The sequence below is a fragment of the Carcharodon carcharias genome, chromosome 2 (assembly GCF_017639515.1).
Source record: "Carcharodon carcharias isolate sCarCar2 chromosome 2, sCarCar2.pri, whole genome shotgun sequence".
NCBI classification, from domain to species: Eukaryota; Metazoa; Chordata; class Chondrichthyes; order Lamniformes; family Lamnidae; genus Carcharodon; species Carcharodon carcharias.
The window spans coordinates 12,978,892-13,050,980 of NC_054468.1; the positions used below are offsets into that span (position 1 = coordinate 12,978,892).

Sequence of the window (72,089 nt, forward strand, 5' to 3'; positions counted from 1 at the left end):
GGAAAACTCTTCGTTTGTTAGAGCCATACCTAGCACAAAGGAAGATGGTTGCGATTGTTGGAGGTCAATCATCTCAGTTCCAGGACATCACCTCAGGCGTTCTTTAGGGTAGCGTCCTAGACTGAACCATCTTCATCAATGGCCTTCTCTCCATCATAAGGTCAGAAGTGGAGATGTTTGCTGATGATTGCACAATGTTCAGCACAATTTTTGGCTCTTCAGATACTGAAGCAGTCCATGTACAAAGGTAGCATTTGTACGTAGACAATATCCAGTCCTGGGCTGACAAGTGGCTAGTTACTTTTGTGCCACACAACTCAAAATCCTGGAACTCCCTCTCTAACAGCACTGTGATGTACCTACACCACAGGGACTGCAGCGGTTCAAGAAGGCAGTTCATCACCACTTTCCCAACAGCAATTTGTAAAAGGCGATTAAAGCTGGCCTAGCCAGCGATGCCCACATCCAATAAATGAATTTTTAAAAAGCCAGGCAATGACTATCTGCAATAAGAGGCAATCTAGCCATCCACAATTAACAATCAATGGCATTACCATCACTGAATCCCCCACTATCAACATCCTGCAGGTTACCATTGACCAGAAACTGTACTGGATTAGGCAAATAAATACTGTGGCTACAAGAGAATGTTAGAGGCCAGGAATCCTGCAGCGAGTAACTCACCCCAAGACTCCCCAAACCATGCTCAGCATATTCAAGCACGTCAGAAGTGTGATGGAATACTTCCCACTTGCCTGGATGAGTGCAGCTCCAACAACACTCAAGAAGCTTGACACAATCCAGGACAAAGCAGCTCCCTTGATTGGCACCACATCCACAAACATTCACTCCCTCCACCACCGACATATAATGGCAGTAGTGTGTACCATCTACAAGATGCACTGCAGGAACTCACCAAGGCTTCTTAGACAGTACCTTCCAAACCTGCAACCTCTACTGTCTAGAAGGACAAGGGCAGCAGACATATGGGGCTACCACCACCTGCAAGATCCCCTCCAAGACACTTACCATCATGACTTGGAAATATATCCATGGACTGCAGTGGTTCAAGTGGAGGCTCAGCACCACCTTCTCAAGAGCAATTCGGGATAGGCAATAAATGCTGGCCTAGCAAGAGACTTCCACACCCCATGAATGAATAACAAAAGTCCTGTGCTTCAGAATGTAGTTGAGTAGCTTTCAGTGTGTAAAACTGTCACACGTGATTGTAAGGCTTGGAGCAGTGCTAAATGTGTTAGGATGAGGCAAAGCTATGAATATTAGTTATGAAACAAAAACAGAAAAGCAGAGATCTCTCCGCAGATGCTGTCAGACCTGCTAAGTTTTTCCAGCATTTTCTGTTTTTATTTCAGATTTCCAGCATCCACAGTATTTTGCTTTTATCATATTGTTAGTTATGAGTCGTGCTTGATATCAGTCATTGCTGCTGACTGACGGGGAGTGGTGAATAGCACGTCAGGCTGGTGATTCATTTGCCATGATTTGGCATTTGAAGTTGCATTGAATGACCATGATCACTTAAGTGAATCATTTAACTTCTTGCAGCACGGAGCTAGCAGCTATGAACTAACCATGGCAGCTATCTGTTTCCACTGCCTTTGTGGTGTTTGTCTGGCAGCTTTCTGGGACATGCAGGAAGAGGACCTCCCTCCTCCTGTAAACCTTCGGCAGCACGGCTTCTGGTGCTGCATCGAATGGTCTTGGAACATGTTCTCAGGCATCTTGTGCCATTTCTGATCCTCTTTCTGGTCATAAACTCTCCTTTAACCAATTCCAATACTATCATGGGCCAAAATGTACCTAGCAATTAAAAGGTTCAGGTTGCCTTTAAAAGGTGCTAGCCTTGCACGAACAGAGGCCTCCTTCTGAGGCGTGCAGCCATTCAGCAGGGTGCTTAGTGCTGGGCTGCACACCAGCATAATGTATAGCATCATGAAATCACAGACAACAGAATGTATTTTAATCGTATTGGAAAGTTCAGTAAATTATTCAAACGTTCAACCATTTACAGATTTATGAAGGCACCTTGGACATCACATGCTTTCTCGTGTTTGTCTCTGGTTTAAATAGTATCATGACAGGTTTAGGAACGAAAATACGTAAAGCAAAACTGAATGCTAAAATTGCAATTACTTCTACAGCTACAGTATATTTCCCCGGAGAGCTCACGTAGGCTACAATGAACGCTATCCAAACAACACAGAAGATAAGCATACTAAACGTTATACGTTGGGCCTCGTTGGAATTATCGGGCAGTTTCCAGGCTAAAAATGCAAGAACAAAGCAAACACAGAACAGGATTGCAATGTAACCCGACACACAATAAAAGGCTTTTGTGGACCCCACATGACATTCCAAAATAGTAATTTCCCTGTAATAGCTTGTGTTTTTCATTGGAAATGGTGGCGCTATACTTAGCCGTATAGTGCATATGAAAGCTTGAATAAATGTGAGGCCAAATACGCCAAAATGTTGCTGTGTAGGTCCAAACCATCTCATCAGGTTGTTGTTAGGAAGTGTTGCTTTAAAGGCCATCAGTACAAGAATAGGCTTTGTCAAAACACAAGAAATGCATAAGACAAAAGTAATGTCAAATGATACACGTTGCAGCATACAAGACCAAAATGAATGTTCGCCAATAAAAGTAAGAGAGCACAGGAAACAAAGAGATAATGCGAACAGAAGAGGGGAGCTCAGCTCGGAATTGTAGGCCTTCACAATAGGTGTATCTTTATACTGAAGAAAAACTCCAGCTATTGCTATAATTGCACAGATTCCAACCAACGCGAGTGTCACTAATACAATTCCCAAGGTCTGTTCAAAAGAGAAACTCAATTTCTTTTAAGGAGCATTTGTCTTTGTTTGGATTGGGCCAGTATTCCAGTGGACACTTAATGCAGTCTAAAGCATCTAGGATAAGTAGTAGCAATCGTAAGTAAGTGATTTGAGATATCTGAATGAAAGACTTGGAAAGATAATCATGACATTCAAGGTTGAAGCATACCTGTGGTATTATTGATTTCGCCGTCAGCACATTCAGTGAGGTCAACAGATCGGTTGCCCCTTTCTGGAGACTTTCCATGTCCCCGGGATGCAGCTCTCGGAGCAAATTGCACGTGGAACCTGAAGAAAATACAATAACAACGCTTATATGACGATACAATGTAATGTTGCATCAAACGCAAAGCACAATTAATACATTCTAATTTCAAGCTTTGTTATTTGGAAAGTGGTGTTGACGGAACATCATCCATCTTTTTGACAGTTTATCACGTATTGTTTAACAAAGGATTTAAAATGCAAGCGAAGAAAAATATGTAGCAAAGTTGAGGCATCTAAATCTGAAGTATGTATTGTGAAGTGAGCGGTGGGTTTGAACATAGTATTAAACCTGCTCAGGTTATTGTCACAAATCTTTTATATTTACCCTCACAGCTCCAACAAATTAAAGAAAAGACTTCCCAGAATTAATAATATATTACCATTTCTGATCAATGATGTACAACATAATTAACTATATATTCCCGAATGGCACTGGACAAATTAAAATTGTTATTAATTGCCAATGAAATAGTGGAGTGGAATTGCGGGCAAACTATTGGCATGAATAGTGAATTGGTTAAACTCTAAGACAACAGTGAAATTAGGGAACACTCCTACACATAATATGGCAGAAGTTTAGAACGTTCTTCCATAAAGGAAAATTGATGCTAGATCAACTGTTAACTTTTAAAACCTGACATTGATAGACATTTGTTTTCAAAAAATATTAATGGATATGGCGCAAAGATAAATTGAGCTCGGTCGCAGATCAGCCATGGTCTCATTGAATGGCAGCAACACGCATGACGGGATAAATGGCCTACTCCTTTCCCTATGTTCCATAAGTAATTTAAAAAGTGAGTTGGAGAGGTTCTTGGGCGTGAGAAACTTACAGGGCTATGGTCCAAAAAAACTGGGTGTGGGATGGAGAGCAACTGCCTTTTCAAAAAGTCAGTCCAGGCACAGCGGACCGAATGGCCTCCGACTGTGCTGTATATTTCTATGATTCGATTTTGGACACACCTTGTTCTTCCCGCTATTCCACACAATAGCTTCTTTCTTTAGAACGATTGGTTGCCCGGAAGGTGCAGAGGCATCGTAATAGCCAACATTCACAATCTCTGGGAAACCATTTTTATTGACTTGCCAGTTCATCAAGTCGTATATAGCCACTGGATCCCCGATGGACTCAAAGTAGACCGTTTCACCAGATGTGGTTGTAAAATTAACTGCCTACATGTAATGAAGTAGCTGCAAAACAGAACAACATGGGTAATTTAGTTGACAATGAGGCAGACATTTGCGTTTTTCCATATTTCAATATACAAATATGCATTTCCCTACCAGGCCTACCCTGGTAAGAATTTAGATTCATTGAATTAATTGTACTAAACTAAAATAAAGAGAAAGGATAAGCACTATCAGAGCCACCAGTCTTCACGTGAAAAGAAATTACAGTAATTCTATTGATTTTCCTTTGACAAGTGCTCCTCCATGTTGAACACCACTTGGAGGAAGCACTGAGGCTGGCAAGGCCGCAGAACGTACTCTGGGTGGGAGATTTGAATGTCCAGCACCAAAATTGGCTCAGAAGCGCCAGTACTGACCGAGATGGCTGAGTGCTAAATGACATAATGGCTGGACTAGATCTACAGCAGGTGGTGAGGGACCGACAAGAGGGAAAAGCACATTTGACCTCATCCTCACCAACCTGCCTGCCACAGATGCATCTGTCCATGACAGTATCAGCAGGAGTGACCACTGCACAGCTATTGTGGAGATGAAGTCCTGTCTTCAACGTGTTGTGTGGCACTACCACTGCACTAAGTGGGATGGATTTTAAACAGATCTAGCAACTTGACACTGGGCATCCATTAGGCACTGTGGGCCACCAGCAGCAGCAGAATTGTACTCGAACACAATCTGTAACCTCATGGCCCAGCATATACCCCACTCTACCATTACCATCAAGCCAGGGGATCAACCGTGGTTCAATGAAGAGTGCAGGAGGGCATGCAAGGAGCAGCACCAGGCACACCTAAAAATGAGGTGTAAACCTGGTGAAGCTATAACACAGGACTATTTGCATGCCAAACAGCATAAGCAGCAAGTGATGGACAGGGCTAAGTGATCCCACAAACCAACGGATCAGATCTAAGCTCTGCAGTCCTGTCATATCCAGTCATGAATGGTGGTGGACAATTAAACAGCTCACTAGAGGAGGAGGCTGTACATATATCCCCAGCTGCAATGATGGAGGAGCCCAGTACATCAGTGGAAAAGACAAGGCTGAAACATTTGCTACAATCTTTAGCCAGAAATGCTGAGTGGATGATTCATTTTCGCCTCCTCCTGCAGTTCCCAGCATCACAGATGCCAATTCGGCCCATTTGATTCACTCCACGTGATATCAAGAAACAGCTGAAGGCACTGGATACTGCAAAAGCTATGGGCCCTGACAATATTCCAGCAATAGCACTAAAGGCTTGTGCTCCAGAACATGCCACTCCCATAGCCAAGCTGTTCCAGTACAGCTACAACACTGACATCTACCCGGCTATGTGGAAAACTGCCCAGATATGTCAGGTACACAAAAAGCAGGACAAATCCAACCCAGCCAATTACAACCCCATTGGTCTACTCTCGATCATCAGTAAAGTAATGGAAGGAGTCATCAACAGTGCTATAAGTGGCACTTGCTTAGCAAAACTGGCTCACTGAGGCCCCGTTTGGGTTCCACCAGGGTTACTCAGCTCCTGACCTCATTACAGCTTTAGCTCAAACATAGACAAAAGAGCTGAACTCTCAAGGTGAGGGGAGAGTGACTGCCCTTGAGATCAAGACAGCATTTGACAGAGTGCGGCATCAGAAGCTCTGGCAAAACTAGAGTTAATGGGAATCAGAGGGAAAACGCTCCGCTGGTTGGAGTCACACCTAGCAGAAGGGTAGATGGTTGTAATCGTCGGAGGTTAGTCATCTCAGCTCCAGAACATCACAGCAGGAGTTCCACAGGGTAGTGTCCTCGGCCCAAACAACTTCAGCTACTTCATCAGTGACCTCCCTTCCATCTTAACGTCAGAAGTGGGAATGTTCGCTAATGATTGCACAATGTTCAGCACCATTCACAACTCCTCAGATACTGAAGCGGTCCATGTCCAAATGCAGCAGGGCCTGGACAATATCGAGGCTTGGGCTGACAAGCAGCAAATAACATTTGTGCCGCACAAGTGTCAGGCAATGACCATCTCCAACAAGAGAAAATCCAACCATCGCCTCTTGATGTTCAGTGGAATTGCCATTACTGAATCCCCCACTATCAACATCCTGGGGGTTACCAATGACCAGAAACTGAACTGGACTAGCGATATAAACACTCTGGCTACAAGAGCAGGTCAGAGTCTCGGAATTGTGTAATAAGTACCTCGCCTCCTGACTCCCCAAGCCTGTTCCACCATCTACAAGACACAAGTCAGGAGTGTGATGGAATACTCCCCACTTGCTTGGTTGAGTGCAGCTCCCATAGCGCTCCAGAAGCTTGACACTATCCAGGACAAAGCAGTGCACTTGATTGGCATCCCATCCACAAACATTCACTCCCTCCGTCACCGATGCACAGTGGCAGTAGTGTGCACCATCTACAAGATGCACTGCAGGAATTCACTAAGGCTCATTCAACAGCACCTTCTAAGCCCACGACCACTACCATCTAAAAGGACAAGAGCAGCAGGTAGATGGGAACACCACTACCTGAAATTTCCCCTCCAAGTCACTCGTCATCCTGACTTGGAAATATATCGCCGTTCCTTCACTGTCACTGGGTCAAAATCCTGAAACTCCTTACCCAGCAGCACTGTGGGTGTACCTACACCACATGGTTTGCAGCAGTTCAAGAAGGCAACTCACCACTACCTTCTCAAGGGCAACTAGGGATGGGCAATAAATGCTGGCCCAGCCAGTGAACCCACACCCGATGAATGAATTTAAAAAGGTAAATTATTGTCAAGGACAGCCAGTAGATTTGGCAAGCAAGATTATTACCTGCAAAAGCATTTTTCCCTTATATATATATTTTTCTGATGTATCTGTATTTTTTTCATAAAACGAGCCTACTCTCATATACCTGGGCTAACCTTATCAGCATATCCTTCTATTCCCTTCTCCCTTGTGTTGCTTATTTACTTCCCTCTGAAATACATAGTTTGGTTAAAAATGCTTCTGCTGAATTCTTGATTGCATTTTAGCAACAATTATTATCGTATCCCCTCTAATTTTTGACTGCTCCACAAGTTTAAAAAATGTTTTCTCTAGCACAAACTTTTTTTAATTATTCATTCATGGGATGTGGGCATCGCTGGCTAGGCTAGCATTTATTGCCCATCCCTAATTGCCCTTGAGAATGTGGTGGTGGGCTGCCTTCTTGAACCACTGCAGTCCACATGGTGTAGATGTACCCACAGTGCTGTTAGGAAGGGAGTTCCAGGATTTTGACCCAGCCACAGTGAAGGAACGGTGATGTATTTCCAAGTCAGGATGGTGAGCGGCTTGGAGGGTAACTTCTAATGCTGGGTTCCCATGCATTTCCCTTATCCTTCTAGATGGTAGTGGTCATAGGTTTGAAAGAGGTTTGGTGAGTTTCTGCAGTTCACCTGGTAGATGCTGCACACTGCTGCTACTGTTCATCAGTGGTAAAGGGAGTGAATGTTTGTGGATGGGGTGCCAATCAAGTGGGCTGTTTTGTCCTGGATGGTGTCAAGCTTCTAGAGTGTTGTTGCACTCATCCAGGTGAATGGAGAGTATTCCATCGCATTAATGATTTGTGCTTTGTAGATGGTGGACAGGCTTTGGGGAGTCAGGAGGTCAGTTACTCCCCACAGGATTCCTAGCCTCTGATCCGCTCTTGTAGCCACAGTATTTATATAGCTAAGCCAGTTCAGTTTCTGGTCAACCCCCAAGGTGTTGTTATTGGTGGATTTAGCGATGATAATACTACAGAATGTCAAGGTACGATGGTTAGATTTTCTCTTGTTGGAGATGGTCATTGCCTGGCACTTGTATGGTGCAAATGCTACTTACTATTTGTCAGCCCAAGCCTGGATATTGTCCAGGTCTTGCTGCATTTGGACATGGACTGCTTCAGTATCTGAGGAATCGCGATTGGTGCTGAACACTGAGCAATCATCAGCAAATATCCCCACCTCTGCCCTTATGATGAGGATGGTCATTAATGAAGAAGCTAAATATGTTTGGGCCTAGGACAGTTCCCTGAAGAACTCCTGCAGTGATGTCCTGTATCTGATCTGACTGACCTCCAACAATCATAACTGTCTTCCTATTTATTCATTTCGTAATCATAGGACCTCCACAAGCTCCCCCCTTCAATTTGATCTTTTCTACAGCAAAGAGCCCCCAACCCGGTCAGGCATCCAGATTGGTTCCTGACATTCGCCTTTCTAGCTTCGAGGACGATTCCATCGACTCTCCATCGCCTCTGCTACTTATTTTTCAATTTGACTGAAATGGTTCCATCGGTGCCTCGAAATCATAAGGCCACCAGTTCAAACTGTAAAACGGGTATTGTAGATAAAAGAGTCTCAGGCTTAGGAAAAATCCAGTATGGATGGAATGCAATGTCGTGGGCATTTCAGGTCATCCGATGCAAATATTAAGTCACTGCGATAATCACGAAGAGCAGAGACTCCCCCGCCTCAAACCAGACAGTAAAGCATATTTAGAGGGGTGGAATTGCTCCATAAACTCGAGAGATAATCTTTTCTTTACTCCTCTGGATATTGCTGAGTGCAATTTAACTGAATTGGCCTAGGTAACAATAGTCAAACTTCTTATTGAGAGCTCGTGATCAACCTAATAAAGGGATTTATCAAGTAAAGGGCTTTTTCTATAAATTCGTTCATTTTTTTTACATTTGCTTCTCTTACCTGGCACTGTTCATAAGTAGAAAGGTGCACACAAGTGCCATTTGTAAACAGCCCTTTTCCATCTTCACAGGCAAGCATATCGTGCACTGCATGGGCGAAGACATAGACTGTTTTATATACGTTATAGGAACTCCCATCCATGGTTATATCAGAATAGGCATTGTTTATTCGGTGTAGCGATTCATTACCTGTACACTGAGGATTTTCAGGAGCAGCATTTGACTCAAGTTCGTTTTCTGACAGTAGAGAGCAGTTGAAAGTTATTTCCCAAAATTCCTTCACCAAACTGTGTTCGGACAGTGTAGCTGGGCGAACCTGAAGAAGAAAGTCTCGCAATCCCAACACTTCTGCCATATGGATGGCAGGTCCTATTGTCCCAATTGGTACTTTCCTCTGGAGTAAGCCCTGTAACCCAAACCTCACTTCCTATCCACTGTATACCCGTCATGTTTTGACATACAATTTCTCTCAACAAAATCCGCATTTCTCTTTTGGCTGAAAAGACGACAACTACGTTTGTTGTTGACTTTTTGATAACTTGAACAATCTCTGTTACTTTCTCCTGCTGGTCGGTTCTCGAAAACGATTTTGAGAAAGCCAGGCAAATTCCTAGTTTTTCAATGTCTTCCATAAAAGCTTCCATTCCAAAATTACCCGTAGTCATTGTTGCTCCTAACGGCTCCGATCCACGTCCATCCAAACTTTTTAACAAGCTGAGCCAAAAGTTTGGACTGATAGTAATCACTTGGTATTGTTCTATAAAAAGCCGGGTGTTCCTGTCTATTACTGAGGCACGCACACGTGAAAAAGTAACTAATCTGTTGGTGTTAAAAAACACAAATAAGCCATACATAATAGAAATCAAAATCAAAGAAAATAAAGACGAAAGAATGTAATACAGCATGTAAAAAAGATAAGAAACTTTGCCGGTTTTACGAGCGTCTTATTGTACCCAATTACATTGAAGTTGCAATTAAAATAAATAACAATTAGCTTTCGTGTTTGGTTGCATTACCTCATAAAATCAATAAATACTGAAGTACAATAAAATATAAAATCATTTTACTCTTTAAGACATTCAACGCATGTAACATATCAACGATACACATGGCTTGTTGTTTCCTCGCACTAACACTGAATGAATATTATGCAACGAGACATATATGCTTGGTGCAGAATAATCCCATTACACGCCTACTTTACCAGTGGCATTCTAAACGGACCGATAGTCCTCGATATTGCGATGGATTGGGAGGATCCGCCGCCCCCAGTTATCGCCAAGACATTGGGAAGACCTTTACAATCACTGGCAGAAATCATTCCTTCCCTTCCATTAACAAGAGTCAGAGCTGCCTGCGTGGCGGTTGTCGATGAAGCACAGTCATCGAGAATGTTATAGCCAATTGTAATACTCGGAATTAAGGAACGGCTTCTATTTATCTCTTCTATGGCAAAGATCACCGTCTGCACAAGGCGATAAGATCCGAAATCAAAACTATAGAATACAAAGTTTATGTTGGCAAGCGTGTACAGGAGATCTTGATACCTGCCTAATGTTAGGTGTAATCTACGCAGTAACCTCATTACTTATGAGTTTAGTTGCAGCATTTTACAAAAAACAGATTGCTAACAATTAGATTATGTACTTAAGCAGCTTTAAGTAACGTGAATAGTGTAAAGTATACTTTAATGTACATGTGAATAGTAAAATCGTCAAAAAGGTCGTCCATATTTCTTTATTGAACATTTCATGTTAAAAACTGTATTCGATAGGTCTTCTACATAAGTAAAACGCAAAGACACTGGAAAAAAGTTCCACATGCTGTAAAGTCGAACACTCTTTCAGTCAGGGCATCTATTACGGTTACTAGCATTTCAATAAATTTCTGATTTAAAAATGACCGACTTCCCTTCTGTTTTCCACTTTTTCTGACTTACCTTTTCTTCTTCAAACCGAAAGTTATTTTAGTTCTCTCTTGCATGTTTGACTTCATTTATTAATCCGCTATATTTTAGTTTGGTGCCATGTGTTTCATTTTTCTATTTGAACACTGAATACATACATGGAAATAGGAGCTTAGTCATAAAAGTGTTTTCTTTTCATTCTTTTAATTAACCCTTTTCGTTGGTACTGCAAGTGATCTTGTAAACATTTCCTGCTTAGCTTAAGCCTCTGGTTGTGAACTACGATGTACCCTTAATTATCCGAAGAATTAAGTTTCTCATCAGGGTAGAACTTATTCTTATTAAGAAATAGAATTTAGTTGAGTTGACTTGTTTTTTTCTCTCAACATTTTAAATTCGTGCTCCTCAACATTTTAAATTCACCTCACTTTTTTTCTCTCTCTTACCTATCTAAGATGATAGTTTCTGTTAGTGAAATATCTCTCCTGTTTTTCCTTCAAGCAGTTTGCAAATTCTGCAACAAATTAGCTTCTTGATGTACGCGGAGGTGTCCGTGTCCACCATTCGTTTCTTAATCTGTTATAATGCGTGCTCGCTTTCAAATCTTGTCTAGTTCTGAAGAACCATGCTAGAAAAATAGACCTGTGCTTTTCCTCCAAAAATGCTGATTGTTCTGCATGTTTTTTTCTTTTATAGTGATAGAGTGGCAGAGAGATAGAGAGGCAGGTAGATAGGCATCTGAGTGCCTGGATAATTAGATACAGAAACATAAATATGCATTGTCATTGACCGACATAAATTCATGTAAGAAACAGCCTAAGTGAACTTCAGAATGCTCTGTGTTTATAACGAGTATAAAGAAAGATACGTCCAAATAGCTGATTGCACCGGAACCAAGCACTGAAATGGAAAAAAACACATTGAATCTAGGGAGCAAAATTATTAGCAAGAGGTTTTGTGCCGCACTGGGTAGCTGCTTTGCCCTGAATCAGCATCTCCGGGTTCAAGTCCTCCTCCAGGATATGATGGTCCAACGAAGGAGTGTTCATAACAAGTTGAGTATTAACTTGTCAATCCTTCCAACATACGCCAGTTGCAGGCGGTTAGAGCGGGAGGGATTCCTGGTCAGCCACATGATGGAATGAAATTGGAATCTGTACTATCACTACACATTGTTCCGGGCTGCAACATGTAAAAGTGCATATTGCCACAGCAGTGGCTGTGGACATCTTTAGGGGGGAGGGGGGCCGGCTGAATCGGTAGCAATAGCAAGGAGTTTGATTCTCCTTCTGGCTGGAGTGGGTTTGGACCTACATCCTTGCCCCACCTGTGGTGGATGGGGCTGTGGATTGGACCTGCGAACTTTTTTTCATTTTTTCCATGTCTTCCATTTTTATATTATATGAGGGGTTCACAAAACAAAAGTTGGATATCGAGTTTTGCTACGCTAAATTATAGGGCATCCAGAAGTCAATTAATGTTCTGTGCCCTCAATATCTTGGAAGAAATCTATTAGTGAGCACTTCTGCAGTTTACCATTCACAATGTACATGCGCGCATTTTTATATTTCACAATGAAAAAGATTTAAGAAATACTGCTAATACGGCGTGTAGCTGATAGCTTAGCCTACTCGTTGCATCGCATTTTATTCGCTTATTTCCAGAAAGTACAAACCCTCTTCAGGTAACCTTCCACTTTCAAGAGCAGCGCTCCAATATCTGCTGTCAATGTTATTTCTTCATGCGGTTACCAAGACATTGAATCTTGCCAGGTTGCTGGGAGAATCACATAGAAGCAGAATTTGATTCTCATCCTACACCCACACGCTGTGACATTGCACCAAGGAGACTAGTCAACATCTATCAATGGTCGTATAAGTGGCTCGTTATCCATTCCTATCTCAAAGATCCTCAGAGTTAGTTATAACGCTATGAACGACGTTCTTCTTAGAATCAGCAAACCCAACTCAAAACGACCTTTGGTCCTGGGACCCTGTCCTGTTATTTGCTTTTTTTAAAACTGTAGGTTTGAAAGCATTAAATATTCGGGTGCTGTGACAAGATCAAGAGAAATAAAACCAGGTAAATAAATAGTTTAAAATAAGATATAAAATCAGGAAATGCTGGGAAAACTCAGCAAGTCAGGATCTGTGGAGAGAGAAACACATTTTACGTCCCAGGTCGATGACCTAAAGGCATTTCTGATTTCGAGCATCGGCCGTATTCAACTTTTCTTTAAAATAAAATGCCTGATTCAGGACTTTGCAATCAAATAAAGTTAATAACATGCAACGTCCACCATCTACAAGGCACAAATCGGGTGTGTGATAGAACCCTCGCCAATTGCCTGGATGAGTGCAGCTCCAACAACACTCAAGAGCCTCGACACCATCGGTACAAAACAGCCAGCTTATTGGCTCTCCATCCATCACCTTAAACATTCAATCACTCCACAAAATGCGCTATGGCAGAGTTTGCACCATCTATAAGATGGATTGCAAGCCGCTTTCAATAGTACTTTCCAAACCCGTGATTGTACCATCTAGGAGATCAACATCCGAGAGGTTATCATTGACCTGAACCAGGCTGGACTAGTCATATAAATGTTGTGACTGCAAGAGCAGGTCAGAGCCTAGGAATCCTGAGGTGAGTATCTCACCTCCTGACTCCCTAAAAATTGCCTACCATCGACAAGACACAAGTCAGGAGTGTGATGGAATACTGCCCACATGCCTGGTAAAGTGTAGCTCCAATAACACTCAAGAAGCTTGACATCATCCAGGACAAAGCAGCCCACTTGATTGGCACCCCATCCACAAGCATTCACTCCCTCCACCTTCAAACTCAATCTTAAGGCAGATGGTTTTAATCATCACCATTAACAACAATATTGGTTTAAATATATAACAACAAGCAGTCACACACAAGAGAGGTGGACTAACCCATTGCATTTTTTTTGCCTTGGAGTTTGTTCAAAATGCCGAATCCTTTCAAGTCTGCGAATGAACATGAAACATTCCGCCAAGGATGACATCCCCGATTTTACTGATACTTGGTAAGTCAAAATTTCCTTGAAGTTGGCAGCTTGGTTTGTTAGTTGCTGTTACAACAGCAAATATAAAACAAAGCTAAATATGATGCATTGCAATGTTTTTTAATGAGTAACATTAAATTGTCCTCACCATGGAAGTCTTCTTCAACTCAGAGATAATTGTAGGCCTTTATACACTTTTCAGATCACCATTGGGTGTGCTGGGTAATAAGCCGAATATGAAACAAAATGAATGTAAACAATATGTGTGGATAAAATCCCTCTAGAGAATAATGCATCATTTTTTTCCCCATTTTTGCCTGGGGAAGCTAAGTAGAACTCTGGCTTTTGGCACGATGCCAACAACTTCAGTTTTAATTTTAAAATTTGAACCTGCACATACAATTTCCATGATGAGTTCTCTTCAGGTGTGTGTATCATTTGTTCCTGCTAAATATAGCGATGTCAAATTATCTTATCCAGAACCCAATCCTACAAATCAAAAGTTAATACTGCAAAACAATTCATGTCTAAATGTCCATGTTGACATCGCTCATTAAACTAATTTAAACTTCTTTGAGTGTGTTTATCTGTGTTAGGGTAAAGCAGCTGAAGTAGATTACATATCTGCACAGCATTTTAGTGATATGTGAATATAATAAGTACATTTATTGCAAAATGGGGAATCTAGATGATAAAAGTCCTTTCATACAGATTCAGTCAGGAAAGTGAATAACACAGGTGAAACAGTTGTAGAATATGTTGCATACAAACTATTTGTTTCAGGTTTATATGTGACTACATCTCATACATATTGGTTCATTATCCTTCCATCAGAGGAGAGGCGGTGGCATTGTCACGGCACTAGTATTCCAGAGACCCGGGGCAATGCTCTGGGGATCCAGATTCAAATCCCGCCATGACAAATCGTGGAATTTGAATTCAATAAAAGTCTGGAGTTAGAAGTCTAATGATGACGATGAAACCATTGCTGATGGTTTGGTTCACTAATGCCCTTAAGGGAAGAAAATCTGCTGTCCTTACCAGGTCTGGCCTACATGTGACTCCAGACCCACAGCAATGTGGTTGGCTCATAAATGCCCTCTGAACAAGGGCACTTAGGGATGGGCAATAAATGCTGGCCTAGCCAGCGATACCACATTCCATGAACGAATAAAAAAATTATAAAGCGAGGCTTTGCCTACGCTCAAGGGTGAACTCTGACACAATTCAAAGGCTGAGCCGGCCAACATTTACTCCACAGTCAACACTCAAGAACAGCTCATCTGGCCATTATCGCATTATTTTTTGTGAACCCTGGGCATTAATTGCCATTTTTCAACATTACAACACCTCAGAAGTGCTTCACTGGCTGTAAAGCACTTTGGGGCCCACTGCAGTCATGAAAGGCTCTATATATATATATATATATATATATAGAAATGATATCGTCAAAAGAATATTAGTCTTCTTAGAAATCGGCCTCTTTCTTCTTTGCCAAAAAAGAATGCCCTTTCAATGCTTATTTCACTAGTAAACCACAGCTGAAGTAATATATTTATTACCTTAAACATCGCAAGGTTAATCAAAATATACGATTCCCTGAAAGGCAAGTAGATCCAATGAATGTTGGAATTTTAGATCACTTTCATTATTCTTCCCATGTGAATGAACTAAAGTGCTACCTTCCAAAATGCAAGATATAATTTGCTAGATCATGTGAGACATTTGAGTTGCACACGTTTGTTGATGACCTCCAGGACAACCCATAAATTATCTTTACTTGGGTGATAATGATTCCAGATGAATGAAAGCGCTTCACGTCTGAACTGTGGGTAGGTGTAATAACATGTTTATGTTCACCTGTGGATTGAGAATACATCTATGATTACAATCATAATTACATAATTAAAGGTGGATGACTCTAATGTGTGAGATATAGTAATGGGTTAAAACATGCAAGTAGCCCTTAGACTGAGAGAAGTAATAAGCAACTGTAACAGTTATCAAATATAAATAGTGAAAATCTGGTAAAAAGAGGGGTTGGTCAGATTAGCAACCTTGGAAATGTACACATGGAAGAAAGGGCTTGACTCTACCAAGGCAATGGTGTTGACCAAGTCAAAGTGAAAATGGCGGTACAGACAATCATATGAATTAGGAGCAGGAGTGGGTCACTCAGCCTCTTGTGTATTCTCTACCATTCAATATGATTTAATTGCGCCCTCCTGCCTACCCCCAATAACCTCTTACCCCCTTGTTTATCAAGAATCTGTCCACCTCTGCTTTAAAGATATTCAAAGACTCTGCTTCCACTGCCTTTTGAGGAAGGGAATTCCAAAGACTCAAGAGCATCCGAGGGGAAAAATTCTCTTTTACTCTGTGTTAAATGTGCGACCCCTTAGTTTCAAACAGTGACCTCTAGTCCTATATTCTCCCCCAAGAGGAAATATGCTCTCCACATCTACCCTGTCAAGACATCTCAGGATCTTAAAGGTTTCAATCAAATCACCTCCTTCTCTTCTAAACTCCATTGGATACAAAATTAACTTGTCCAACCTTTCCTCATTAGGCAACCCACCGATTCCTGGTATTAGCATAGTAAACCTTCTCTAAGCTGCGTCCTAATGCATTTACATCCTTCTTAAATAAGGAGACCAATACTGTACACAGCACTCCAGATGTGCTCTCACCGGTGTCCTGTACAACTGAAGCATAACCTCCCTACCTTTGTATTCAATTCCCCTCGCATTAAATAATAGCATCCTACTAGAATTCCTAATTACTGGCTGTTCCTGCATATTAGCTTTTCGCGGGACCCCCAGATCCCTCTGCATCTCAGAGCTCTGCAGTGTCTCGCCATTTAGATAATAAGCTTCTTCATATTCTTCCTTCTAAGATAGGCAGTTTCACATTTACCCACGTTATACTCCATTTGCCAAATCATTGCTCACTCACTTAACCTATCCATGTCCCTTTGTAGCCTCCTTACATCCTCTTTACAGCTTACTTTCCTATCTATCTTTGCATGATCAGCAAATTCAGCCACCATACATTCGATCCCTTCATCCAAGTCATTTATATAAATTGTAAAAAGTTGAGGCCCAAGCACTGATCCCTGTGGCACACCACTCATTACATCCTACCAACCAGAGAAAGACCCAGTTATTTCTACTCTCTGTTTCCTGTTGGCTAGCTAATCTTCTTTCCATGCCAATATGTTGCCCCCTACACCATGAACTTTTATTTTCCACAATAACACTTAACGTGGCATCTTATCAAATGCCTTCTGGAAATCTAAGTACAGTACATCCACCCATTCCCCTTTTTCCACAGAACATGTGACTCCTTCAAAGAACTCCAATAAATTGGTTAAACATGAGTTCCCTTTCACAAAACCATGCTAACTCTGCCTGTTTTGACTTTCATCCCGCAGCTCCAACAATTTCCTAAGTACCACTTCCCTGATGGTTGTAATTTTCCTGATTTCCTCCCTCCCTTCTAATTCCTGATTTACAATAATTTCTGGGATGTTACTTGTATCCTCTATAGTGAAGACCAATGCAAAGACCTTATTTTCCATTATTGTTCCCCCAGACTCACTTTCTATAGGACCAATGCCTACTTTTTAACTCTTTTCCTTTTTAAATATCTATAGAAACACTTACTATCTATCTTTCTATTCCTAAATAGTGTTCTCTCGCACTCTATTTTCCCTTCTTATTAATATTTTAGTCATTTTTTCCTGTTCTCTATATTCTGCCAAATCTTCTGACCTGTCACCTGCCTTTGAGCAATGATATATTTTTTAAGTTTGATACTATCTTTAACTTTTTTAGTTAACCACAGATGGTGGATCTTCCCCTTGGAATTTTTCTTTCTCATTGAAATATATTCTGCAATATGCTGTTAAATATCTGCCACTGCATCTCTATTGACCTATCCCTTAACCTCATTTGCCAGCTCACTTTAGCTAGCTCTACTTTCATGCCCTCATAATTGTCCTTATTTAAGTTTCAAATACTAGTCGAGGGCCCACTCTTCTCTCCCTCAACTTGAATGTAAAATTCAATCTATTATGATTGCTGCTACCTAGGGGTGCCTTCACTATGGGATAATCAATTAATCCTATCTTGTTGCACAATACCAGGTCTAGTATAGTCTGCTCTCCATTTGGCTCCAGAACGTACTGTTCTAAGAAACATTCCCAAAAACATTTTATGAAATCTTCATCTATGATACCTTTGCCCATACGATTTTTCTAGTCTATATGTAGATTAAAATACTCCTTGATTATTGCCGTATCTGCCTGACAAGCTCCCATTATCTCTTCCTTTATACACTGTCCTACCATGTAGCTACGATTAGGGTGTCTGTATACCACTCCCACAAGTGACATCTTGTCTTTATCATTTCTAATCTCAACCCATACCACTGCTATATCCTGGTTTCCTGAACTTAGGCCATCCCTCTCTACTGTGCTAATGCCACCATTAATTAACAGAGCCGCCCTTCCCCACCTTTTCCTAGCTTTCTGCCCTAAATGTCATGTACCCTTCAATATTCAGGTTCTAATCTATGTCATCCTGTAGCCATGTCACTGTAATGGCTATAAAATTGCACTTATTTATTTCTATTTGCGCTAGCATTTCATCTGTTTTGTTTAGCATGCTACGTGCATTCACATACAGAGCCTTTAGTTTTGTCAATTTATTATTTTTGTAACATCTAGCCTTATCTGTTGGTTTACTCATAGATTTATATGCTCTGCCCCTTCCTCTCATGGAGTGTTTATCATTTCTCATTTTCGTACCTTAGTGATAGTTGAGATACCCAAAGGTTAGAGATCAGCACAGTGGAGTTATTAGATAGGTTGGTTGGACTTAAATCAACAGGACCAGATGAGGGAAATAAGGCTGGTCATTGTGGAGGCACTTGTCACTATCTTCCAATCTTCTTTAGAAACAGGGCTGGTGTCAGAGGATTGGAGAATTGCAAATGTTACACCTTTGATCAAAATTTGCTCTAAGGATAAACTTAGCCATGATAACCCAGTCAGCTTAACCTCAGTGGTGGAAATCCTTTTAATTAAAACTCGGGACGAAAGTAGAAGTCGCTTGGAAAATGAAGATGGAAATATAGCAAGAATATGTTAAAGACAAATCACTTGAACTAACTTTGTCAAGTTTGTTGATGATGTAACAGAAAGGGTTGATGAGGGCCTGCAAATGATGTGGTGTATTTGATAAAGTGCCATTTAACTGTCATGTCAGCAAAGTTGCTGCCCTAGGAATAAAAGGGACAGCACAGCATGGATAGGAATTGGCTGAGTGACAGATAATTGAGAGTAGTGTAGAGTAGCTACTTTTGGTCTGGAAGACAGCATATAATGGAGTTCCCCATGGGTACATATTAGGGCCGCGCCGTTTCCTGCTATATATTAATCAGCTCGATTTTCATGTATTGGGCATAGTTATAAAATGCAATGATGGCACAAAACTTGGAAGCCTTCTAAATTGTGAAGAGGAAAATTATAAACTTCAAAAAGATATTGACAGGTTGACAGAATATGCGAATAAATGGCAAATGAAATTTAATGCAGAGAAATGTGAATTGATACAATTGGTAGGAAAAATGATGAGAGGCCATAGAAGCTAAAGAGTACAATTCTAAAGGTGATGCTCGAGCAGAGGGACCTGGTGTTATACTCATTTCATAAAACAGAAAATCAATAAATTAAACTAAAATCAACAAATGAGAGGGGTGACGGACCCTGGTGGGGCACTGTAACTAAAACAAAAACGTGAAAGAAAACGTAACTAATTAAACCAAAAAATCATTACCAAGGGTGATGACGCACCTGACCTGGGGCTATATGAGCATAAGGCTGAAGCATACGCAACAATCTTCAGCCAGACGTGCCGAGTGGATGATGCATCCTGGCGTCCTCCAGAGGTCCCCATCATCTCAGATGCCAATCTTTAGACAATTCAATTCACTCCATGTGATATCAAGAAATGGCTGAAGGCAGTAGACACTGCAAAGGCCCTGACAATATTCCAGCAATAGTGCTGAAGACTTGCACTCCAGAACTTGCTGCGCCTCTAGCCAAGCTGTTCCAGTACAGCTACAACACTTGCTTCTTCCCGGCTGTGTGGGAAATTGCCCAGGTATGTCCTGTACACAAAAAGGAGGACAAATCCAACCCGACCAATTACCACCCCATCAGTCTACTCTAGATCATTAGTAAAGTAATGGAAGGGGTCATCGACAGTGCTATCAAGCGGCACTTGCTTAGCAATAACCTGCTCCCTAACACCCAGTTCGGGTTCCGCCAGGGTCACTCAGCTCCTGTCCTCATTACAGCCTTGGTTCAAACATGGACAAAAGTACTGAGCTCCCGGGGTGAGGTGAAAGTGACTGTCCTTGGCATCAAGGCAGCATTTGATTGAGTGTGGCATCAAGGAGTCCTAGCAAAACTGGACTCAATGGAAGTCAGGGTGAAAAATCGCCACTGTTTGGAGTCATACCTAGCACAAAGGAAAATGGTCCTGGTTGTTGGACGTTAGCCATCTCAGCTCCAGGACATCACTGCAGGGTAGTGTCCCGGCCCAACCATCTTCAGCTGCTTCATCAATGACCTTCCTTCCATCATAAGGTCAGAAGTGGGTATGTTTGCTGATGATTCCACAATGTTCAGCACCATTCATGACTCCTCAGATGCTGAAGCTGTCAATGTCCGAATGCAGCAAGATGTGACAATATCCAGACATGGACTGGCAAGTGGCAAGTAACATTTGTACCACAAAAGTATCAGGCAATGACCCTCTCCAGCAAGAAAGAATATAACCATCACCCCTTGATGTTCAATGGTATTAACATCACTGAATCCTCCACTATCAACATTCTGGGGGTTACAATTGACCAGAAACGGAACTGGACTAGCCACAAAAATACTGTAGCTACAACAGCAGGTCAGAGGCTAGGAATCATGCAATGAGTAACTCACCTCCTGACACCCCAAAGCCTGTCCACCATCTACAAGGCAAAAGCCAGGAGTGTGATAGAATACTCCCCACTTGCCTGGATGAGTGCAGCTCCCACAACACTCAAGAAGCTTGAGGCCATCAGGCAGCCCTGCTTGATTGGCACCCCATCCACAAACACTCAATCTCTCCACCACCGATGCACAGTAGCAGCAGAGTGTACCATCTACTAGCTGCGCTGGAGGAATTCATCAAGGCTCCTTCAACAGCACCTTCCAAACCCACAACCACTACCATCTAGAAGGACAAGGGCAGCAGATAGATGGGAACACAACCACCTGAAGGTTTCCCTCTAAGCCACGCACCATCCTGACATGGAAATATATTGCCGTTCCTTCACTGTTGCTGGGTCAAAATCCTGGAACTCCCCTCCTAACAACACTGTGGGTGTACCTCCACCACAGAGACTGCAGCAGTTCAAGAAGGCAGCTCATCACCACCTTCTCAAGGTCAACTATGGTTGAGCAGTAAATGCTGGCCCAGCCAGCGACGCCCACATCCCATGAATGAATTAAGAAAAAAATCATTTAAAGTGATAGAGCTTGCTGTGAAAGTGGTTAATAAAGCTTATGGCAACCTGGGTTTTACAAATAGCGGCATAGAGCACAAAAGCTATGAAGTTATGATAAATCTGTATAAAACATTGGTTCACCCTCAACTGTAATATTGTGTTCCGTTTTGGGCACTATACTTTAGGAAAGATGCAAAAGCATTAGAGAAGGTGCAGAAAAGAATAAAGAGAATGGTTGCATGGGTGAAAAATTTCAGTTATATGGATAGATTGGAGAATCTGGGATTGTTCTCTTTCGAGAAGAGAAAATTAAGAGGAGATCAGGTAGATGGTTTGGACAGAATAGATAGGGGGAAACATTTCCATTGGCAGATAGATTGAAAAACAGAGGATCCTGATTCAAAGTGATAGCAAAACTTCAAGGATGTTTCTTTCTTTGTATGCAGCGAGAGTTTAGAATCTGGAATGCACTGCTCGAGAGTATGGTGGAGGCAGATTCAATCGTGGCTTTCAAAAGGGAATTAGAAAATTAGCTGAAGGAAAAAAAAACTGCAGGGCCAGGATTTTACCTTCAGTGTGTGAGCATGTGCCTGACACGCCGGAATGTAATATGACATCACCGCGCACACGCACACTATTTCATTCAGCTGCATGTCTGCCGTTTATTGAAAAGCCTATTAAGGCCATTAAGGACCTAAGTAACTTCAAATTTACGCTGCCCGTCCAGCCTAACGGTTGGCGGGCAGGCGAAAAGGCCAAGCAGCCTTTACAGTTTTTAGGAAACCTCATCCACCAGCCAGGTGAGGTTTCCTAAATCTATTACAAATTAAAAAATAACGTTGGGCAGGTTTTTCCATCGGCGTGTGGGGGCGGGCCCGACATACCGTAAAAGGATGCGTGATGACATCGGGCGTGTGTCCGGACATCATCGGGTGCCATTATGATATTAAGGCCATTAAGAAAGCAATTACTGTCATTAGTGATGCTGCCCGTCCATCCTTAAGGTTGCTTGGCCTAAATAGCCAAATGGTTATGGTACTGGGTTTGTAAACCCAAGATCAAGAGTTCATTTTCTTAACGATCTCGTGGAGGTAATTGTGGATTCAGTTGGTTTCCTGATACTGAGGAGAGAAGGTGTGTGGTGTTGGTGTTGCTGCTCCTCAGTGTTTCAACTGTTTCTGCTGCTGCCTTTGGGGTTGTTGCTTCTGCTGTGTGCTGCTGCTGCTCCTGCACTTGAGGGTGTTTGCTGCTGCTGCTGCCCCTGCACTTGAGGGTGTTTGCTGCTGCTGCTGGACCTGCACTTGAGGGTGTTTGCTGCTGCTGCTGGACCTGCCCGTGTGGAGCAAAAGGAGAGAGAGGGAGGCCAGGAGGCCAGGACTGTGTCTGAAAACAACATCCTAGGTGGGTGTCCAACATTATTGTTTGTGTAAGGTGGGGGCAATAAAGGACTGTGTTTTGTAGGGGGAGGAAAGAAGACTGCAGGAAGGTTTGGGGAAGGAAGAGAGGGGGGTGTGTGGTTAAAACCACCATTCTGCTACCCCCCCCGCCCCACCCAGCCCTTTCCCAGTAAGGCCAGCGGTGGCTGGTGAAGACATCGCCTCCCCCTGCAGGAAGATCATCACACCCCACCCAACATCCACCTTTCACTGGAGACACCCACCTGGACTCTTCCCTTTTCCCTCCTGTGCCTCCCTGTCCTTCACTCCTCTCCCTCCTCTCCTCTCCTGTACAAAAGGGGGAGGTTATTACTACCTCCCTCCCTAGGGAGGAACATTGTATATTTAATAAAAAAAAAAATATATATATTAAAAAATATATATAATTTAAAAAAAAAAATGGCCAATCCTTCCCAGGGTGGGCGTGGCTCTGGCCTTAAAGCCAGTTCAACATCTCCTGTGGCCGGGCCCTCGAGGGCTAATGTGGAGGCGGCTTTGTCACCGGTGGCAGGGCCTACAAAAAAGACTTATGCGGGGGTGGTTGCTTCTGCAGCTCCTGCTGCTCCCGCTGCCCTGTCGCCATTCCGTCTCCTCACCAGGGCCCTCGGGGTAAAATGCTACGCTCACCCTGAGATGACTATTGAGGCCTGCGTTAAGGCTATGGCTGGGGTTGTCGGCCCCTCAGCCATTGTCGCGGCCTCAAAGATGTATGGGAGGGCCATCTTTTTCTTGAGGTCCGAGCGGGCGGTGCGACTCGCCCTGCAGAAGGGGCTCACTGTGGGCGGGACTTTTCTGGCGGTGGATCCCCTTGAGGCCACCGCCCAGAAGATTGTTATTTCAAATGTCCCGCCCTTTATACCATGTGGGCTCCTCCTCCCCCACCTTAATAAGCTGGGGGAGGTCAGGTCGGGGGTTGCACCAGTCCCGCTCGGCCTCAAAGACTCGGCCCTCCGCCACGTGTACTCCTTCCGGCGCCAAGTTTTCGTCCGCTTGGCCCAGGAGGAGTGCCTGGAGGGGGCCTCTCAGTTAATTTTGAGGGGACCGCCTATCGGGTCTTCTGGACCGCGGAGGGTGTGCGGTGCCATGCCTGTAAGGAGGTGGGGCACGTAAGAAGAACTGCCCCGCCTCCAAGGCCACGAGCCCCACCCAAGCGGCCGCGGCTGGCACCGCCCCTCCTCCCCCCGCCACCACTCCATCTCCCTCCCCGCAAGGGGAAGCGACCCCGGCAGCAGCTGCCATCTCGGCTGCCGGTGAGGCGGGGGGAGAGCCCCCGCGCCGTAAGAAGGCGCGGAGGAAGACCCGAAACTTGGAGGCGGCCCCTGAAACGCCCCAAATCCCCCAAACACCTGCAAGCACCGGCTCGGGGGAAAAGACAACATCCGGCCCCGGCGTCGTGTCCGCGTGTGCTCCCGGGCCCGTGGGTGCTAAGGCGCCGAGTGCTGGGCCCGGCGTCGTCCCTGCGCGTGCTCCCGGGGCCGGCGGGGAAAGGACGCGGGACCCCGAGCCGGGGTATCTAACACCCAAAACCCAGAGGGTGGAGTGTCCGGGAGGGCTGGACAAGGAGGAGGGGGCCTCGGAAATGGAGGTCTCCCTAGCCCCCAGCCTGACCCGGAAGAGACGTCACGCTTCGGAGGAGGAGGTGGGTGATGCCCAAACTGAAGAAGTTGGGTGTGTCCCTTCCCCCGATGAAGAGGTGGTGGCGTCTCCGCCAAGTAAAATCTCACCCTGTCCTCTGGGGGAACTCAAAACCCCTGCACCGACTCCCACCACTGTTACCCCTGTCAACCTGCTGCAGTCCCCTGTACAGGGCCCCTCGGGGGTCACTGAAGGCACCTCCCTTGAGGTGGTGCCCGACTCAGAGACCCTCGATACCCCCGAGGTACCTCTGGCTCATCGGGGGACTGTAACTTTCAAAATTTAAAAAATGTCAACGGGTCATTGGGTGGCGGCGAAAAGGAAGGCCTTCCCGCTCCCTCCCAAACCTTAGCACCGGGCGTCCTAGTTTTAGGGTCAGGAGCTTGTCCTGAGCTCCCCGGACGACCCGGTGCCGGGAGGAGAGCGGGCATCAGAACTGCCGCTGCCCTCTGACCCAAAACGTTTAGAGGAGACCAGAGAGGACCCCTCTGGCCTTGATCCTGGGGGTGGGATCGAGGTACAGGTGGGGCCAGCTGGCAGCTCCGAATCAGCCCCCGTACTCAATGCGGGGGAGGGGTCGGAAGCTGGAGGCGACGACCTGGAGGAGGACGGGGTGTCCGTGGTGAGCGCTGGAGATTACGCTGAGTCGCTCTCAAGCGAGGCGGTGGATCCCCTGGTGCCCTCCACTGACTCCCCCCTCATCCCCCCAAGGGAACTCCGGGACTTTTTGGCGAGTCATCGCGGTCGCCGAGACAGGGTTCAGTTGGCCTTGGACCGGTGGCATTCTTTTCCGCTGGTGTTCTGGTCCACTCGCGAGGCTCTCAAGTCTCCTGAGTTGGATAGGAACGCGCGGCGGAGGGTCCAAACGTTTCTCGCTGGGCTCCTGAAGGAGAGGAAGGACTAAAAAGTCCTCTTCTTCTTTTTAATGACTTAAGGTGAAGGTTTGATGTACCTTTGACATGAAGACGACTATAGCCAGCCTCAACATCCGCGGCAGCAGGGCCGCACAGCGCAGGTTCCAGAACTTCTCGGTCCTCAGGGACGGGAAGTACGCGTTGTGCTTCCTGCAAGAAACCCATACCGTTCCGGGAGACGAAGCCACGTGGCTCCTGGAGTGGCGAGGGGGGGTCTACATGAGTCACCTAGCCTCCAATTCTGGCGGGGTGGCTATCTTGTTGGCCCCGCATTTTCAGCCGGAGATCTTGGGGGTCAAGGAGCCAGGTGCCAGGCCGGTTGCTGCACCTGACTGTGCGTCTGGGGGGGGCGGTGCTTCACTTTGTGAATGTGTACGCTCCCCTGGGCACGCAGCAGCAAGCGAGCTTCTTTGAAGAAGTGTCCACTCATCTCGGCTCCATCGACGCTGGCGAGTGCATCGTCCTCGGGGGGGATTTCAATTGCACCCTCGGGGTCCGGGACCGTCACGGTACCCCGCACTGCACGCGAGGTGTGAGTAAGTTGCGGGACCTGGTCAGGTCCTTCGACTTAGTGGACGTCTGGCGAAATCTCCATCCTGACTCCAGCGTGTTCACCTTTGTGTCACCTGGAGTCGGAGCGTCCAGACTCGACCGCCTTTACGTTTCGAAGGCGTACGTGTCCTGCGTTCCGGCTGCTTCTATACAGCAGGTTCCGTGCACGGACCACCGTCTGGTGTGGGCGGAGCTCACTTCGTTCTGCGCTCGGACGGGGTCCGCGTACTGGCATTTTAATAACCTGTTGTTGGAAGACCAGCGGTTCCTGGACTCGTTCCGTCGCTTCTGGGCCGGCTGGAGAAGGAAGCGGGGAGGCTTCCCCTCCTTGAGGCTATGGTGGGACGTGGGCAAGACTCACGTCCGAGTTTTCTGTCAAGAGTACGCGAAGGGGTCGACAAAGAGACGCAAATCCAGGGTCGAGGAGTTGGAGAAGGAGGTGCTCGACCTGGAGGCACGTCTCCGTCAGCCCGACGCGGACCCGGCCCTGCGGTCGGTGTACGATGAGAAGAAGGGCGCGCTGCGGGACCTGCAACTGGTCGGGTCTCGGGGCGCGTTCGTGAGGTCGCGGATCTGTTTCCTTAAGGAGATGGACCGTGGCTCTCCCTTCTTCTACTCACTGGAAAAAAGGCACGGGTCCGTAAGCAGCTCTTTACGCTGCTGGCCGACGACGGATCACTTGTCTCGGATCCGGAGGGCATCAGGGCCATTGCCCGAGATTACTACACTGCCCTTTTCTCTCCGGATCCGTCCAGTGAGGAAGCTTGCAGAGTTTTGTGGGAGGACCTGCCGCAGGTCGGCCCGGAGTGCGCCGGAAAGCTCGACTCCCCTATAAGTCTGGGGGAGCTGACCGGCGCACTCGACGGTCTTTCTAGGGGCAAAACCCCGGGACTAGACGGGCTGACCGTGGAGTTCTTCAGGGCGTTCTGGGACGTCTTGGGGAGCGACTTCGCGGGGGTCCTGGGGGAGAGCATTGCTACCGGGGAGATGCCCCTTTCGTGGCGCAGGGCCGTGATTGCCCTGCTGCCGAAGAAGGGGGATCTCCGCCTTCTTAAAAACTGGCGCCCGGTCTCCCTCCTCAGCACGGACTACAAAATCTTTACCCGAGCCATGTCTTCTCGGCTCGGCACCGTGCTGGACCACATGATCCACCCTGACCAGTCCTACACCGTCCCGGACCGAACCATTTATGATAACATCCATCTGGTCCGGGACATCATCCACCATTCCCAGAGGGCTGGTCTGTCGAGCGCCTTCCTGTCTCTCGATCAGGAGAAGGCGTTCGACAGGGTGGATCACGAATACTTACTCGGAACTCTGCGAGCTTTCGGGTTCGGGACGCATTTTGTCGCCCGGATCCGACTTCTGTACACTGCCGCGGAGTGTCTAGTGAAGGTTAACGGGTCCCTGACGGCGCCCCTTCGCTTTGGGAGAGGGGTACGTCAGGGCTGCCCCCTGTCTGGCCAGTTGTATTCTATTTGCGTGGAGCCTTTCCTGCGCCTCTTGCGGAGGAGGTTGTCGGGATTGGTTCTGCGCGGGCCGGGCATCGGGGTGGTCCTTTCGGCTTACGCCGATGACGTGCTCCTTATGTTTAGTGACCCGGCTGACCTGCGGAGGATGCGCGAGTGCCAGGAGGTCTACTCTGCCGCTTCTTCTGCCAGGATCAACTGGGGTAAGTGTTCTGGACTCCTGGTCGGTCAGTGGCAGATGGATCCCCTACCCGAGGAGCTCAGGCCTTTCACCTGGAGCAGGACCAGCCTCCTCTACCTGGGGGTCCATCTCTGCCCCGCTGAGGAATCCTGGCCGGCAAACTGGCAGGAACTGGAGACGAAAGTCACCGCTCGCCTGCGGCGCTGGACAGGACTGCTCCGAGTGCTATCTTACCGGGGTCGAGTTCTGGTCATAAACCAGCTGATCGCCGCCATGTTGTGGTATCGGCTGGTCACTTTGACCCCTCCCCCGGACTTTGTCACAAGAATCCAGAGATTGTTAGTCGACTTCTTCTGGGACAAAAGATTGCACTGGGTCGCTGCCGAGGTTCTGAGTCTCCCGCTTAGGGAGGGTGGTCAGGCGCTAGTGTGCCTACGCACACAGGTGGCGACTTTCCGCCTTCAGACCCTGCAGCGATACCTCTACGTTGAGCCTCCTCCTAGATGGTGTGCCCTGATGACGTATTTCTTCCGTCAGGTGCACGGCCTGAATTATGACGTGCAGCTCCTGTTTATAGAACAGCTGGGCCTCGGTGGCTCCTTGCAGGCGTTGCCCGTCTTTTACCAGGACCTGATCAAAGTCTGGAAAGTGGTCGCCTCGCGACGCAGCTCTCCCCCGTCAGGAGTAGCGGCTATCGTCAGAGAGCCGCTGCTCAGGAATCCGCCCCTCCGTCCTTTTCAGTGGTTGGCGGAGAGGAGGGCTGTGGCCGCAGGGGTGACCAGGATCGGGGACGTGCTGGGTGGCGGAGGACTGGGCTGGATGCTCCCGCAGGAGTTGGCGCGACGCGCGTCTGTGAGTGTCCAGGTCGCAGCCGATGCCATCCAAGACCTGAGAACGGTCGTGCTCGGACCCGACGTTATTTTGGGTCTTGAGGTGGCCCAGGTGCGCGGTGGTCTTCCGTCTGAGCGTTCCCCTGTTCGGACGGAATTCCACATTGGCCCCAAGCCCCGAACCCTCCCTCGGGTGCTGGTGCCCCGCAATATGAGCCGCCTCGGGGACATGCCCTCTGTGCCTTTTGGCACGGCAAAGAGGAGCTTTTTGTACGGACTGCTGCTGCACACCTTCCATTTTCTCGCCCTTGTCCGTCGACCGGACACGCCCTGGCGTGCCTTGTTGCCGTCCGGCGGCGGAAGCCCCCGATGGGAGGCCCTCTACGGAGGTGTCCTCCCCCTTTCTATCGGAGACCTGGGTTGGAGGGTGTTGCATGCAGCAGTCCCTTATAATAAGAGGATGCATTGGTTCGCGGACTCTCAGGACACGTGCCCTTTTTGCGGTCTTGTGGAGTCCGTGGACCATGTATACATAGGGTGTTGTAGGCTGCACTCCCTTTTTAGTTATTTGAAAAATCTTTTATTGATGTTTTGTTTGCACTTCAGCCCCACGCTCCTGATCTATGGGCACCCGGTGCGGAAGGGGGTCGGGAAGGAGGAGGACCTCCTCGTGAACCTGCTCCTGGGCCTGGCCAAGTTGGCCATTAACAGGTCCAGGCAGCGGGCGATCGACGGGGGAGTCCCGCCCGATTGTTTGTCCCTCTTCCGCGGCTACGTTCGCTGCCGGATGTCCCTGGAGAAGGAGCACGCGGTGTCTGCTGGCACTCTCGAGGCCTTCCGTGCTCGGTGGGCACCGCGGGGACTGGGGTGTTTTGTTGACCCCTTTAATCACATTTTGATTTAAAGTTTGTAAGTTTCCTTTAAACTTTGTTCTTGGTTTTACAGCTGACCTGAATTAGGGGCTGTGCCTGATTTATCCCAATTTTGTTGATTTAGTTTTCATTTAAAAGATTATCAAGAGTTCATTTTCTTAACGATCTCGTGGAGGTAATTGTGGATTCAGTTGGTTTCCTGATACTGAGGAGAGAAGGTGTGTGGTGTTGGTGTTGCTGCTCCTCAGTGTTTCAACTGTTTCTGCTGCTGCCTTTGGGGTTGTTGCTTCTGCTGTGTGCTGCTGCTGCTTCTGCTGCTGCTCCTCCAGTGCTGCCAAAGGAGAGAGAGGGAGAGAAGAGAACAGTTGCTGCTGTTGATACAGGACAGGAAGGCCAGGAGGCCAGGACTGAGTTAAAAAACAACATCCTAGGTGGGTGTCTGAACTGTGTATTTTTGTTTAAGGTGGGGGCAATTAAGGACTGTATTTTTGTAGGGGGAGGCAAGAAGACTGCCAGAGGAGTTGGGGAAGGAAGAGAGGGAGGGTGTGTGTGTGTGCTGAAACCATCTTTCTGCCACCCCTCCCCCCAACCCAGCCCTTTTCCCAGTAAGGCCAGCAATAGCTGGTGAAGACATCGCCTCCCCCTGCCTGAAGAACATCAGGCCCCCACCCACCGTCCATCCACCATCGAGGACAACCACCTGGACATTTACCTCTTTCCCTCCTGTGCCTCCCTGTCTTTTACTCCTCTCCCTCCTCTCCTCTCCTGCCTAAAAGAGGGGAGGTTGTTTCTACCTCTCTCCCGCACCCCCTTTCCTCCCTATATATATAAAAAAAATATAAAAAGAAAAAAACAAAATGGCCAATCCTTCCCGGGGTGGGCGTGGCTCTGGCCCTAAGGCCAATTCACCATCGCCTGTGGCCGGGCCCTCGAGGGCTAATGTGGAGGCGGTTTTGTCACCGGTGGCAGGGCCTCAAAAAAAGAAAACTTATGCGGGGGTGGTTGCTTCTGCGGCTCCAGCTGCTCCCGCTGCCCTGTCACCATTCCGCCTCCTGACTAGGGCCCTTCGGGTAAAGAGCTATGCTCACCCTGAAATGACAATAGAGGCCTGCGTAAAGGCTATGGCTGGGGTTGTCAGCCCCTCAGCCATTGTCGCGGCCTCTAAAATGTATGGGAAGGCCATATTCTTCTTGAGGTCCGAGCGGGCGGTGCACCTCGCCCTGCAAAAAGGACTCACTGTGGGCGGGACTTTTTGGCGGTGGACCCCCTTGAGGCCACCGCCCAGAGAATTATTATTTCGAACGTCCCGCCTATTCTATCCAGTGAGCTCCTCCTCCCCCACCTTAATAAATTGGGGGAGGTCAGGTCGGGGGTTGCACCAATCCCGCTCGGCCTCAAAGACTCGGCCCTCCGCCATGTGTACTCCTTCCGGCGCCAGGTATTTGTCCACTTGGCCCGGGAGGAGTGCCTGGAGGGGGCCTTCGTTATCAATTTTGAGGGGACCGCCTATCGGGTCTTCTGGACCGTGGAGGGCGTGCGGTGCCATGCTTGTAAGGAGGCGGGGCACGTGAGGAAGAACTGCCCCGCCTCCAAGGCCACGAGCCCCACCCAAGCGGCCACGGCTGGCACCGCCCCTCCTCCCCCCGCCACCACTCCATCTCCCTCCCCGCAAGGGGAAGCGACGCCGGCGGCCACTGCCATCTCGGCTGCCGGTGAGGCGGGGGGAAAGCCCCCGCGCCTTAAGAAGGCGCGGAGGAAGACCCGCAACCTGCAGGCGGCCCCTGAAACGCCCCAAAACCCCCAAACACCTGCAAGCACCGGCTCGGGGGAAAAGGCATCATCCGGCCCCGGCGTCGTGTCCGCGTGTGCTCCCGGGCCCGTGGGTGCTAAGGCGCCGAGTGCTGGGCCCGGCGTCGTTTCTGCGCGTGCTCCCGGGGCCGGCGGGGAAAAGACGCGGGACCCCGAGCCGGGGTATCTAACGCCCAAAACCCAGAGGGTGGAGTGTCCGGGAGGGCTGGACAAGGAGGAGGGGGCCTCGGAAATGGAGGTCTCCCTAGCCCCCAGCCTGACCCGGAAGAGACGTCACGCTTCGGAGGAGGAGGTGGGTGATGCCCAAACTGAAGAAGTTGGGTGTGTCCCTTCCCCCGATGAAGAGGTGGTGGCGTTTCCACCAAGTAAAATCTCGCCCTGTCCTCTGGGGGAACTCAAAACCCCTGCACCGACTCCCACCACTGTTACCCCTGTCAACCTGCTGCAGTCCCCTGAACAGGGCCCCTCGGGGGTCACTGAAGGCACCTCCCTTGAGGTGGTGCCCGACTCAGAGACCCTCGATACCCCCGAGGTACCCTCTGGCTCATCGGGGGACTGTAACTTTCAAAATTTAAAAAATGTCAACGGGTCATTGGGTGGCGGCGAAAAGGAAGGCCTTCCCGCTCCCTCCCAAACCTTCGCACCGGGCGTCCTAGTTTTGGGTCAGGAGCTTGTCCTGAGCTCCCCGGACGACCCGGTGCCGGGAGGAGAGCGGGCATCAGAACTGCCGCTGCCCTCTGACCCAAAACCTTTAGAGGAGACCAGAGAGGACCCCTCTGGCCTTGATCCTGGGGGTGGGATCGAGGTACAGGTTGGGCCAGCTGGCAGCTCCGAATCAGCCCCCGTACTCAATGCGGGGGAGGGGTCGGAAGCTGGAGGCGACGACCTGGAGGAGGACGGGGTGTCCGTGGTGAGCGCTGGAGATTACGCTGAGTCGCTCTCAAGCGAGGCGGTGGATCCCCTGGTGCCCTCCACTGACTCCCCCCTCATCCCCCCAAGGGAACTCCGGGACTTTTTGGCGAGTCATCGTGGTCGCCGAGACAGGGTTCAGTTGGCCTTGGACTGGTGGCATTCTTTTCCGCTGGTGTTCTGGTCCACTCGCAAGGCTCTCAAGTCTCCTGAGTTGGATAGGAACGTGCGGCGGAGGGTCCAAACGTTTCTCGCTGGGCTCCTGAAGGAGAGGAAGGACTAAAAAGTCCTCTTCTTCTTTTTAATGACTTAAGGTGAAGGTTTGATGTACCTTTGACGAAGATGACTATAGCCAGCCTCAACATCCGCGGCAGCAGGGCCGCACAGCGCAGGTTCCAGAACTTCTCGGTCCTCAGGGACGGGAAGTATGCGTTGTGCTTCCTGCAAGAAACCCATACCGTTCCGGGAGACGAAGCCACGTGGCTCCTGGAGTGGCGAGGGGGGGTCTACATGAGTCACCTGGCCTCCAATTCTGGCGGGGTGGCTATCTTGTTGGCCCCGCATTTTCAGCCGGAGATCTTGGGGGTCAAGGAGCCGGTGCCAGGCCGGTTGCTGCACCTGACTGTGCGTCTGGGGGGGGCGGTGCTTCACTTTGTGAATGTGTACGCTCCCCTGGGCACGCAGCAGCAAGCGAGCTTCTTTGAAGAAGTGTCCACTCATCTCGGCTCCATCGACGCTGGCGAGTGCATCGTCCTCGGGGGGGATTTTAATTGCACCCTCGGGGTCCGGGACCGTCACGGTACCCCGCACTGCACGCGAGGTGTGAGTAAGTTGCGGGACCTGGTCAGGTCCTTCGACTTAGTGGACGTCTGGCGAAATCTCCATCCTGACTCCAGCGTGTTCACCTTTGTGTCACCTGGAGTCGGAGCGTCCAGACTCGACCGCCTTTACATTTCGAAGGCGTACGTGTCCTGCGTTCCGGCTGCTTCTATACAGCAGGTTCCGTGCACGGACCACCGTCTGGTGTGGGCGGAGCTCACTTCGTTCTGCTCTCGGACGGGGTCCGCGTACTGGCATTTTAATAACCTGTTGTTGGAAGACCAGCGGTTCCTGGACTCATTCCGTCGCTTCTGGGCCGGCTGGAGAAGGAAGCGGGGAGGCTTCCCCTCCTTGAGGCTATGGTGGGACGTGGGCAAGACTCAGGTCCGAGTTTTCTGTCAAGAGTACGCGAAGGGGTCGACAAAGAGACGCAAATCCAGGGTCGAGGAGTTGGAGAAGGAGGTGCTCGACCTGGAGGCACGTCTCCGTCAGCCCGACGCGGACCCGGTCCTGCGGTCGGTGTACAATGAGAAGAAGGGCGCGCTGCGGGACCTGCAACTGGTCGGGTCTCGGGGCGCGTTCGTGAGGTCGCGGATCTTTTTCCTTAAGGAGATGGACCGTGGCTCTCCCTTCTTCTACTCACTGGAAAAAAGGCACGGGGTCCGTAAGCAGCTCTTTACGCTGCTGGCCGACGACGGATCCCTTGTCTCGGATCCGGAGGGCATCAGGGCCATTGCCCGAGATTACTACACTGCCCTGTTCTCTCCGGATCCGTCCAGTGAGGAAGCTTGCAGAGTTTTGTGGGAGGACCTGCCGCAGGTCGGCCCGGAGTGCGCCAGAAAGCTCGACTCCCCTATAAGTCTGGGGGAGCTGACCGGCGCATTCGACGGTCTTTCTAGGGGCAAAACCCCGGGACTAGACGGGCCGACCGTGGAGTTCTTCAGGGCGTTCTGGGACGTCTTGGGGAGCGACTTCGCGGGGGTCCTGGGGGAGAGCATTGCTACCGGGGAGATGCTCCTTTCGTGGCGCAGGGCCGTGATTGCCCTGCTACCGAAGAAGGGGGATCTCCGCCTTCTAAAAAACTGGCGCCCGGTCTCCCTCCTCAGCACGGACTACAAAATCTTCGCCCGAGCCATGTCTTCTCGGCTCAGCACCGTACTGTACCACATGATCCACCCTGACCAGTCCTACACCGTCCCGGACCGAACCATTTATGATAGCATCCATCTGGTCCGGGACATCATCCACCATTCCCAGAGGGCTGGTCTGTCGAGCGCCTTCCTGTCTCTCGATCAGGAGAAGGCCGTTCGACAGGGTGGATCACGAATACTTACTCGGAACTCTGCGAGCTTTCGGGTTCGGGACGCATTTTGTCGCCCAGATCCGACTTCTGTACACCGCCGCGGAGTGTCTAGTGAAGGTTAACGGGTCCCTGACGGCGCCCCTTCGCTTTGGGAGAGGGGTACGTCAGGGCTGCCCCCTGTCTGGCCAGTTGTATTCTATTTGCGTGGAGCCTTTCCTGCGCCTCTTGCGGAGGAGGTTGTCGGGATTGGTTCTGCGCGGGCCGGGCATCGGGGTGGTCCTTTCGGCTTACGCCGATGACGTGCTCCTTATGTTTAGTGACCCGGCTGACCTGCGGAGGATGCGCGAGTGCCAGGAGGTCTACTCTGCCGTTACTTCTGCCAGGATCAACTGGGGTAAGTGTTCTGGACTCCTGGTCGGTCAGTGGCAGATGGATCCCCTACCCGAGGAGCTCAGGCCTTTCACCTGGAGCAGGACCAGCCTCCTCTACCTGGGGGTCCATCTCTGCCCCGCTGAGGAATCCTGGCCGGCAAACTGGCAGGAACTGGAGACGAAAGTCACCACTCGCCTGCGGCGCTGGACGGGACTGCTCCGAGTGCTATCTTACCGAGGTCGAGTTCTGGTCATAAACCAGCTGATCGCCGCCATGTTGTGGTATCGGCTGGTCACTTTGACCCCTCCCCCGGACTTTGTCACAAGAATCCAGAGATTGTTAGTCGACTTCTTCTGGGACAAAAGATTGCACTGGGTCACTGCCGAGGTTCTGAGTCTCCCGCTTAGGGAGGGTGGTCAGGCGCCAGTGTGCCTACGCACACAGGTGGCGACTTTCCGCCTTCAGACCCTGCAGCGATACCTCTACGTCGAGCCTCCTCCTAGATGGTGTGCCCTGATGACGTATTTCTTCCGTCAGGTGCACGGCCTGAATTATGACGTGCAGCTCCTGTTTATAGAACAGCTGGGCCTCGGTGGCTCCTTACAGGCGTTGCCCATCTTTTACCAGGACCTGATCAAAGTCTGAATTACCTGGAAAAACTCAGCAGGTCTGGCAGCATCGGCGGAGAAGAAAAGAGTTGACGTTTCGAGTCCTCATGACCCTTCGAAGGGTCATGAGGACTCGAAACGTCAACTCTTTTCTTCTCCGCCGATGCTGCCAGACCTGCTGAGTTTTTCCAGGTAATTCTGTTTTTGTTTTGGATTTCCAGCATCCGCAGTTTTTTTGTTTTTATCCCTGATCAAAGTCTGGAAAGTGGTCGCCTCGCGACGCAGCTCTCCCCCGTCAGGAGTAGCGGCTATCGTCAGAGAGCCGCTGCTCAGGAATCCGCCCCTCCGTCCTTTTCAGTGGTTGGCGGAGAGGAGGGCTGTGGCCGCAGGGGTGACCAGGATCGGGGACGTGCTGGGTGGCGGAGGACTGGGCTGGATGCTCCCGCAGGAGTTGGCGCGACGCGCGTCTGTGAGTGTCCAGGTCGTAGCCGATGCCATCCAAGACCTGAGAACGGTCGTGCTCGGACCCGACGTTATTTTGGGTCTTGAGGTGGCCCAGGTGCGCGGTGGTCTTCCGTCTGAGCGTTCCCCTGTTCGGACGGAATTCCACATTGGCCCCAAGCCCCGAACCCTCCCTCGGGTGCTGGTGCCCCGCAATATGAGCCGCCTCGGGGACATGCCCTCTGTGCCTTTTGGGACGGCAAAGAGGGGCTTTTTGTACGGACTGCTGCTGCACACCTTCCATTTTCTCGCCCTTGTCCGTCGACCGGACACGCCCTGGCGTGCCTTGTTGCCGTCCGGCGGCGGAGGCCCCCGATGGGAGGCCCTCTACGGAGGTGTCCTCCCCCTTTCTATCGGGGACCTGGGTTGGAGGGTGTTGCATGAAGCAGTCCCTTATAATAAGAGGATGCATAGGTTCACGGACTCTCAGGACACGTGCCCTTTTTGCGGTCTTGTGGAGTCCGTGGACCATGTATACGTAGGGTGTTGTAGGCTGCACTCCCTTTTTAGTTATTTGAAAAACCTTTTATTGATGTTTTGTTTGCACTTCAGCCCCACGCTCCTGATCTATGGGCACCCGGTGCGGAAGGGGGTCGGGAAGGAGGAGGACCTCCTCGTGAACCTGCTCCTGGGCCTGGCCAAGTTGGCCATTAACAGGTCCAGGCAGCGGGCGATCGACGGGGGAGTCCCGCCCGATTGTTTGCCCCTCTTCCGCGGCTACATTCGCTGCCGGATGTCCCTGGAGAAGGAGCACGCGGTGTCTGCTGGCACTCTCAAGGCCTTCCGTGCTCAGTGGGCACCGCGGGGACTGGGGTGTTTTGTTGACCCCTTTAATCACATTTTGATTTAAAGTTTGTAAGTTTCCTTTAAACTTTGTTCTTGGTTTTACAGCTGACCTGAATTAGGGGCTATGCCTGATTTATCCCAATTTTGTTGATTTGGTTTTCATTTAAAAGATTATCAAGAGTTCAAATCTCACAATGGCAAACTATGAAACAATGTAACTTCATCTGAAACAGATGGAAACGGGTTTGTACTTGAAAGAGTTACAAGCTTAAGAGGTCCAACCTTAAGGTTGGTGGGCAGGCAGAAAGCCCAAGCAGCCTTCGCACTTTTCATGAAACTTTAACCACGGGAGGATGAGGTTTCCTGAAGGTTTTATCAAATAATTAAATTAATTTTCATAAATATAAAAACATGTCCCATCCCATTTGACGCAGCCACATGAGGGAATGTTTCATTAAATTGTTGATGTCTTTATTTTTTTTTAAGCGTTTCAATCTCTCTGAAGCAGCTCTGTGCCTAAGGGAGATTGAAGTGCTCTCTGCGCGAACTGAGCGCTAGACCCAACTCCCTCTCCTCTCCCCATCCTCACAGGCAGCGCTGAGCACTACCGCTCACGATCCACGCAGGATGGGCCTTAATTGGCTCGTCCGCATGAAATCGCAGTGCGGAGCTAATCGCGGGCAGCGGTCAGCTCCCTGACCGCCCCCGGACGCTCCCCCCGAGCCGGCCCGACGCAGGAAAAATTCAGGCCCAGGAGTACAGGGAAAAGGCGGGAGAGTGAGACCAGGCCGGAATTTTTGGCGGGAAGGTAAGATCAAACTGCCGTAAAATTCCACCCCAGGTGAGTTGCGCTTGCGGTGAGCTGACACAGGAACGCTGAGACAAATAGCTTCTTCTGTGCAGTATCTTTTCTATGAGCCTGTGGTCCTATGACATGGAGCATGTAATCATAGATTGGTGGAGGAAAGAAAGCTTGGGTGATGAATCGTAAAAACAAAAAGGGGATGACTATGAGGGTTATGACCTCGGTCCTTTGGTGTCTCAGATGATAAATGCACTGCCGAACCCTGCTGAACTCTATAGGCAGAAGGAAATAGGGGATGCAGCTTTAGCACAGACTGGGAGACAGTTGTCAAGGTATGAGGCTCTTAAAGGGGTCGCTGATGCTCCTCAAAAATGAATCGACGAAGGTTCAGGCGCGAGTTCAATCATTGTGATATGGCTTATCGAATACAAAGAGTGTGTTGAGGCTCAAAAGCCCATTCCTCTTGCTCCCCAGGCCTTAGTGATGAACGCAGCATTTTTTACCAGCTCGAGGCACTAACGGGTGAATCAACTTGGAATATTTAAAAACTCAATACTTAGGGGGAAAATAGAGATGAGGCGGTGCAGTTGGGCAAATGGTTTCGAAGACCATCCCTTCCGTTCAAAGTGGTGCTGAAGGTAGGAGGAGGTAAGTATTTAAAAAGATTAGAAGGAACAAGAAGGAAAAGATCGGTCGGTCACATTGGAGAGGAGTGAGGATGAAAATGGAGAACAATTTTAAAAATCCCATCATCAATTGAGTGTGAGAGGGAGTTACTATGGAGGGAAGGGTGACTTATGAGACAAACAGCTTCTTGTTTTCACGGAGAGGGCAGAGAAACCCACCACCATTTAATGTGTATAACTTTTGGGCTAGGATCTTTTTATATACAGATGTTTATATTGGGGTCAGGAATTGGCATAAAATTTAGATTTCTTTTTTATATTCATTCATGGGATGTGGGCATTGCTAACCAGGTCAACATTTATTGCCCATCCATGGTGGTGAGCTGTCTTTTTGAACCACTGCAGACCACGTGGTGTAGGTACACCCACAGTGCTGGTAGGAGGGGAGTTCCAGGATTTTGATCGAATGATAGTGACGGAACGGTGAAATAGTCAGGATAGTGAGAGGCTTGGAGGGGAACTTCCAGATGGTGATGTTCCCATCTATCTGCTGCCCTTGTCCTTCTAGATGGTAGCAGTTCGTGAGTTTGGTAGGTGCTGTCTGAGGAGCCTTGGTGAATTCCTGCAGTGCATCTTGTAGATCGTACACATTGCTGCCACTGTGCGTTGGTGGTGGAGGGAGTGAATGTTTGTGGATGTGGTGCCAATCAAGCGAGTTGAAGCTGGATAGTGTACTTGAGTGTTGTGGGAGCTGGCTCATCCAAGTGGCAAGATTCCATCACATTCCTCTTTTTAATCAGAGAAACAACAAGAGTTACGAGTGAGACAGTAATTGCTCTTAATAATGGGCAGGAGTGAAGGTGTTTGTCACACCTGAAGCAATTTTCTCCGTTAGAGTTGCAAAGGATATCATGTCGTGCACAATCTTTTGAACACACGGTAAAAAAATTGTCACTAATGCCCTTGTCAAATTTGTCCATCAATGAACATGTAATTCCTGAGTATGTGAATACACTGGCATTTGGCTAAAAAAGTGCTTTGGGGTCGTATTATGTGGATTTGAAAGGTTTTGTCAGAATGTCTTAACATTTTTCCTCCAAACTAATTCTAGAAGGGAAGTGGCTAGTCCTCCCACTGATTAGCAACAACGAAATGACAAGGAAAACGTCAATTATTATCAGTCCGAGGGGGAGAGAAAAGCACAGAAGAAATTTCATCTTGAATACCAATAATGTATTTGGCAATTATGGGCCAAACATACAATCGCTAAATACATCAAAATGAACTTATTCAACTTGAAGCAAAGTGTCACTATTAAAACAAAAATAAAAATCAAGGGTTCCGGAAAGGAGAATTAACAGGAAAAACTCAGCAGGTCTGGAGATAGAAGACAAAGGTTGACGCGAGTCCTCAGCCAGACGATGGGATCCTGTGATTTTTCCAAGTTTTCTGTAAAAGTTTAGCCGTTAGTGTCAGTTCTTGGACCAAACGAGTGAACAAAGCACAGCTTGAGTGATCCCACCTCAGATTAATTCACGGCCATCAGTAAATTCAGTGACAAAAAATGTTATATCGGTGTCGTATTCCACGCCCCTCCTTAGCCGAATTTTATAAAATTCCCGTTCGGTGAGTCACCACGCCCCTCCTTCGCCATTTTATCCCGTTCCCGTTTGGATACAATAAGCATGATTTGCAAAACTGTTCTAATTAATGAGGTGATAGAAGTTGCGTTTGGTGTAAGGAGATCATTGCCGCACGGATGTTTTAAAGAGTTTAGAAGACGATAATGTAGTGAAGCACTAATGAAGTAAAAGTTAATCGTTGTTGGCGGGAATTATATAAGGAATATGATAAATACGTCCAGGGTTGCTGTAGAACCGAAGTTTCTAATTATCTTCATAAGTATACCTTACTTTGGCCTCCACGCCAGACTATAGACTTTCCATTTAGCACAACTTCTTGTCCGGGACGCCCGGAACCATCGTAATGGCCAATAGTCTGAATGTGTGCAATCCCTTTGGAATTAGTTCGCCAGTTTACTAAATCGTATGTCCCGACTGGGTCTCCATTCTCATCGAAATAAACGTTGTCGCCGCTCTTTGTTCTGAAATTCACTGATTGCATGTAATGAAATACCTTGTGCAGAAGAGAAAGGACAATTGGACAACATTAGGCTGCGCACATCCAAACAGAAATGCCAACATCGACATGTAGCTCCTAAAACATTGCTTTGATAGCTTTTGATATCGGAAGTTGCGTAATCAAAAGTAACTGCATATGAATTCCTACTTAGTTAATCCCTAAAAGTGCGTTTTTCGTTCATGTAAACGCATCACTTCTGAGTGGAATTCATGAGCCTTCTTACCTGCCACGGTTCGAAATTGGGAACGTGCACGCAAGTGTTATTTACAAATGGCCCTCCACCAGTTTCGCATGCAAACATATTGTGAAAGGCGTGGGCTAAAGCATACACTGCTTTATATACATTGTAGGTAGACCCGTCAACATCTAGGTCAGAATATGCATTCTGTAGCTCTTCCAAATGTTCCTTTCCTGTACATCGCCGCATTTCAGCCGAACTGTTTGCGTGATTTGTTACGTTTCCTGAATTCAAACTACATCGGAATGCCGTTTCCCAAAACTCTTTCACTAAACCGTTATCGGGAACCTGAAAGGGGTTAACGTTAAGTAGAAAGTTTCTCAGCCCTGGTATTTCTAACCGGCGGATTGCCGGTCCTATTGTTCCCACTAGAGCTTTAACATTCTCTTCTGGAGCAAGGAGATCTGACGTAACCCAGGCTTCACTTCCGATCCACTGAATGTCAGTGACATTTTGACGTAAAAGTTCCTTCAACAAAATACGCATTTCCCGCGTGGCAGAAAAGGCAACTATAACTTTTGTGCTTGCTTTCTTAATGACCTCTACAATGTTAATGATTTTCTCCCTGGGGTCAGTCCTATAAAAAGATTCGGAGAAAGCAATGCAGACTCCCAACTTCTCGACAGTTTCTATGAATGCTTGCATTCCAAAATTTCCGTAGTCGTTGTTGATTCTAATCGTTCCAATCCAAGTCCATCCAAACTTCTTAACAATTTGAGCTAAAAATTTGGACTGATGGTAGTCACTCGGTATCGTCCTATAAAACGTCGGAAATTCTTCTTTGTTACTGAGACATGCACAGGTGGAAAAGTAACTAACCTGCAATACAGTTAAACAGGCATTGCATTATATGGACTATGGTGACAACTCCAATAGACTTTTCAGCCAGAAAAACAGGCCCGTTAAACGGAGCCTATGAACATTCCTTACAAGTTGTTCTATATTAGAGATTTCGGTTTTCTACATGTATATACAATGTCAATCACGCCCTTCAATTGTCGTCCTAATCAAATATTAGAAACCCTGGTCCAAAATAACATTCATCATCTTAATCATAGTTTGCAAGCTGTCCCTTTTTCTCTGCGCCTTTAAAGGAAATGCTAAGGCACGTGTTAACAGAAGGGAGAGCTATTCCGTACGCGTTTATGCTAACGCAAATCGTTTTGCCAAATGCCTTACCCGATCATGCAGTGCGTTAACATAGTGCACTATCGTTATTTAATTGTTCCTTGTTGCAACTGGCTTCATACAATATATTATCATTGTACAGTTTGCTTTTTGGGGGCTAATTAAATGTGTAATTTGTAGTGAGCCTTACAGACAATTTGAGAAAATTATACTCAACGGCACCAATTCAACGTCTCAAGTTCAGTTAACTGGCATTACAGAATTATATCTGCGTGACAGCATCAACTTTAGATCAGCTGATGTTCTGGACGTTTTTCAGAGGAGCCAGGACTGCAGTCTCAAATTAGTTCAGTCGGAATGACTCCTGCAAGCAGATCCTTAGTCTCGGTTGAGTTCCAACTCCGGATCCAGCAGCGACATAATAACATTCGGTGTCATTTCGATTTCATACATTGGTGAAAAGAATTCCAAATTAAGCATAATGGAACATTATAGACTTTGTTATTTTGGTGAGACCTATAATGTAATATTAAATGCATTTAAGGGGAAGCTTGTTGAGTACATAAGGGAGATAGGCATAAAAGGTTATGTTGGTGCAGTACAGTGGAGAAGACTCATATGGTCATAAACACCGCGATAGACGTGAAATGACCTATTTATGTGCTGTAAATTCTATATAATTTTATGCAGGTGGCTTACATCGGTTTTTCTTCTGGATTTATATGAAACATATCCACATCTGTTGTACACAAAAAATATATCTAAAATACTATATTGCCGCAACAAGCATCCTTACCAATGGAATTCTGAAAGGACCAATTAATCTCGTTACTGCTATCGACTCTGAAGATGACCCGCCACCAATTAGAGCAGAAATCATTGGACTTCCTCTGCATTTTTCATCAACAGACTGGCTCTTGCCATTGATAAGAGCTAAGGCTGCTTTCGTCGCAATGGTGGGCGAAGAACAATCATCATAAATTGTGTAGCCTAGCGAAACATCGGGAAGCAGGTCCGGATTCTTATTTATTTCTTCGATGGCAAAAATCATAGTTTGCACAAGGCGGAAAGCTCTGAAATCAAACCTGGGATAAGCAAGTAACTTCAGGTTGTGAAATAGATAACGTTCCTCACATAATTTTGTTCCAGTACACCGTTATGATTTGCTTAAGAAAGCGTCTATATATCGATAATTGTATACAGTAGACAATGGGAGAGATGGAACTCTATGGGAGAGATTGGTTCTAACCCTGAACTCGACCTAATAATGCCTTCCATCAGCAGCCTGTATCTGTGCAATACTTAGTAAACGTTTGTAATTATTGAACCGGACAATAGACATTTGAAGTGATATTTTTCATACTACCTGAACTCACCTTTTGCATTGTGTTTCCTGTGGTACATTTGTGAAGGAATGAGTTCGTTCGAGCCTGTCGGAGTGCACGTTAAACATTCCGCCTAAGATGACTTCGCCCTCCTCAGTTGTGTCGCTCAGGCCGAACTTTCCTTGAAGCTTACATATTTGTTCGTAAGCAGAAAAAACAGGAAAAGCAAACGTAAAGCCCCAAAATAAAACCTTTATTGTGATATTCATGTTTAACTGTTGCTCCAGCAACTATGGGAATATTTTGTCAATAGGGCATGATATATATCATTGAAGAGAGAGCGCGATGGGTAATTTCGGGTTCAACGCACTTTCATGCTCAGCAACTCCCCAAAGAAAAAATATCTGCCTTGCGGAAATGAAATCGTTTCCTCAGCCCCTGCGGTTATTGTTGTAATTATCTCCTGGCAGAAAGACATTCCTGATCCCAAATGACTCTTTACCAGTGTAAACACAAACAGTCATTGAAGCCATTTCGCACTGGTGCCTTTTTAAATTTTTTGCATGGAATCTTAAATCGACACAAAGTAAAATGGTAAAGGCAAAATACTGCGGATGCTGGAAATCTGAAACAAAAATAAAAATGCTGGAAAAACTCGGCATGTCTACAGCACCTGTGGAGAGAAAGAGTTAATGCTTTGAGTCCGCATGACTCTTCTTCACTGCTTCTTCTTCAGCTCTGAAGAAGTCATACGGACTCGAAACGTTAGCCCTGTCTTTCTCGCCGCCCAATTTAAAATGTTTTTTTCACTCTGTAAGATTAGGTATTGTGTGGGAATAACCAAAATCGCCTCATAGAGGGCGTTTCTCCTATTATAGATCAGCGAACAGGGCCAGCCAAGGTTCAATAAAACTTTTCTACTTCCAATAATTTCAGCAGGCTTCCCATTCACAGAATATCTGGCAGTCCTAAATTATGGTCAAGTTAAAATAGAACTCCAGTCAAAACCGGTAAACGTTGAATCAAAGGGCCATTGAAAAATATTTATACACCAAGAAATAAAACACTTGCATTTACAACGCGGGCTGAACGTAATAAAGCGACCCGAGGCGCTTCAAAGGAGCATTATAAAACAAAATTTGACATGGAGCCACATAAGACGATATTAGGGCAGATGGCAAATGGCTTCGTCAAAGAGGCAGTTTACGGTGCGTCTCTAAAGAGCAAAGAGAGGTTGAGAAGCGGGAAGTTTGGGGACGAACTTCCGAGAGCTTGTGGCGGATACAACTGAAGATACGGCCACCAATAGTGGAGCATTTAAAATTGGTGATGCTCAAGAGGCCAAAATTACATGAATTAAATGATGGCAGGTATCTAGCACAATTTTTAAATCGAGTTGTTGCTTGACCGCGAGCCAAGGTGAATCAGCGAGCACAGGGAGTGCGGCGTGAACGCGATGTGGCGTGAGTAGGGATATGGGCAGCAGAGCTTTTGATGAACCGATGTTTACAGAGTGTGGACTGTGGGAGGTCGAGCAGAAGTGCATTGGAACAGTGAGGTCTGGAGTTAACAAAGGCAGGTTTGGGGAGCAGATTAGCTGAGGCAGGGCATAATCAGCCCATGTTACAAAGATGGAAATAGGTGATCTTAGTGATGGTGCAGATATATGGTGAGAAGCTCATCTTGGAGTCCAATAAATCGCCAAGGTTGCAAACAGGACGATCAAACTCAGAAAATTGCCATGGAGAGGAATGGAGTCAATAACTAGGAAGTAGAGGTCACAGAATCACAGAGTTGTTACAGCGCGGAAGGAGGCTATTCACCCCATCGTGTCTGCACCGGCCTCCCAAATGAGCATTTCACCTAGTGCCATTCTCCCCGTAACCCTGCACATTGTTTCTTTTCAAATAATCATCTAATTCCCTCTTGAATGCCTTGATTGAACCTGCCTCCCCCCCCCCTCCCCACCTCCCACCCACCACCCCCCCCACCCCCCCACCCCCCACCACCCCCCATCCCGGGCCCCCAGCACACTCTCAGGCCGTGAAATCCAGACCCTAACCATTTGCTCTGTGTAAAAGTTTTTTCTCCTTTCGCTTTTGCTTCTTTTACTAGTTACTTCAAATCTTTATTCTCTAGTTCTCGATCCTTCCACCAATGAGAACAGTTTCCCCATCTACTTTATCGAGACCCCTCATTATCCTGAATACTTCCATCAAATCTCGTCTCAGCAATCTTTTCTCCAAGGAAAAGAGTTCCAACTTCTCCAATCTATATTCATAACTGAAGTTTCTCATCCCGAAACCATTCTCATAATCTTCTTCTGCACTCTCTCTAATGTCTTCGTATCCTTCTGAAATGAAGTACCCAGAATTGGGCAGTACTCTAGCTGAGGCCTCACTGCTGTGTTATACAAGCTCAACATAACTTTCACACTCTTGTATTCTATGCCTCCACTAACAAAGCCTAGGATGCTGTGTGCAATATTATCTGGTCTCTCAACTCTTCCTGCCACAGTTAATGACCTATGCACATAAAAACCCAGGTCTTTCTGCTCCCACACCCCATTAGAGTAGTACCCTTTATTTTGTACTGTCTCTCCATGTTATTCCTGCCAACATGTATCACCTCACATTTCTCCAAATTGAACTTCATCTGCCACATATCTGCCCACTTCACCAATTGTCTATGTCCTTTTGAAGTTCTGCCCTGTTCTCCTCACAGTTTACAATGCTTCCAAGTTATGTATCATTTGCAAATTTCGGAATTGTTCTGTGGACATCAAGGTCTAGATCATTAACACGTATCAGGAAAAGCAGTGCTCCTGATAGGGAATTCCACTACAAAATGCCCTCCAGCCCAAAAAACATCTATTAACCATTACTGTTTTCTATCACTCAGCCAATTTTGTACCTATGTTGCTACTGTCCCAATTATTCCATGAACTATAAATTTTCTCACAAGTTTGTTGCACTACACTATATCAAATGTCTTTTGGAAGTCAGTTGTTATGACACAGCGGTTGATAAAGGCTGAGTTATTTAAATTTCCAGAGGGAAACTTCAAACAACCATCATTACCTAAATTTTCAATTGGTATGTTTGAGATGCAGCTCTGAATTCAAGAATAAAAACCGCAAAGCCTCCAGGGATTTTTATATAAATTAAATTAAACATTTATTAATTTAACAATAAATTTAAATATATACACATGTCTACAAATTACTACCATAATGACTTTTAAACAAATCCCCAAATTAATCACTCCTAGGTAAATCTTCACCAAGGCATCAGTAACCCATGGACTTAAACAGACACCAGGCAAAGCACATCTTATCTTCCAAATCAAAGTGAGGTCCTTTTCAATTTGTTTCCTTTTTAGACAGTTGTAAGGCTTACAGGCTGCTTATATATTACATGCCTCTGACCCACACACACAAAACTCTTTTCTGTATATACCGAGCCTTCCCTTTGAATGTAAATTCTCATTGTAACACCAGGCCCTTTGAACTCCACCCTTTCTAAAGATAAAACCCCTCTCATAGTACCAAATTTATTAGTAATATAAAGATATTGTTTGGTGTCTCCTAGCTAGCTGCAAGATTTCACCCCCAGTCTTTGAATGGTTTATTCAACAAAATGCAAATGTACCCTTTACCTTACTGTTCAACATCTCAAAACGACTATACACCAAAGCACCCAGACTAGCTGGCTTTAATCCAATTAAGACACACACAGACATGCCCACAGACACAGACCCTACTACAGGTCCAATTTAAAGTAATTTCCAATAACATACACATTAATATCTTCATGACATCCATGTACATCACATCAACAACATTGACCTCATCAACCATCTCTGTTACCTCTTCAAAAAACTCTTGCCAGCTAGTTCAACATGATTTTCCTTTAGGAAATTCATGCTTGCTTCCCTTAATTAATCCACATTTGTCTATATGACTATTAAGTCTGTCCAGAATCATAAGTTGTCACGACAAACTAAGACAGTTATTAGTGCTGGCTGGTACTTTTGAAGAGCATAAGATGACACTAAATATATTCTGAAATGATCTTGGTTATATTTCTCTGTTTATTGTTGTACAGCACATGCCGAGGCATTTGGCTTATCATACTTGTGCCAGGTCTTTGGAATAGCTAACTAATTACTCCTATTCTTTTCTCATCGTCCTGACTTTTGTTTCCTTTTGAAATATTTATTCAATTCCCTTTTGAAACTCACTGAACCTTTTTTACTGCTGAAAGAAAAGACATGACTAAGCTTTTCGTCTTGCACTCCTCAGGACACTCGCAAAAATATCCATATAAGGGGAAACAATCTTTCATGGGGTGTGGGCGTTGCTGGCAAGGCCAGCATTCGTTGACCACCACTAATTGCTCTTAAGGAGGTGATGCTAAGCTGCTTTATTGAACTGCTGCCATCACCTGATGCAGGCACATCCACAATGCTGTTAGGAAGGTAGTTCCAGGATTTTGAACCCATGACAGTGAAGGAAGGTTCCAAGTCAGGATGGTGTGTGGTTTGGAGGGGAATTTTCAAGCGATGGCATTCCGATATGTCTGCTGCCCTTGTTCCTCTACATGATAGAGTTCGCGAATTTGAAAGGTGCTGTTGCAGGAGCATTCATGATTGGCTGCAGTGCATCCAGTATATAGTACATACTGCTGCTACTGTGCATTGATGGTGGAGAAAGTGAATTTTTAAGTAGGTGGATGGGTGCCGGTCAAGAGAACTGCTTTTTATTGGATGATATCAAGCTCCTTGAATGTTGTTGGAGATGCACGCATTCAGGCAAGTGCAAAATATTCTATTACACTCCAAACCTGTGCCTTGGAAATGGTGGATAGTATTGGAGAGTCATGAGGGGAATTGTTTTCTGCACACGTTTCAGCCTCTGATCTGCTCTTATAGCTGACCCTGTTCAGGTTTTGGTCCATGGTAACCCTTAGGATGTTGATAGTGGGGGGTTTAGCGATGGTACTGCCATTAAGTGCCAAGGAGAGATGGTTAGATTCACTCTTCTTGGAGATAGTCATTGCCTGGCTCCATATTGGCATGGACTGATTCAGTACCTGAGAAGTGTCAAATGATACTGAAAATTGTGCAATCATCAGTGACCATCCCCAGTTCTGAGCTATGCTGGAGGGAATGTCACTGATGAGTCAGCTGAAGAAGTTGGGCCTAGGATAAGATCCTGAATCTACTTCCAACATCCTTTTAGGTAATGCATTCCATGTCATAACTAGCTGCATATTTTTTTGTTCATATCGATTCTGTTCTTTGACCAATTATTTTGAAACTGTGTCCTCTGCGTACTGCACCCTATAAAAGTGGAAACAGCTTCTCCTTATGTTCTTGATTAAAAAGTTTCATAATTTTCAACACCTGTATTAAGTCTTTGCTTAAGCTCATCTGCACTAACCGCAACAATTCCAGCTCGTGAAAGCAGGCGGTAATTTCCATACCTTGAATTTCACTCAAGGGATGGGAAAGTGATGGTTGGTGTATCAGAAATAGGGGTGCTGAAAAGTTGCACGTGCCCTCAAGATCTGTGGTGGGTAATCCTCCCACAGGAAAGTTGTATTCTCATAGAATCACATAATTATAAAATGATACAGTGCAGAAGGAAGCAATTGTTGTGAAGTCCTCTCAAACCATTGTAGATAAAAATGAAATTACACTTGCATTTTTATAGATTAGCGCGGACAAACCTACAACTGTACAAGTTTATCATTTTCTAATGGATAAGGTTTGGTAGGCTTTAAAATCAAAGGAATCCAAACATGTGGTAAGTTAATTAGAAAAACCTTACAGACCATGAAGACTAGGTTTTGGAATTGTCATAGGTCTAAGATCTCACTTTATATATCGTCATGGCTAATTTATACATATTTTGAAACCAGACAAAGGCTTTAAAATGACTTAAGCTATGGCTGGCTATCACACAAGCAAAAGGAAGTTCCTGGCACTCAGAACCGCTGCCACCTCTAGAGAGAAGCTAATGAGCTGGTGAGCTACAGAAGACCAACTCCCAAGGAAATTATATAAAGACCATTTACATTTCTTAAGCCAGGCCTGGCCAATGGATGCAACCAGTCTGCTGGGTCAAAGGACACTAAAACCTATTTTGAAATTCTTAATAGCTGAAACATTACCAATCTCAAGAATCTATACTAATGAATGTAGATCCTTCGTAGAAGACAAAGTGGAGAGGAGTCACATGACCCCGCCCCTTCCCCAAGCTGGTGGAACCTGTAATATTGCTTTGTGGAGTTGCAAATCTCAGTCTACCATCTTCCATCTATCAAGCAGCAGCTCAGAACCAGAGTTCTGCCCAGGTTTAAAGACCTGGCTCTACCTACACTGTTTCTATTGGAACTTTTGAGCTTCTGTACCATGCCTAAAATGCTAATTCATCTCTCCATGCCATCCCATGGTGGAAGTCATCTCTACTGGAAAAGCGAATTATCCAGCATCAGTCTTCAACGTGCCATCTCTTTGAAAGAATACATCCGTGCACTTTAATTCTGGAATCTTGGCTGAAGTGAAACAATAATTCTTTACCCTGTGGGTTTTGGCCTGTAAACTCCTTTCTTTCATTATTCCCCCTTCTGTTATTTTCGAGTGAAAAAGTTTACGTTGTGTATTCTGTGGGTTTTGCCCTGTAAACCCCTTTCTTTCTCTATTGCCCCTTTTTTTTAATTGTGCGAGTGAAAAAGGGGGTTACGTTGTGACTCCTCTAGTGCTTGAGTCTGTGCAAATAAGTTACCCTTCTGAGTTTACCCTATTTACATTTTGCTGTGGAGCTGTTAATAGAAATTGGGTCACACCAAAACTGAGGGGTTGGGAAAATACGTCACCATCTATAATGGCGGAAATTAAAATCAAAACACCTTTCTGTTTATGGACAGGTGATGAGAGTAAAAATCAGGGCAGTTCAAATTAATCCCCTACCCTCCCCCCGTCCGTAACAGAACACTCAGAGCACTTCATTGTATCAATCTTACAAGGAAATGCTATCGAATGAAATGTAAGAAGTTGTTCACTATTACCAATCCAAATTCATTTCCTTGCATTTCATTCAATGCAGTTCAAGCCAATGCAATACTGTAAGGTATGCAGCAGCTACTGGATCCCCGAAGAACCTAAAGTTTTGTTGAGTGCCAGAGACTGGAACAATATTACAAAGTCTCTACCCAGCATCCATCATTATTGTTTCCATAGCATTTCTTATATCTTGTCCTTTAACAACATTTGGAAATGCTCTAAGACTTACATACTCGGGCACACGCATACCAGAGAGGGACAACCTCCTGTCTAGTGAGATGAATGCCTGACAAAGGATTCCGTTCGGGAAGGTTCTTGATTTGCCGTTTAGAAAATAAAATCTTCAGAGCAAACCAAACCCTGACTCTTAAGTTCACCCCATGATCTGCACTTGTCACATTCAACACAGTCCGTTACAAGAGATAAATCCTTAAAGCTGAGCCTGAATTCCTTCAGCGTTTTAACTTCTTTCTTGTTGCCTGCAAATATGAACTCCTCATCATTTTAATAGATTAGCGTGGACAAACCTACAACTATACAGGTTAATAATTTTCTAACGATAAGGTTTGGTAGGCTTTGAAATCAAAGGAATCCAAATATGTGATAAGTTAACTATAGGAAATGACTTGACTACCTTGAGAATCTCCAGCAGCTGCTTCTTGTTAATTGCTTGTTCTGTTGTATTTCCAGTGCATAAGTCGACAATCGAATGTTCAAAATACAGAGCTACTTTGGAGAAAGCTCTCTGTTGAATCGCGTACAAAATATAAAGGTATTTCAACCTTCTTAGACCTTCTCCTTTTGTTTCAGTCAGCTGAAATTTAGTTCTCATCTAGTTCTTCCCCACCCATCGCCAAGGAGATCCTTTGCTCTGATATGTTGATTGATAGTAGCATGGAGTCCAGAAATCAGCCCGTAAAGATGCTACCTTCTAAAACACTCGCCATCGTTGTTTCCGCTATTAGGTGCTAGTGGATTCAGAGGACAATATACAGAACGAGGCTTGGAGCAGTTTTCTTCATAGATTCATGCAACAGCATCCATGGAGTTACTGTTGCAGTCCCAAAAAGATAACATCAAAAATAAAGTGAATGGCGACCATATTTTTCAAGTTACTATTTATTCTATTACAGGGTAAGAATTATTGCCACGCGCCTTGATATGAGCGTTCTTTCCGCAATTTTAACAACGGCGCTAAATGTTTCACAAAGTAGATAATTTTATCCAGAGACATGCCAATCCGTTGAGAGTAATTGAAGTAGGGTTGCCAACAGTATTTTCTAGGTCAGTGTGCATGTGCGCAAATCAAGCAAATCAAGAAATATGAATGGACACGAGGGTAGTTTTAACTTTGGCCGATGGAGTAAAACGAGTGCCATCGAATTTGCCGCCCGTTAAATTTCATTGAATTAAAAGTTAGGAGGGATGTAAAAGGGACTTCTTACTGTTTTACACAGTAGCAAAATATCAATGAATGGCGGGGGTGGGTGAACTTCCTACCCTTCAGTCTCACACAAGTAAATTATATTGCGTCCTAGACTACAATAAACACAGAAGAATGGTTAAATGCCATATTGGTTATTATGTATTTTTATGTCCAATAAATCATGTTATTTCTTGTGAACCACAGGTCCCATTTTCAACAGCATTTTCTACGTTGCTAAGTAAACATCAGTTCATTATGCCCATAAATTCGTCAACATTGACTCTAGGATTTGGAAAAGGAAAATCTTTTTTTTTAATTTCAAGTCCAAAAGTTAAGTGTCTTCAATTATTCAAGTAACTCTTCACATTATGTGGCATGTGAGGCGTCCCTCACAAATGTCTGAATGCAAATATGAAATCAGAATTAAATAATAAATCATCATAATTTCAACCTCAATTATTTTAGCCTCTGTAGACCGGGGCAGTGAAGTTAGATTTAAAACCCGTTACATCAGCTCACTCTCCACAAAGTACTGAACGTCAGATCTTCCAAGTCTGGGGCGCAGTGCTAGAAAGTGCGGAGCCTAAAATCATATTTATAATGTCAAGTACTCAGGTGTGAAATACTTGAATGCGGAATTGAATTAAAGGCTTACAAATTAAGTCGAAGTAAAATATGTTTAATGATTAAATGTTGAAATTTAACTCCATACACTCGATGTTTCCCGCAAAATAGAGTAGAACAGAGGAATTATATTAAAAATGTACTTGAGATTAATAAATGAATCGATCTGTAGCATTTGAGCTAATTGTTGTAGAAAGTTTTCGAAGTAGAAAAGTGCCAGCAATATGCATGCTAACGAGTTTTTATAGATTTCTAAAGTTTATTTTCAATCACTTTGCTCATTGGGTTATTTGTGTTTTTCTCTGGCGTTATCATAACAGTTTTAACATTTCGGAGCAAAATGCAAATAAGTAAGCCGAAGCTCGAGGCCAGATTCGCAAACACTTCCACCGCCACGGCGTATTTCCCAGGAAAACTCACAGAAGCGGAAAAATGTTTCCACACCGCACAAAAGATGAGCATGCTGAAAGTTAGACGCTTAGCTTCGTTTAAATTATTCGGCAGCTTCCGGGCGAGAAATGCCAGGATAAAACACACACACAGTAACAAAGCGATACAACCTGCTACAGAGTAGAAGGCTGCGGAAGAGCCAGCATGGCATTCTAAAATAATAACTTCACTGCAAAAACTTGTGTTCCTCGTGGGAACTGATGGAACAATGATAAACCCAAGGACAAGTATTAAACCCTGAATCAATGTTAGGAGGAAAACACTTCGACGCTGCTGTTTTTGACCAAACCATTTCATCTTACTGCTGCTGGGATGCGTGGCACGAAGAGAGAGCAAAATACCACTTCTGAAGAAGAGTCATACGGACTCTGTTTCTCTCTCCACAGATGCTGTCAGACCTGCTGGGATTTTCCAGCGTTTTCTGTTTTTATTCCGAGAATGCAGCAGTGTCCGTCGCATGTCCCAATTGTGTAAAACATTAACCATGAAGTGATATTAGCTTAAACTAGCTTGTGGACTTTGAATGAATGAATTGTATGTCCGCATGTCTGAGCGAGTGGAGGCTCATTGTGGTAAAATAGCAACATAAGGAAAAGGAAATAAGAATGGAAGACTATAGCTGACAACCGCAAGCACACTAGTCATATTACTTAAACCAATGCATACATTTGACCAGCCGTCAATTAGAGTATTTCTGCAACGCACGTCATGTTCTCAGCAAGACCATGATTGGCTTAACTTCTTCTATGAACAACATTTGGCTAAACCCAAATCAGCTTTTAGCAGATAGCTTGATTTCAAAATTCCGTCTTAATCATCATGGAATCATACAATGATAGAATGGCACAGGACAGAAAGAGGCCATTTGGCCATCGGATCTGCTGTGAGTCTTTCGAAGAGCAATTCAATTCGCCCCACTCTTTCCCTATATCTCGGCATATTTTTCTTTTTTATGTATTTATCCAGTTCCCTTTTGAAAGCTACTATCGAATCTGCATCCGCCATCCTATGAGACAGTGTGTTCAAAACTGCTCAAAAATGTTTTTCTCCTGTTTCTCAGAATCACAGTGCAGAAGAAGCCCTTCGGTCCGTCGAGTCTGCACCGGCACGTGATAAACACCTGACCTACCCACCTAATCCCATTTACCAGCACTTGGCCCCCTAATCCCATTTACCAGCACTTGGCCCATAGCCTTGAATGTTATGACGTGTCAAGTGCTCATCCAGGTACTTTTTAAAGGATGTGAGGCAACCCGCCTCCACCACCCTCCCAGGCAGCGCATTCCAGACCATCACCACCCTCTGGGTGAAAACGTTTTTCCTCACATCCCCCTAAACCTCCTGCCCCTCACCTTGAACTTATGCCTCCTTGTGACTGACCCTTCAACCAAGGGGAACAACTGTTCCCTATCCACCCTGTCCATGCCCCTCATAATCATGTACACCTCGATCAGGTCATCCCTCAGTCTTCTCTGCTCCAACGAAAACAACCCAAGTCTAACCAACCACTCTTCATAACTTAAATGTTTAATCCCAGGCAACATCCTGGTGAATCTCCTCTGCACCCACTCCAATGCAATCACATCCTTTCTATAATATGGCGACAAGAACTGCACACAGTACTCCAGCAGTGACCTCACCAAGGTTCTATACAACTCCAACATGACCTCCCTACTTTTGTAATCTATGCCTCAATTGATAAAGGCAAGTGTCCCATATGCCTTTTTCACTAACATGCCCCTCCGCCTTCAGAGATCTATGGACACCCACGCCAAGGTCCCTTTGTTTCTCAGAACTTCCTAATGCCATGCGGTTCATTGAATACTTCCTTGTCAAATTACTCCTTCCAAAGTGTATCACCTCACACTTTTCAGGGTTAAATTCCATCTGCCACTTGTCTGCCCTTTTGACCATCCTGTCTATATCTTCTTTGGCCAAAATCCGTGCTTCCTGGTTATTAACTCTTCAGCTACTGGAAACTGTTTCCATGTATTTACCCTACTTAAACCGATTAAGCTTTTGAACGCTTTTCTTAAATCTCCTCTTGAAAAATCCCAACTTTCCATTCTGCCCACATTAATTCCTCATCTCTGGAAGCATTCCAGTAAATCTCTTCGAGAAATGCAGGAGGAAGCTTCTGAGGGTACTTCTAACTTCTCTCACCTGGCTGCAAACTGATAGGATTGAGTCGAAAGGCAGTTTTATACCCATCACACAAAACCCTCCATTGGCGTCACTCTTTGAACAAGACCATGGAGCTAGCACCAAAGTAATCATTAATGTACCGGAGAAAGAGTTGTGGAAGGGGGCCTCTTTCTCCGGTACATCAATGATTACTTTGGTGCTGCTTCATGCTCTCGTCAGGACTTGGAAGAATTTATTAATTTTGCTTCCAATCTCCACCCCTCCATCATTTCCACGTGGTCCATCTCTGACACTTCCCTTCCCTTCCTTGACCTCGCTGTCTCAATCTCTGGTGATAGACTGTCCACCAATATCCATTACAAGCCTACCGACTCCCACAGCTACCTCGACTACAGCTCCTAACACCCCACTTCCTGTAAGGACTCCATCCCATTCTCTCAGTTCCTTCGCCTCCGTCACATCTGTTCCAATGATGCTACCTTCAAAAACAGTTCCTCTGACATGTCCTCCTTCTTCCTTAACCGCGGTTTTCCACCCACGGTCGTTGACAGGGCCCTCAACCGTGTCCGGCCCATCTCCCGTGCATCCGCCCTCATGCCTTCTCCTCCCTCCCAGAAACATGATAGGGTCCCCCTTGTCCTCACTTATCACCCCACCAGCCTCTGCATTCAAAGGATCATCCTCCACCATTTCCGCCAACTCCAGCATGATGCCACTACCAAACACATCTTCCCTTCACCCCCACTGTCGTCATTCCATAGGGATCATTCTCTCCGGGACACCCTGGTCCACTCCTCCATCACCCCCTACTCCTCAACCCCCACCTATGGCACCACCCCATGCCCACGCAAAAGATGTAACACCTGCCCCTTCACTTCCTCTCTCCACACCGTCCAAGGGCCCAAACACTCCTTTCAAGTGAAGCAACATTTCACTTGCATTTCCCCCAACTTAGTCTACTGCATTCATTGCTCCCAATGTGGTCTCCTCTACATTGGAGAGACCAAACATAAACTGGGCGACTGCTTTGAAGAACACCTGCGGTCTGTCCGCAAGAATGACCCAAACCTCCCTGTCGCTTGCCACTTCAACACTCCAACCTGCTCTCTTGCCCACATCTCTGTCCTTGGCTTGCTGCATTGTTCCAGTGAAGCCCATGCAAACTGGAGGAACAACACCTCATCTTCTGACTAGGCACTTTACAGCCTTCTGGACTCAATATTGAATTCAACAACTTTAGGTCCGGAACTCCCTCCTCCATCCCCACCCCCTTTCTGTTTCTTCCCCATTCCTTTTGTTTTTTCCAATAAATTATATAGGTTTTTCTTTTTCCCAACTATTTCCATTATTTTTAAATATTTTTAAATCTTTTATGCTCCCCCACCCCCACTAGAGCTATACCTTGCGTGCCCTACCATCCATTCTTAATTAGCACATTCGTTTAGATATATATCACCAACTTCAACACCTATGTGTTCTTTTGTTCTGTTGTCTGTGACATCTTTTGATGATCTGCTTCTATCACTGCTTGCTTGTCCCTGCAACCACACTCCCCCCTCCACTTCTCACCACCCCCCCCACCCCCCTCCACACACACACCTTAAACCAGCTTATATTTCACCCCTTTCCTATTTCTACTTAGTTCTGTCGAAGGGTCATGAGGACTCAAAACGTCGACTCTTTTCTTCTCCGCCGATGCTGCCAGACCTGCTGAGTTTTTCCAGGTAATTCTGTTTTTGTTTTGGATTTCCAGCATCCGCAGTTTTTTGTTTTTATCTGTGTTTTTCCTTCATTTGAATCTTACCATCAACTGCTGCTATTAGGCCAGGACCTCCGGCTTCCGCACTCCACAGCCAATTATATTGGAGGAGATCCGCGGAAAACAAGGCAGACATCTTTGGAATACGCCCTTAATCATACTTTGCCAATCAATCAGAACAAAGAAACCCATTCGCTCCAATTCTCTAATATAAATTAAGCACAGAAAATGTAGGAAATGCTCTGCAGGCCGCACCTAGGGAGAAAGAAACACTTTTTGACGAAAAGTCAACGATCTGAAAAGCTAACTCTGTTTCTCTCCCCACAAATTTTGTCAGACCTGCTGAGTATTTTCAGTTTTTATTTCGGATTTCAAGCATCCGGCGGTATTTCGTTTTTGGATTACTCCAATTCTTTGTTTTCTATTTTTCAACCCCGCTTCCCACCATGTTAACAATTCGTCTTTAATATCGTGATTCGTAACATTTCTAACAGTGTCTATTGTGGGGTTTTACCAAACGCTGCTTGGAAAGATTGCTATATCAAATGCTGGATATTGGCTTTGCAACCCACCGGGTATTACGCTGCATCCGCACAACCAATCCGGCGCCTACGCGGTGAGTTATGTTAAGGTGGCGCTCTACACAATAGTTTAAGTCTAGTTAATTTCCAGTAGAACGTAACTGATTATAGGTTTTAGTAATTATCCGCTGCGATTACATCCAAAAATACAATGATTAGACACTAATAATTATAACACGCAGTAAAATTAGTCATTCTGAATTGGCCGACATGCGTCCTGCCCAGCTCCACGCCGGGTAACGTGCTTCGAATTCAATACCGCTTCTGTCTTGGGAGATGCAGACCCAACGTTATAATGTCCAACTATCTCAAGGTCAGTGCCGCCGTTTGCATTCAGGTTCGTGCCGGGCTATCATCAAAATAAACCTTCTCGCCAGTCGCCGTTGTGAAATGTAGGGAATTCATGTAATGGAGAAGCTTCAGAAAACAACGGGACAGATTTTATTTACATATCTAAAGAGGGATATTTATACATTAGAAACAAAAACAGAATTACCTGGAAAAACTCAGCAGGTCTGGCAGCATCGGCGGAGAAGAAAAGAGTTGACGTTTCGAGTTCTCATGACCCTTCGACAGAACTAGGTGAATCCCAGGAAGGGGTGAAATATAAGCTGGTTTAAGGTGGGGGTGGGTTGGGTGGGGGGAGAGAAGTGGAAGGGGGTGGTGTGGTTGTAGGCAAAAACAGTGATAGAATCAGATCATCAAAAGATGTCACAGACAACAGGACAAAAGAACACATAGGTGTCGAAGTTGGTGATATTATCTAAACGAATGTGCTAATTAAGAATGGATGGTAGGGCACTCAAGGTATAGCTCTAGTGGGGGTGGGGGGAATAAAAGATTTTAAAATATTTAAAAAATAATGGAAATAGTTGGGAAAAAGAAAAATCTATATAATTTATTGGGAAAAAACAAAAGGAATGGGGAAGAAACAGAAAGGGGGTGGGGATGGAGGAGGGAGGTCAAGACCTAAAGTTGTTGAATTCAATATTCAGTCCAGAAGGCTGTAAAGTGCCTAGTCGGAAGATGAGGTGTTGTTCCTCCAGTTTGGTTGGGCTTCACTGGAACAATGCAGCAAAATGCAGTTTTTATCTCTATATTTATACATTAGGTTTATCGACCAATCTTTTCAAAACGACAGTGCGTGGACTTTTCTGTTCCTTTTTTATTTTGAAAGCCTTATTTTACAATTGAAATTACTGAAATTAGATAGGGGGCATTACCTCCGACAAAGGCATAATAATGCATATGCTGGACTTCTGAAAATGAAAGGAGAAATGCTGGAAATACTCAGCAGGTCTGGTAGTATCTGCGGAGAGAGAAACGGGTTTAACATTTCAGTCTGTCATCACAATGTACATGTATATGCCCAACCTGGAAGTTTGAAACGTATGCACGTGTTATTTTTAAATGGCCCATTTTCACAGGAAAACGTTTTGTGAAGTGCGTGTGCGAAACTATAAACGGCTTTATATACATTGTAGGAAATTCCGTCCAGGTTTAGGTCAGTATACACGTCAAGTATTTCAACGTTTCATTGCCTGTGCATTTAGGGAGTTGTGTAGAAGAACTGCGTTGTAGTGTTATGTAACATTAGAGAGCATCTGAGCGTCATTTTCCGAAATTACGTTCCGAAACTAACACCAGAAAACGTAGAAGGGTGGACCCTGAGCAGGAACTTCCGCAATAAAACCAGAAAAAGCTGGAAAAACTCAGCGGGTCTGACAGCTTCTGTGGAGAGAGAAACAGAGTTAACGTTGCGAGTTTGTATGGCTCTTCTTAAGAGCTCCGAAACGTTCATTTTGTTTCTCTCTCTCCACAGGAGCTGTCAGACCCGCTGAGTTTTTCCAGCTTTTTCCGTTTTAAACTTCAGATTTCCAGCAACCGCAGTATTTTGCTTTTATCTCAGGAAGTTCCGCAGTCGTAGAACTTCTACCGCCCGCACCGTCCTTCCGATTGCTGCGGTCAGGAACCTTGACCTTTTATCTGGAGCAATAACATCTGCTGTAATCCAGGCTTCGCCTCCTGTCCACTAAAACTCCAGTGAGATCTTGTCTTAAAACCTCGTCAAATGTAACGCGCATAGCTCCCGATGCAGCACGACTTATGTAGATGAAGCTTTTATCACTTGCTCAATTTTCGAAATCTTTTCTACAGTTTCGGCTCTGCAAAACGAATCGGAGAAGGCAATGCGAATGCCGAAATTCACGGCAGCTTCAAGAAATGCTTTCATTCCCGAGTTGCCAAAATCAAAAACAAAAACAGAATTACCTGGAAAAACTCAGCAGGTCTGGCAGCATCGGCGGAGAAGAAAAGAGTTGACGTTTCGAGTCCTCATGACCCTTCGACAGAACTTGAGTTCGAGTCCAGGATAGAGCTGAAATATAAGCTGGTTTAAGGTGTGTGTGTGGGGGGCGGAGAGATAGAGAGACAGAGAGGTGGAGGGGGTTGGTGTGGTTGTAGGGACAAACAAGCAGTGATAGAAGCAGATCATCAAAAGATGTCAACGACAATAGTACAATAGAACACATAGGTGTTAAAGTTAAAGTTGGTGATATTATCTAAACGAATGTGCTAATTAAGAATGGATGGTAGGGCATTCAAGGTATAGCTCTAGTGGGTTTTTTTTATATAATGGAAATAGGTGGGAAAAGGAAAATCTTTATAATTTATTGGAAAAAAAAGGGAAGGGGGAAACAGAAAGGGGGTGGGGATGGGGGAGGGAGCTCACGACCTAAAGTTGTTGAATTCAATATTCAGTCCGGAAGGCTGTAAAGTCCCTAGTCGGAAGATGAGGTCTTGTTCCTCCAGTTTGTGTTGGGCTTCACTGGAACAATGCAGCAAGCCAAGGACAGACATGTGGGCAAGAGAGCAGGGTGGAGTGTTAAAATGGCAAGCGACAGGGAGGTTTGGGTCATTCTTGCGGACAGACCGCAGGTGTTCTGCAAAGCGGTCGCCCAGTTTACGTTTGGTCTCTCCAAAGTAGCGGAGAACACACACACCTTAAACCAGTTTATATTTCAGCTCTATCCTGGACTCGAACTCAAGTTCTGTCGAAGGGTCATGAGGACTCGAAACGTCAACTCTTTTCTTCTCCGCCAATGCTGCCAGACCTGCTGAGTTTTTCCAGGTAATTCTGTTTTTGTTTTGGATTTCCAGCATCCGCAGTTTTTTTGTTTTTATCTCTGTGTTTAATTGACTGCCACTGCTCTTCAAGAAATGCCTACCTCCTTGAAGAAGTTCTGTTCCTCTCTGCGACAAGATTTCCGGATCTCTCTGTTGCCTTGTTCACCTTCATTGCTTTCCATTTCTCTCCTAGTGTTTGACTCTGTCTCTCTATCTCTCCGCCCCCCACACACACACCTTAAACCAGCTTATAGTTCAGCTCTAGCCTGGACTCGAACTCAAGTTCTGTCGAAGGGTCATGAGGACTCGAAACGTCAACTCTTTTCTTCTCCGCCGATGCTGCCAGACCTGCTGAGTTTTTCCAGGTAATTCTGTTTTTGTTTTGGATTTCCAGCATCCGCAGTTTTTTTGTTTTTATCTCTGTGTTTAATTGACTGCCACTGCTCTTCAAGAAATGCCTACCTCCTTGAAGAAGTTCTGTTCCTCTCTGCGACAAGATTTCCGGATCTCTCTGTTGCCTTGTTCACCTTCATTGCTTTCCATTTCTCTCCTAGTGTTTGACTCTGTCTCTCTATCTCTCCGCCCCCCACACACACACCTTAAACCAGCTTATATTTCAGCTCTATCCTGGACTCGAACTCAAGTTCTGTCGAAGGGTCATGAGGACTCGAAACGTCAACTCTTTTCTTCTCCGCCGATGCTGCCAGACCTGCTGAGTTTTTCCAGGTAATTCTGTTTTTGTTTTGGATTTCCAGCGTCCGCAGTTTTTTTGTTTTTATCTTGCCAAAATCAATGCTGCTGCTAATGGTTCCGATCCAAGTCCACCCAAATTTCCGAACAATCAGTTGGCATTCTATAAAATGTCGGACATTCATTCCTATTACTGCGGCAAACACACGTGGAAAAGTAACTAACCTGCAATCAAACAACATGAAAACAAATGAAGCAGATCATTGGTTAAGCGCCTTAAGTGAGCAGCTTTCACGCTTTCAAATATTGTAATCCATTAGGATCAGAAATAAGAGTTATTAATCAATTATAAATACATGTCTAATGCGAATTGCGAAAATGTGCCTATATTCTGCAAGATTGATGCCATAATTAATAGCCTTTGGACAATCAGAAGCCTATTGCGAAATTCACTGATAAAACCAGAACAAATTTCCCTTTGTTAATTTCAAGGAAGTGACACGAAGAAGCAGGGGTGAAAAACAAAAGACTGAACTTGCCTTTCTCTATTACCTTTTACGACTTCGGAGAAACTCCAACGCACTTTGCAGCCAGGTAAGTGCTTTTGAATTGTCGTCACTGTTTAATATAAACGAACTGCGGACCAATTTGTGCGCAGCAAAGTCTTGCAAACAGCAATGTGATAATGGCCAGGTAACTTATTTTCTTTATGGATATCCATTGAATGATAAAATTGGTTAATATACCAACTCCCCTGTCCTTCTTCAATAGTATCACGGGATTCATCAGATCCATCTCAGAGAGTATAGATCTTTTAACATCTTATCCAAACCACAGGACTTCCAGATGTGCAACATTTCTCATGCATTGCCTGAAATGTCAGTCCAGATTTTGCCCTCAAGTTTCTGAAGTAGGCCTTGAAACCTCAAACTTTCGACTCAGAGGAGAAAGTGCTCCCACTCCATCAGCCTGACACCCAAATACCCACTTAATATATACCTAGCCGTTTGGTCGTACAGAACTTGAGTATTGCTGGCAAAAGACATTTTGTCAAAGCTTTTCATTGTGCACTCATCAGGACAATCGCAAGAATACCAATGACAGGGGAAGGAACAACTGGTTCATTTTCCATGGCAATACCTTGACCAATCAGAGTCCACTTGCCAACCAACCAATCAGCACTCTCCTCTCATACAGTATAAAGTTGTTACTTCCCCTGACGTTGGTAATCTTGCAATTGCCCTGATAAGTGCAAGACAAAAATCTTCGACATAAATGACTTCTCAGCAATAATGTATATATAGCCATTTGTTATTTTATCCAGGTATATGATAGTGCCTGAGATTGACCTCCAACAACCACAGCCATTTTCCTTTGTGCTAGGCATGACTCCAACCAGTGGAGAGTTTTTCCTCTGATTCCCATTGACTCCTGTTTGCCAGGGTTGCTTGATGCCACACTTGGTCAAATGTAGCATTGATGTCAAGGGCAGCCACTCTCACTTCACCATGTTAGATTGAGGGACAAAAGTGGATATTTATGTTGATTTAAGGGTCATTTTAAGACATTAAGTCCTGCTGAAGTTTAATCTCAATAAATATCACTGAAACAAGGCCAGCTGAAGTTGTTTAAGAAAGTGCTGGATGTCCTGTTGAAGCTTTATTGAGAACAGTGATCCATTAACAATCTAATTCCTAAAGGCCATTTCAAAAAACATCGTATGGTGCTTGCCTGTACAAATTAGAAGTAAGCATGTGTGCTAAAACATGAATGTGAATTGTTAAGTGTTAAAGAGAAGGAAACAGAAAGAATCGAAGTAAGCTGCAATAGCACTCTGGGTTCTGCCAGGACCACTCAGCTCCTGATCTCGTTACAGCCTTGGTCCAAACATGGACAAAACAGCTGAGCTCCAGAGGTGAAGTGCGAGTGACTGCCCTTGACATCAAGGCTGCATCTGAAGAGCGTGGCATCAAGCAGCCCTAGCAAAACAAAAGGTCAATGGGAATCAGAGGGAAAGCTCTCCACTGGCTGGAGTCATGCCTAGCACAAAGGAAAATGGCTGTGGTTGTTGGAAGTCAATCATCCCAGTCCCTGGACATTGCTGCAGAAGTTCCTCAGGATTGTGTCCTAGGCCCAACCATCTTTAGCTGTTTCATCAATGACCTTCCTTCTATCATAAGGTCAGAAGTGTGTTGTTCGCTGATGATTGTTCGCTGATGATTGCACAATGTTTAGCATGATTCCCAACTCTTCAGATATTGAAGCAGCCTGTGTTCATACAGTAAGACCTGGACAATATTCAGGCTTGTGCTGATAAGTGGCAAGTAATAGTTGCATCACACAAGTGCCAGGCAATGATAATCTCCAACAAGAGAAAATCTTGGCATTCAACACTGAATGCCCAACTATCAATATTCTGTGGGGCATCATTGAACAGAAACTGAACTGATCCTGCCAAATAAGTACTGGGGATATAAGAGCAGGTCAGAGGCTGGGAATTTTGCAGTGAGTAACTCACCTCTCGACTCCCCAAAGCTTGTCTACCATCACAAGCCAGGGTTGTGATGGAATGCTGTCTACTCACTTGGAAGGCTGCAGCTTCAACAACGCTCAAGAAGCTCGACACCATCCAGGTGGCATCCCATCTGCCACCTTCAACATTCACTGCCTCCACCAACAGCCCACAGTGGCAGCACTGTGTGCCATTAATAAAATGCACAGCAGCAATTTGTCAAACCTCCTTTGACAGCACCATCCAAACCTAGGACCTCAACTGCCTAGAAGGGCAGTGACAACAGATGCATGGGAACACCTTGATCTACAACTTCCCACCCTTTTATTGCAAGCCAGAAATTATTTTGACTTGGAACCATGTCGCTGTCCCTTCACTGTCACTGGGGCAAAACATGGAACTCCCTTCCTAACAGCACTGTGGGTGTACCTATACCACACAGACTGCAGCAGTTAAAGAAGGTGGCTCACCACCACCTTCTTAATGGTAATTAGGGATGGTCAACAAATGCTGGCCTTGCCAGTGAAGCTCACATCCCATGACCAAATAAAACATGGATGGCAGGACTTTGGGCCAGGTTGTGTGTCCCCTGTTCATCTTCAAATTGAGTCACAGGATAATTTAAATCCATTTCAGATAACATTCATTTAAGGCCCATTACAGATTTGACCCACTTATGTTTGTTCTTCCCCATTAACAAGAGCCAAAGAGACTGTTGTTGCAAACTGGGGGGACCCACAGACATTGTGAATCCTCTAACCCAAAGTAATGTTCGGGAGCAGTGTCTCGTCCTTATATATTTCCTCTGTCGCAAAAATCATGGTATGTGTAAGAAGAAACGACCTTCAGTTAAAACTGTGGAACAAACACAATTGATGTCAAGAGATGATAGTTCAGTTTTCTTCTAAACGTCTTAACATCATGGAATATTTGCAAAATAAAGATCATTAACGTGCACAATGTATTTTTAAGCTATTTATTTGTACAACTGACGCCACAGGAACCAGGACTTTCTTAATACTATCGTGGAACACCACCACCTGCAAGTTCCCTTCCAAGCCACTCGCCATCCTGAGTTGGAAATATAACGCCGTTCCTTCGCTCACATGGATCAAAATCTTGGAACTCTCTTCCTAACAGCACTGTGGGTGTGCCTACACCACATGGACTGCAGAGGTTCCAGAAGGCAGCTCACTGCCACCTTCTCAAGGGCAATTAAGGATGGGCAATAAATGCTGGCCTAGCCAGCGATGCTCACATCCCATGAATGAATAATAATAAAAGAATAATATAGTTTAATTTTACTTTCATTTATTTATACTGTAAAACTTTGACAAAATATTACTTTTATGGTTCAAGTAGTTCTGCACTTTGAAACACCTTGACACTCATGGCATCCCATCAGTTCATGTCACAGGTCAGCGATGACATGTGTATGTATGAGAACATGCTGGAAATAAGCATAGAGAGAAACAGAGTTAACGTTTCAGGTCGATGATCGTTACCAGAACTCAGTTCCTCTTCCCACAGTTGCTGTTTGACCTACTGAGTAACTCCAACATTTACTAATTTCGTTTCAGATTTCCAGCATCCACAGTGTTTTAATTTTGTATCGCGCTTCCGAACGTACTTTCAGCAGTTAAACCGCACATCCTTTGCTACGGTTTCAATCTTACAATTTAACACAAAATCAAACATAGTTTTTGACCAATTTTTATATCTAATATCACCATACCAAGCTTAATTAGTAAATTTCGTGTAGATCAAATCCTTCCCATGACAAAATGTACAATTAACGGTTTATATGTGTAGAAAGCATCTGATAAATGGATTTTTTTTCCAACTGGTGTTTGAAAGGAGCGGCAATGGTCAAAGGTAGTTGTGTTGCTACTTATGCGATTCTTCTATTTTTCTGTCGTAATTCCGGCGTAAAAGAAGCAAAAAAGTAAAAATCCGGAAAGATATCAGAGGTTTATTTTTACAGATTACCGTGGCTCTTCGGCTGGATTTAGGGCGGATGAACGGCCAGACCGATTCGGAAATTCACTTCCGCATTTCAGGTGAAATTACTAAATCTACTGCAAAGTCATCTTCCCAGGAGAGCGGCTGCTGTGAATCGACACTGGCTTGAAACAAAATGATTACTTGTTGATTGCGATGACGGCAATGATGATTATTATTACGGATAAATATAAAAGATAACGTGGTAATTCGCTGATCACAGGTAAACCCATGAAGAATTAACCGGACATTTCACAAAAAACGCCACATTTATTCTATTTTATTTCACGATTATACACTTAATATCTTAGCTAATTGTTACGCTCTTTTTAATAGACCTTCAGTGGTTTTCAGCATTGTCATCATAATAGAGTGCAGGAGGACGAATAATTCATAAATTCCATAAAATGCACCACACCGAAATAAACCATTGGTCCCAAATGCTCCAGAACACTTTTATGTTTGGCATTAACTTGCCCCGCCCCCACCCCTCCACTTAACTGCTTCAGCATCGCCTTTTTTTTCTCCCTCGTGTGTTTATCTGGCTCCCTCTCAAAAGCATTGATGCTTATTCGCCTTAACTGTGCCTTGCGCTAGTAAGTTGTCTAACCAGTCCCGTGGGTGCGTAAGTTTCTATTAAATTCACTATTGGATTTATTAAGGACTATCTTACATTAATGACTCCTGATCTGGTCTCCCTACATATTTGTGCAGTTCCAACTGCTTGGTAGAGATCAAGGCCTACCATCATAAGAAGTGTTCAACGATTTAGCAATTTGTTGTAGTTGCAAATGATCACCCTGAATATAAAAGGAACACGTCTAGCAAAATGTCAGTTCTGACGGGAGCACATACACATAAGGGCTTTTATTTAAACTTACTCCAAACTCCGAACGGTCACAGCAGAACTGATAAAAACATAAAAACAAAAAACTGCGGATGCTGGAAATCCAAAACAAAAACAGAATTACCTGGAAAAACTCAGCAGGTCTGGCAGCATCGGCGGAGAAGAAAAGAGTCGACGTTTCGAGTCCTCATGACCCTTCAGCAGAACTGATCTAACCTTCTACATCTGGTTTCATCCGGTGGTGTTGTGAATAAATTGAGCTCCTCGAATCTGTTTGAGTGCATGTTAAATAATCCTCCAAGCGCGATGTTTAATTAATCCTTAGATATGTTACACAGATTGAATCTTTCCCAAAGTTTATAGGCTGACACGCCTGACCCCCGTACAAAAAACACCGTATTCTAAAACTGCAACATCGCAGTATTGAAGGTTACCTTACAACAGAACATGAATTCTGTTCATGCTCCCTTCGAAGATAGATTGCAAGAGCGCTGGATTTCAGATTTCAGGGAATATAGCCTATAGATGAAACCTTCAGCATTTGCTATTATGTCTGTTTCCGGGAAATTAATTAATATCCTAAGCGAAAACATATGCCTTTGTGACGAATAAATACCCCATGATATCTCGCCTATGTCCCATTTCCACGTGATCAGTGAATGGTTCATTTGCCAATGAAGCCTAAAGCCAAAAACAGGCAAATAAGAATTATGAGATTGTATTTATGATACGTATGTCTATTTTCATAAATTCAGAAAAAACAATGTAAATAAAAGTGATTCCAAATTAAAATATTAGGGAGATAAATATTTACAAAGCCTGCAGGAGGAAGAATCAGTTTGAGGTTGAACAATTACAAAAGCAAAGTCAAAAATAGTTGTTGGTGCCAAGAGAAGAAGAGAAGGAAAGACACCAACATGCATATTTAGATTCTCAGAATGCTTTGGATAAGGTCCCACACAAGAGGTTAATAAAGAAAATTAGAACACACATGCCAGAGGTAATATACTGGTATGGACTGAGAACATAACATAAGATCTAGGAGCAGGAGTAGGCAATTCAGCCCCTCAAGCCTACACTGCCATTCATTACGATCATGGCTGATCTCATGTCGGCCTCAGCTCCAACTTCCCACCCTCTCCCCATAACCTTTCAACCCATTACTAATTAAAAATCTGTCTATCTCCTCCTTAAATTTATTCAGCGTCCCAGCAACCACTGCACTCTTGAGGTAGTGAATTCCACAGATTCACGACCTTTGAGAAAAGTAATTCCTCCTCATCTCTGACTTAAATCTTACCCCTTAGCCTAAAACTATGGCCCCTCATTCTAGAATGCCCCAGAAGGAGAAACATCCGTTCCATGCCTAATTTGTCTATCCCCTTTAGCATCTTACATACCTCAATTAGATCTCCTCTCATCCTTCTAAACTCTAGTGAGTATAGGCCTAAACTTCTCAATCTCTCCTCATAAGACAAGCCCTGCATCTCTTGAATCAATCTAGTGAACCTCTTCTGAACCGCCTCCAGTGCAACTACATCATTCCTCAAGTAAGGGGACCAAATCTGTACACAGTACCCCAGGTGCAGTCTCACTAACAACATTTTTATATATATTTTTATACTCTGAGAACTGGTTAACGGACAGAAAACAGAGAATAGGAATAAATGGATTAATATCAGGCTGGCAGACTTTGACTAGTGGGGGGGGGTCTAAAAATGGGGGACACTGTAACTGAATGAGGGGCAAGCCATTTAAGACTGAGCTGAGGAGGAATTTCTTCACTTGGGAGAGTGGCAAATATTTGGACTTCTGTGCCCCAGAGGACTGTGGAGGCTCCATCATTGAGTATGTTCAAGGCCAAGAGCAATAGACTTCTACATATAAAAAATCCTCAAGGGATATGGGGATAGTGCAGGAAAATGGTGCTGAAGTAGAAGATCAGCCATGAACTCACCGAATGGCTGAATAGGCTAGAAGGACTGAATGGTGTACTCTTATTCCTAGCTCTTATGTCCTTATGTTCTTAATGTGCACAAAACATAACTCAAAATATTCTTCCATTGCTAACAAAATCAAATGACTAGAATGGATGGTTTAATGTCTTAATGCATTGTATCAAGGTGAAAATGCAGATGAACTAATTAAGTACTGGATTTCCATTATTGAGTGAGAGGGAGTGAGAAGTTTGTGAAATATCTCCCTTATAGGAACAGTGAGTGCTTTGTGATAATATTACTGGATGTTTTATAGATTAAGAGTCTATAGAGACTGTTGTCTGGAAAAGGGTGTTAATTTGTGAGTCTAGCTAAATAGAAATCATTTGGCAAATGTTATAAGACTAACTTTAACTGTGTAACTGTAATCTTGTGTTGTTTAAGGTTTTTTTCCTTTTGTTAATAAATGTTTTAATTTAATGGTTAAGATCTCCAAAAGTGGTAGAAGAATCTTTACTTCTGACTTCAGTACACACACCTTCTTGTAATCAAATAGAAATTGCAAATTGTTGTGATAGCTTGGCCAAGCATCCTTTTGGGATTTGGTGAGCCCAGTAATTAGCACCTGCCATATCATAACAACATATACTTATACATTTTAAACAGCAGAACAATTCCCCATGACACAATTTTTCTGGCAATACAATGCCCTTACTTCTCTATTCCATGTTGTACAATACACTAGCAAGACAATGCTCTGATCTGTCAGAAATTAATGGTCATACAATTACCTCGATGTGGCCAATAGTACACTTTCTTCCCAATGCTCTGTTGGGCTCCCCCTGAGACCTCCTTCCACAAAGCTGTGAGACTCTTCTTTACTCAGCTGCAGTTCTGAATTTAAAAGTCACTGTCTTTTATACGGTTAAAGTCCCTTCCAGGAATTTTCTATTCTGCCCAAAGCTGCCAGTAGGCAAAACTATGAGCAGAATCTTCTGTCCAGCTTGCGGGGGCAAGAAAATCTTCCCCTATGAGCTTTTGCCCTCTTATCTGCACTTGACTTCATCACTTGTTGTGATATCTTTAAATGTTCCTTAGCTACCTCACATGCTCTGTTCAATCTTTCTCTGAATTTTGTCAAATAATCCAGGAGATTAGATTCTGAACTTTGATCCATTAGTTTCTCCTGAATCAACTTAAGTGGTCCCCTTACTTCATAACCATAGACTAATTCAAAAGGACTAAACCCCATTGATTCATTAGGGGCATCCCAAATGGCAAATAACAAGGATGGAGTCCCTCGATCCCAGTCCTGTTGGTAGTATTGATTATATGCTCTCATCATAGTTTTTTTAAGTTTGATGCCATCTCTCTAAAGCACCTTGTAATTTAGGGTGATAAGCTGATGACTTAAAGTGCTTTATTTCTATGCTGCTCATTACTTCCTTAGACAGCTGTGACATGAAATTTGAAACCTGATCCAATTGTATTTCTTTTGGTAACCCATATCTTGTGAAGAAATTGGTCAACTCGTCTACAATCCTCTTTGATGTAATATTTTGTAAAGGTATCATTTCCCAAAATCTAGCGGACACATCCATGATTGTCAGAAAGTACTGATTTCCACTTTTGGTCTTAGAGAGAGGCCCTACACAATCAATCAGGACCCTGGTAAAAGGTTTCTCAAATGCTGAATTGGAATTAAAGGTGCAGGTTTAATTGCTGCTTGAGATTTCCCTATCACCTGACATGTGCGACATGTTTGACATAATCTGACTACATCTTTATGCAGTCCAGGCCAATAGAAATGTTTTCGTATTTTAGCTTGAGTTTTTCTAATTTCTAAATGTGCAGCTATTGCAATTTCATGAGCCACTCTTAGTTATTCATTTCTGTATCCAGTTAGTATTACTATTTGATGTCCTACTGCCCACTTTTCATCAGCTGGAACATGAGGAGGTGTCTATTTCCTCATTAACACATTATCTTTATGGTAATAGTACCCTGGAATACAGCCTGCCTCTGTTTCAGAATAATCTGTCTGGTATAATTGCTTTACTCGTGGATCTTTCTGCTGTAACTCTAATAATTTCACTGAGCTAAACAGTTCAGCCTCTCTCTCTCTCTAACCTTCCCTTCTTGAACAATCTTTTCAAAGATCAGTCCAGCTAACTGGATGTCAGCATCCTTCCCCTGTCTTTTATAATCTTCCTGTTCCTATTTCACAAACCCCTGCGAGTTTGTGATCTCATTACTACACAATCTAGAAACAACCCAGGATGCTCTTTCTGCAACATCCCTGTTGATTGCGTCTCCGCAGGCTGCTCAACTACAGTAGACACCACCAACATCTGTGACCTAGCTATCTCATTTCCTAAGGCAAATTGACCTCCTGCAATGGGCAATATTTCCACTACCCCAACAATCACCTCACCTGTTTTCAAACTACTTTTTAAATTTACCTTACACAATAGAATATCTCCATGAATCCCACTTATTAATATTCTTTCCTGCAATACCTCTGAACAACAAATAGTGCTATCCTATAACACTAAGGATTAACTAGTCCTGTACCACTTAAAGCTTTGATATATTTGCCTGCTCCACCCTGTACACATGGATAGATTTTCCCTTCACATATAAATTCTTTAAACATTTCTGTAATCTGTCCTTCAGAGCTCCCTTGGGTAAGTTCTGAACACATTCCCATTTCTCTACCTACCACTGATTCTTCCAGCTCCACTATACATGAACCATTTTTTTTTCTTGCCTCTGGATCTCCAAACCCACAGTACTCTTATTTCCAGAACTTTTCTGTGTTCCAATTACTGCAGTAGGTATTCCCTGTAGCCTCCAACACATTGACTTTGTGTGCCCAGCCTTATTACAATGGAAACATTTAAGTTTTCGACTGTCATTTCTACTCCCAGCACCTCCCTTTCTGGTCTGAGGAGAAATTTCCTGAGAGCTCCCTTCTCTTCTCTGACTACCTGCCTTCTTTTCACCTTCCCACTTTCTATCCTTCTTGGGTTTAAAAGGTTGAGGAAAATAGGTTTTGATCCATGGACTAGCTCATAATCATCAGCTATCTCTGCTGCTTGCCTAGTTATTTTAAACCTCTGTTCTTCCGTATGGGTTCTAATACTGAGGGAAGTGAATCTTTAAATTCTTCCAAAAGAATTACTTCTCTAAGAGCTGCATATGTTGTCTCTATCTTTAATGCCCATATCCAATGGTCAACATTACATTGCTTTAATCTCTCAAACTCATTTTAAGTCTGTCCAGGCTGTTTCCTTACATTCCGAAATTTCTGCCTGCATGCCTCAAGAACCAACACATCAGCACTCAGAATAGCCCTTTATACTGCATCATAATCCACAGATACTTCTTCTGACAGTGATGTGTATATCTCATGAGCTCTATCTACCAACCTAGTCTGTAAAAGCAATGTCCACATTTCTTGTGGCCATTTCATTTGCTTAACTATCTTTCTAAATGAAATAAAGAATGCCTCTACATCCCTTTCCTCAAACTCTGGAAGAATTTGTACAAATTTAAACATCTCCCCATTGGGTTTTGATCTGGAAATAAGTTTTTCCTCACCTTCCAGTGCCTCTATTTTAACTGCCAGCCTTTTAAATTAGTATTCCCTTTCTCCTTTTCTCTTTCCTCTTTTGCTAACTTCTCTAGTTTCAATTCCTTTTAGTGCATCCTTTCTCTATCCTGCCTTTCCTTTTCTTCCCTGTCTCTTTTTCTTTTGCCTTCAATTCAAGTCTTTTTGTTCCATTGCTTGTTCAAGTTCAAGCTTCTTCATTTGCAACTGAAGTCTTACTACTTCCAGCTGTGACTCATTAGTTTCAGGTATCACTTCCAATTTCCAATGCTGCACTATTACTTCAATTATGTCTGTTTTTCTCACCCCTGTGGTTAATCCTAACTGCAACCTATCCGCTAATTAAGTTAACTTAGCCTTAGTTACTTTTTGTAAACCAGTCAGGATTACATTTTCCACTCCCAGAAAAGTCTTAGCAATTGCTAAAGCCATGTTCGCAATCTAACCACTTCAAAATCCCTCAATGCTAACTCCTGAGTTTAGTGTTCTTCTTGTCCTCACACCCTTGTGATTCACCAACTCCAAGCAACTCAAGGAATTTTCTTTAAGATCCTGGAC

At 45.0% G+C, this 72,089-nt stretch overlaps 1 pseudogene; it reads right to left on the reverse strand.

The window, feature by feature from the left end:
• Positions 1–2,034: 2,034 nt before the first annotated feature.
• On the reverse strand, positions 2,035–42,940 carry LOC121293783 (annotated as a pseudogene).
• Positions 42,941–72,089: the final 29,149 nt, after the last annotated feature.